The sequence below is a fragment of the Nicotiana sylvestris genome, chromosome 9 (genome assembly GCF_000393655.2).
Source record: "Nicotiana sylvestris chromosome 9, ASM39365v2, whole genome shotgun sequence".
NCBI classification, from domain to species: Eukaryota; Viridiplantae; Streptophyta; class Magnoliopsida; order Solanales; family Solanaceae; genus Nicotiana; species Nicotiana sylvestris.
This window is the reverse complement of record NC_091065.1, coordinates 12,189,153-12,261,241: the sequence shown is the minus strand read 5'-3', so window position 1 is coordinate 12,261,241 and position 72,089 is coordinate 12,189,153. Positions and strand designations below refer to the sequence as shown.

Here is a 72,089-nt window from a genome sequence, read left to right as displayed (position 1 = left end):
TCTTGCGAGCCAGGCTTTCTATTATTTTCTTGTTGGGTATTCATGTTATAACCATATTCTCATTGCCCCGGAAGACCAAGAAAAGACAACCTTCACATGTCCTTATGGCACATTCGCCTTCTCTCGAATGCCATTTGGATTATGTAATGCACCGGCGACCTTCCAACGATGTATGATGGCAATCTTCACCTACATGGTGGATGACATATTGGAGGTCTTCATGGATGATTTTAGTGTGGCTGGGGACTCATTTGGTGATTTCTTGCAAAACTTGGATCGTGTGTTGGCCCGATGCGAAGACACAAACTTGGTTCTCAATTGGGAGAAATGCCATTTTATGGTAGAAGAAGGAATTGTGTTGGGTCACAAAATTTCAAAAAGTGGGATTGAGGTTGATATGGCGAAAATTGAGGTTATCTCAAGGCTCCCTCCCCTACTTTTGTCAAAGGGGTGAGGAGTTTTCTTGGACACGCGGGTTTTTACAGAAGATTCATCAAAGAATTTTCTAAGGTATTTAACCCGTTGTGTAAATTGCTAGAGAAAGATGCCAAATATGTGTTTGATGAGAGACGTATGGAGGCTTTCGAGCTTCTAAAGCACAAGTTGATGACTACCCCCATCATTACCTCACCAAATTGGAGCTTGCCCTTTGAGCTCATGTGCGATGCTAGTGATGTTGCGGTGGGGGCGGTCTTGGGCCAAAGAATCAACAAAATGTTCCATCCGGTGTACTACGCAAGTAAGACAATGAATGAAGCTCAAAGTAACTACACGGTCACCGAGAAGGAATTGCTTGCCATTGTTTTTGCCATGGAGAAGTTTTTCCCATACCTTATGGGGGCAAAGTGATTATTCATACCGATCACGCCGCCCTTAGGTACTTGATGACAAAGAAAGACTCGAAAGCGAGGTTAATGAGATGGGTGCTTCTTTTTCAATAATTTGATTTGGATATTGTTGATAGAAAGGGTAGTGAAAATCAAGTGGCGGACCACTTGTCTCGATTGGAGGAAGAAGGGAGGCCTTTGGATGGCCTTGAGATAAATGATGCTTTTCCGGATGAACAACTCCTCTCGGTTTCAATGCTAGACATGCCATGGTTTGTCGACATTGCCAATTATCTTGTTACCGATATGATTCCATATGAGCTCTCTTCTAACCAAAGGAAGAAGCTCAAGCGGGATTGTTTGGACTACTATTGGGATGAGCCGTATCTTTTCAAAATTTGCACCGATGGTATAATTCGCCGGTGTGTTCTCGAAGAAGAGCAATTGAGTATTGTGGAAGCTTGTCACTCTTCGCCCTATGGTGGCCATCATGGCGGGGCGAGGACGGCGTCTAAAGTGTTGAGTTGTGGTTTCTATTGGCCTTATTTGTTAAAGGATGCCGGTGACTTTGTGAAAAGATGTGATGAATGCCAACGTGCCGGAGGGATTTCGAAGAAAGATGAGATGCCCCTTAACACGATTCTAGAGGTTGACATTTTTGATGTTTGGGGGATAGACTTTATGGGACCATTCGTAAGTTCTTGTGGCAACACCTACATCTTGGTAGCGGTTGATTATGTGCTGAAATGGGTTGAGGCCATAGCTTTTCCAAATAATGAAGCTCGAAGTGTGGTGGCGTTCTTGAAAAAGAGTATCTTCACGAGGTTTGGCACTCCACGTGCTATCATCAGTGACGGGGGTTCTCATTTTTGCAACCGGGCTTTTGACTCTTTGCTAGCCAAGTATGGCGTAAATCATAAGGTGACCACTCCTTATCATCCTCAAGCGAGTGGTCAAGTTGAGGTGTCCAACCATGAGATCAAGAGTATTTTGTCCTAGACTGTCAATGCAAATAGGACCGACTGGTCGAAGAAATTGGATGATGCTCTTTGGGCTTATCGTATAGCTTTCAAGACTCCGATTGGTATGTCGCCGTATCGGTTGGTGTTTGGGAAGGCTTGTCATCTTCCAGTAGAATTGGAACATAAGGCTATATGGGCCCTAAAAAAGTTGAACTTAGATTGGGATGTCGCGGCAAATCTCTGGGTTGAGCAATTGAATGAACTTGATGAATTTAGGTTTCATGCTTACTCCAGCTCGTCCTTGTATAAGAACAAGATGAAGTACCTTCACGACAAGTATGCCCGAGGGAAGGAATTCAAAGTTGGTGACATGGTTCTTCTTTTCAACTCCCGGTTGAGGTGATTTCCGGGCAAGCTGAAGTTTAAGTGGAGCAGCCAATTTGAAGTGGTTGGTGTAACTCCCTTTGGTGCCATTGATCTCAAAAATAAGAATGATGAAGTTTTCCGGGTCAATAGGCATCGTGTCAAGCACTATTTAGGAAAAATTGATGACAGCCACGTGGTGGCACTCATTCATTTGAAATGACTGTGATGGTAACACGCGTCATGCCGCGACGTTAAATCAGGCGTTTCTTGGGAGGCAACCCATGCCTTTTTCTTTTTTCTTTGTTTTTCTGTTGTAGAGTAGGATTTTTGAGCTGATAATTTGTGAAGTGTTGCAGGGATAATGTTGAACCAGTGCAGGGCAAAATGTGCAAAAAAATGGTCAGTTTTTGAATATGGCCTACGCGGCCGCGCAGCAAAACAGTGTGGTCCGCGTAGGTGTGAGCAGCTGAAAGGCTAAGACCCAGAAGACCCAGCGCGGCCGCATGACATTTCTATGTGGTCCACGCTGGAGGACCAAGAATTGCATGCTCTCTGAAAAAGTCCCACGCGGCCGCGCACCAAAATAGTGCGGTCTGCGTGGATTGAACTGCTAAAGTGAAAGATGCAAAATCCAGCGCGGTCCGCGTCCATTTTTTTGCGGCCGTGTTGGTAGGTAGGTACTGGGTCCCAGGGCTTTTCTATAAATAGAGGCCTTGGGCCTCATTTTAACCTTTTCGTCAATTTTACACCTGAGCTCTAATTTTCACTGTTCATCAGCATTAATTGGGCACATAGTTGAAATCTCATTAATCCCTAGTAACAACTCTCATTCATTTCAATCATAGTCTATTTTTTGATTTGTTTAATTGCTTTCTACTAGTGTAACTTCTTACTTTCGTCTTTTTCTTCTTAGTTTAACTGTTAGATTAGATCTTTGTGTGTTTTTGTTTAAATCATGGGCATGGAATCTTGTTAAATAACTGAGTAGAAACACTTAGGACCCAAAAAGGTGAACAAAAATTGGATTTAATTGAACAAACACCCGGCTCAGTTAAATTAGCCATACGCGGTTGCGCAGCATTTGTGCGCGGTCCGTGTGACTCTGGATAAGAGATGATGAACCTCTCTGCGCGGACTGCGTATCATTTCTGTGCGGTCTGCGTGAGCCCAGCGCGGCCGCGGTCCAAAAGAGTGCGGACCGCATGTGAAGAGTTCAGAGAGGTCAACATTTTGGTATTTCACCTGCGCGGACCGCGTACCATTTCTGTACGGTCCGCGCTGAACCAACGCGGCCGCGTACCATTTCTGTGCGGACCGCGTCGGTTTATTCAGAGACGTATGTGTTGGTGTCAGTATACTGTGCGGACCGCATGCCTTTTGGTGCGGTCCGCGCCCCCTCTGACCGTGTGTAACTGTGTCTGGACTCTTTTCATTCAACTGAATTGTCCACTTCACCTTATGTGCTTCTACTAACAATGTTAGACATGTATTCCTTGCAGACAATGGCTAAAAAATGAGCAGGCAAAGAAATACAACCCGGGAGAGGGGGTTCCTCCCGAGGAGGGAAAAGCAGGCGGATTGTGAAACTCACTCCTCAAACCAGGGAATTGATAAAGAAAACCCGGAAGATAATCCGGGAAGCTGATAGAGTTGCATCTCATTCCACGGGGAGTGAGTGTGCACCTTCACGGAGCATTACCTCGGAGTATGCCCCCACCCACATGTCCACTTCATTTCAGCTCTGTGATTCCCCTTCCCCGGATCATGATAATGTAGCCTCCTCCAAGAAGCTGGTTAATGTCATCTCGGAATCGTCTGATGAGTCCGTAGCAAGAGACGAAGAGTAATACTCCACATCTCCCACAACTTCATTATCAGGGGAGAGTGGAGGATATGCTGAGGGAGGTGAGCCACAGGTTGGGGGGATAGAGCGTACTAGAAAACCGGAGGCATGGGCAGACAGGTTTGTTAGTGAGGTTGCTTTCCACAAATTCCGAGAGTGGTGGCCCAGAAGGAAACTTATTCCGGAGAAGAAGTTCATAGATGCCGATCTTGTCCCTCTCAACCCTCATGTGCAAGCACAATTCCGCACTAGGGAGGGTTGGGGCTTCTTCAAAGAACATGTTGAAATGGCGAATGAGCATATGGTGAAGGAGTTTTCACCATATAGTTCGGGACTCTAAAGTAACTAAAGTGAGGGACAAGATAGTTGTGTTTGATGGAAAATCGTTGAATGAATTACTTGGGTTCGGCGAAGAGGATGAATCGCAATATTTAGAAAAGCTAGCAATGACAGAGGAGGTTCGTTGAAAGCACAAGAAAAGATTTTTAGGAACACCCTGAACTTTGAAGCCAAAGGGTGGTTAACTTTCGTGTGTAGTCGACTTGACCCGTCTACACATGATCACTCTATTCCCCTCCCTCGTGCTGTCTTGGTAGCATCTATCATGGCGGGTTTCCTTCTGAATGTGGGTAATATTATGTCGATTGTGATTTCTACAGTTGTTAATGAGACCCAAACACACTCTCTTTGTACTTCAGAGAATTGAAAGTAAAGAAAAAGAAATATGATGTCAAGGTACCTCCGGTGGCCCCGTACTCATGGTATAGTCAGCTGGGTCCAGACAATCCGAAGAGGGGCAAGAAGAATGTGGCATCCACTTCCACAGCACCTGGCCAGTCTGAGGAGCCAGCGGTCATTGAGCAGCCCAGTGAGCCTTCCACCATTCCTGCTACTGATGAGACATTGCCTCCAGGTCCGTCGTCAGCATCTGGTCCTTCTATTGCAGTTGACCCGGTAGTCCCTTCATCAAAGACTCACCGGTTCACCGCAAACCAGCTGACCCACTCCCTTGCTAGTTTGGACAACTGGATGTCAGCTACGACATCCAAGTTGTTCACAGTGACCACTGCTGTACAGGCACAGGGAGCGCCAGTTACTGTTGATATTCCTTCCTCCATTGAGGAGCCACTGAAGAAGATCCTGGCCAACCATGAAAAGATGATGGCGACGCAAGATGCCTTGACTAAGGCGGTTGGGGCACATGGCAAAGCATTGGAGAAATTGGCTCGGGAGCACAAGAAGCTGAGGAAGCAGAAGGATTCCAAGGAGTCAGTGACACAGTTGAGAGTGGATGTGGACAAGCTCATGGCGGATCAGTTGCCACTTGACCTACTATTTGGGGACCCAGCTATAGAGCCAGCAGCTGCACAGGTACAGGAGGAGGAGCAGAGGCCGAGGAAGAAGAGGAAACTCCCTATCACTAAGGGAGTTGTGATTGAGGTAGCACCAGTTCAGGAGAGTCCTTCCACTGCCCCACCAGTTGATGAGCCAGTTCTTGAGCAGGCACCTGTCCTAGCAGCACAGCAGCAGTAGGCCAAGGACCAGTCTGAGGTCCCTGCCAGTACAGAGTGCTTAGGAGCCATTGACCAGCACAGGGTCACGGATGAGGCTTGAGGGGCCTTTCTATATCCTTTCTTTCATTTTTGTGCTTATTTTGATAGTTAGCATTGGGGACAATGCTAGCTTTTATTCATGGGGGTGTGGCCCTACTATTTGGATTGACTGTTGGATTACTGTATATATTCTTTTACTTTCTGCACATTCGTAGTTGTAGATGGCTTGTATATAACTGTTCATTCTAGATGCTCTCAAATTCTATGTATATATTCATTCTCCCTGGTTGTATATTCTACTCCCCTTTTGTACATATTCATTTGGTTTTCATTTTGGTTTTCTATTTTTCGTTAAAATTTTTCGTTTTAGTTGCAAGTTAGGCTCATAGCCTTTTTGTTTTGTTTTGGCGTTTGCAATAAGCCCTTGGTTTTCTTAATGCCACGGTTCTTTCCAAGGGTAGATGTTGTGCGAACTGGGTTGATCTTCCCAATGATGGATGGCGTGACAACCTTCTTAAGGGTTTGAGTCCGTTTTTTATTTTTCTTTTTGATTTTCAAGTTTTTGTAGTTAAGGGTACCTCAGCCAAAGCTTCACTTGGGCCTAGCACATTTGCTTTTGGTCCTATGGTCAAAGACATTATGTTGTGTTTAGGATGGTGAAAGTTGTGGCCTTGAGACTCTTGTGTTGACCAAACAATCATCGTGTGGTCATTTTGGACCATTGTGTGCTTGAATCATATCTAAGGTCGTTGTGGGCCCCCGACTCCGTCTTTGGCAATCCTTGACTGTGTGTAGTGAGAATTCGAATCGTGAGCCCAAGTACCGAGCTGATGGTCTAGAACTTGCCCTGAATGTTTGTTGAGGCGAAATCATAGGTGGAACTTGACTTGAGACGTGATTATAGGCTCTCCTTGATCCAAAACGCAAAATTTGAACAATTTCCATAACCTACCAATGAAATAATCCCTAGTTCAACCCTTTGGAGCCTTAAACCTTTTTCGTTCATGAACCAATCTACAAGACTATACCCGTTCTTAATGAGACCCTCTCTTGGCACCAAAATCTTCCCTTGAGTAAATGGCAAATGTCTAAGTTTGGGGGGGGGAGAGACAAGAAAGGCATCAATGTGGTAAAAAGGAGCAAAAGCAAAAGAAAAGCAAGGTGATGAAAAAGACAAAAAGACAAAAAAAAACAAAAATGAATAAGAACCAAAAAGGGAATCCAAAAAAAGTGAAAAAGGTGTGGAAAAGTGGTAAAAAGGAGAAAGGGTTTGAATTGCAAAAGAAAGAGTGATAATGTGTCTCTCTAACCCCTTGAAGGAAGTGAATTACTCAATTGAGTCAAGAAAGTGTGCCAAAATAAATTCAAAGAAGTGTTTAGGGGAAGATTGAACCCATTTGAACAAAAACACGTCCTACCTTTACCCAAAGCCTTCACAATGACTCCTCAAAAGCCCTATATGATCTTGAGTTGAGGGAATCCTACATTAGTGGATACTTACATAAGGGGCAAGCATATGGTACTTAGAGCCGGACTTAAAGCCTTTTCTTTATGAGAGATGAGAGAGAAGTCCATTCACCTCGATTTGTGTGCAAATACTCTAAAAAGGTGAGGTTCACTTAGGGAAAGTCGAGGATGTGTGAGTTTGGGTTCCACAATGACCAAAGAAATTGAGAAAGGTTCCTTGATGAAATGTGTCAACTCTTGATGCTCTTGTGTCACACTTGACCCACAAGGTTTCAAAGTTTAAATGTGTTAATGATGCATTCGCATTGAGGGAAATTGTTAGTCCCAATTAATGCTTGTTGAGGTTACTTTAGGATAAGCAGGAATTACGTGGGTGTTATCCATTGAGGGGTAGGTCTCATTTTATTTGCTTGAGGACAAACAAAGGGTTAAGTTTGGGGGAGTTGATAACTGTGATTTTTACATGTTTTATACCCATTCTTACCTAAGCTTTGTGCATTAACTGCTATAAATTTGTCCCAAGATGCTTACAAGTTGCGCTTGATTGCAGGTTTGAATGACAAGATGACAAATACTAAAGATCGGCTCAAAAAGGAGTGAAATCTGCCAAGTGTCAAAAGACAACTGAAAGGGGGAACAAAATGACATGTGCGGTCCGCACTATTTTGTCACGCGGCCGCACAGGAGAGTTCAGAGGCTGGGCATTTTCAAGGTCAACCTGCGCAGTCCGCACTGTTTTGCCACGCGGCCGCGCAGGAAAGTTCAGAGGCCATGCCATTTTTAAGTCAAGATGTGCGGTCCGCGCCCCTTTTCACGCGGTCCGCACCCCTTTTTACGCGGTCCGCGCCTAAGAGTGTCAGAGACCCAATCATTCAAGGCAAAAGCCCACGCGGCTGCATACTAATCAGTGCGGTCCGCGTGGATAAAGTTCATGCGGCCGCACGTCACAATTATGTGGTCCGCGTCCCCAGTGCCAGAAGCAAGATATGAAGACCCAAAACCCTACGCAGCCGCGCGTCATTTGTGCGCGGTCCGCGCCAGACCCTCAGGGGTATTTTTGTCTGGTTTTTCCTGTGTAGTATAAATAGAACATTTTACTTTTTAGGATCAGTTTTTTGGGGAGTTTTGGTTTCGTATCAGATAGCAGCGGAACTCGAGATTTCATGGTTTTAGCCTATTTTGGGCAATTTCTTCTAGTATTAACGTGGATTTGAGTAGATTAACATTGTAGTTAATTATTATGTCAATTTCATCTACTATTTCTTCAATTTCTGTTTCTATTATGGCTAGCTAAACCCATTAGCTAGGGTTGTGGCTCAACCCTAGTGTGGGTAATTAATGGGTGTGATTGTTTAGTGCATGAATGATGTTGGGTATTTGTTATTTGGATTAATCTTATGTTTTCATTAAGATTTGGTGGTTGCAAACACTAAGTCTAGCTTAGTGAGTCTTGACTCTTCTTGAGAAAGAGAGTCTATGACCCCAAGATTAATTCCAACAAGGAATTGGGATGGACCCATGAGAATGGTAGTCCCAATTAACGGGTTAAACCTCGAGAGAGTAATTACCCAACTTGAACCATAAGTTGCTTGGGCAAATTGGCCTACCCAATTGGTCTCGAGAGAGTCAATTGGGCAAAATCACTCTCTCTACCGAGAGGTGTGAGAGTGAGTGCAAAAGTGCAATGGTTATAGCATAAGTCCCATATTCATCATTCTTGCATTAGGAATCTCCACCCGTTAGTTGACCACCTAGATGCATGCCACGACCCTAGTGCCTTTCTCTATATTGCATACAACTTAGAATCAATATCTTAGCCTAACTTAGCTTTAAATTTGTAGTTGCTATATTGTAGTTGATAATCAAAAGAAAACCAAAAATGTTAGAAGATTAATTAGGAACTAAAACATAGTCCTAGACCATACAAATACTCAACTCCAAATTGAAGCTCCCTGTGGAAAATTGACCCCGATACCGCTATTGGGTAAAAGTATTAGCGCCCACTCTTCCTTAGGTTGAGTCTGCTACGACCAGTCACGCTTTTAGTGCTTCGCAATTGCGAGGCTATTTCTATGATCGCGATGAAGGCGTATCTGGGAAGATTTAAAAGATTCAAAAGGAGGGTTTCGAGCTCATAATAAAATTGAAGTGAGAGCTCGGTAGAAGGCGATTTTTGGAGAGATTCTTGCGCAGTTGTTTGGGTTAAGTGATTCCTATCTAATTTTGGTCAAATTCCATGATTATGTCTTTAATTCCATCATTTAATTTGTGATTTTGGGTGGAAAATTGGGAAAAAAGATGAAGTATTCATACGATGGATTTTTGAGATTTTGAATGGGATTTTGTTATCGGATTTGAGTAAATTTGGTATGGTTAGACTCATGAGTGAATGGACTTTTGAGTTTTGTGACTTTTGTCGGATTTCGAGACGTGGGCCCGGGGGCCGTGTTCGGGCTGATTTCGGATTTTGGCTATAGTTTAGTCATTTTCTTGTGGAATTGCCACCTTAATCCAATATTGATTGTATTGTACTACTTGTGGCTAGATTCGGGACATTCAGAGGCCGACTCGCGAGCAAAGGCATTTAGGAGTAGCGTTTTGCTCGGATTGAGGTAAGTAACAATTTTAAATATGGTCCCGAGGGTATATACCCCAGATTTTCGTGTCATGTGATTATTTTGGAGGTGACACATATGCTAGGTGACGGGCGTGTGGGTGTGAACCGAGGGGATTGTGACTTGGTTCGTCCCAGAAAACTGTAAAGTTGAATAACTTGTTGTTAGCTATATGTTTCTCCCAATGTTATAGAAATTGAACTGAAATCCATGTTATAAATCATGCTTAGACTATATGACGTCACTGTTGGGACAGGCTGATTGTTGTGTACTTGTTGAATTAGCTGTTATTTGCTATCTTGTACTCAGTCATAATTTTACTTGCGTACCATATCTCTGTATTTTCTTGTTCCTTGTTGATACATGTTATTATCTCTATTTGGGTTATTCATATGATTTCTAAGAGCCCGAGGGATTGGAGTGGTTGGTGACTGATACAGGGCCTGAGTGCCGAGCTGTGAGCTGTGTGTATATATGGATCGGGTTGCACGCGCGCAATGAGCCTTAGGGATATATATATATATATATAGAGAGAGAGAGAGAGAGAGAGTTGCGCGCCGCAACGAGCCTCATGGCTATTATATATTTGGATCGGGCTGCACACCACAACGATATAGCGCTTGGGTTGAAGGAGCCCCTCCGGAGTCTGACACCCCTAGTGAGCGCTTAGTTTTCTGGGACGAACCAAGTCACAATCCCCTCGTCCCAGAAGGAGCCCCTCCGGAGTCTGACACCCCTAGGGCTTGTTTTCATTTGTTGTTGCACTTAGTTGCTATCTATCATTTTTTTGAAATTTTTTGGAAGATATTGTATCCGTTTTTTACTTGAACTTGAAACTGTATAAAACTGATTTGACTTAAATTACCGGATTTGAAAGCATGTCTGCTCCTTGCCAAATTACTAAAAATGAACTATAATTGTATAGCTCGTCACTATCTTCAGTTCCTTATTTATTATTGTTACTTACTGAGTTGGTTGTACTCACGCTACACCATGCATTCCATGTGCAGATTCAGGTGTTTTCGGACACGGTGGGCATTGATCTCGTGCTCGATTGATTGTCGAAGATTTACGAGGTAGCTGCCCGACATTCACAGTCCTAGTTTCTCCCTCTTTGATTTCTCCTCTATTTGTATTTGATACAGACTCTTGTAGATACTATTTCTCATACTGGTTATTTAGTTTGCTCATGACTTAGTGACACCCCGATGTCGGGGCTATTTTTCTGCACTTATGTTTGGGTTTACCCCATTTTTATGAAAAACTCCTATTATATTAAAATATCTTAATTCACTTTTCTTAAATGTTGAAAGTGTTTTGGAAATGTCAGCTTGCCTAGTTCCACGATAGGCGCCATCACGATAGGTTAGGACTTGGGTCATAACAGTAGTGGTACACAAAATATTGGCATTAGACCTCATGGGAACACTGGATTTTATGGTGGCAGACCCCTTGAGTAGACATATGCATATCAAACTCCAAATCATGTCTAGTTGCCTGCAATGAATGCTCACATTAACACAGGAACTACTAGAAACATACATGTTCCTTTGACATTCACTCCAGATCAGTATAATCAAATCCTCAGGTTGCATAACAAAGACCAAGTGCCAAAGACCAAGTGCCAGAAGTCTCTGCAAATGTGGCAGGTATTCTCTGTTGTTCATGTAGGACAACTAGTAATGAACATGATTGTATAGTTGATACATGTGCGACAAATCATATGGTTTCTAAGTCTGAAATGTTATTATAAGTTTGTAAATTGCCCAACTATGAACCCAGGAATGTTCATTTACCAAATGGGGACAAGATACCTATAGCTCAAACTGGTAATTGTAGACTGACGCGGGGAAATATCTCTAATGTATTGTGTGTGTCAATTTTAGATACAACCATCTCTTAGTGTCAAAATTGACTAAGGAGCTAAATTGTTGCATGGCATTCTTTACTAACTTTTGCCTTATCCAGGACCTTCACAATGAGAAGGTGAAAGGGACTGGTGAAATGCTTGATGGGCTCTATTATTGGCATCAGTCGCTCAAGAATTAAGTGCCTACATCAATAGCTTTAAATATCACAAGTGACGAAGATCTTTGGCATAGGAGGTTAGGTCATGTTCCTCACAAGGTTCTACATACAGATGCATATACTCTAGTATCACAATAAACTTCATAGTAGGTCTTATACTGTTAAGACTTGTTTTATTTGCCCACTGGCAAAACAAACTAGATTTTCTTTTCCACAAAGTACTAGTAGAGCTAAGATTATGTTTGATCTAATTCATGGATATGGTTGGGGACCTTATAGGGTACCTGCTTTTGACGGAAAAAGATATTTCCTTACTTTAGTTGATGATTGTAGTAGGATGTTTTGGGTGTTTCTGCTTAGATTGAAAAATGATGTTTCAGTTGTAATAAAGTAGTTTTTATTGCTTATAAAGACACAATTCAATAATACTATTAAGATTTTAAGAACTGACAATGGTGCATAGTTCTTTTCCCATTGTGCAGAAATATTTAGTAATGCAGGCATCATTCATCAAAGCTCGTATGTACACACACCACAACAGAATGGAGTTGTGGAAAGGAAGCATCGCCAAATTCTTGAAGTAGCTCGTGTTATCAGGTTTCAAGGGTCCATACCTTTAAGGTTTTGGGGTCTTTGTATCCAAAATGATGTTTACCTGATTAATAGAATCTCTTCCACTGCATTATCAGGCGAATCACCTTTTGAAGTGTTTTTTGGCAGAAAACTAAATCTTCAGCATCTGAGAGTGTTGGGCTGCCTTTGTTATGATACCAATCCCACAGCTAAGAGAGACAAATTTGGTGCAAAGGTAGATGCAACATTTCACTTGGGATATTCTACTACACAAAAAGGGTATAGGCTTTATAGTCTGATTAATCATTTTTTCTTTGTGAGTAGGGATGTATCTTTCCAAGAGGATACCTTTTTTCAGTACGTCTACCCCAAAGACCACCCAAAGAGTCATAGATAAGGGGAACATTTTTATTTCTATGACTGTGGATAGGACTGCTTCTCCAGAAGCTGCTGAAGACTCTCCATTAATTGGTCCAGAAGTATCCTCTTCAAAAGTTTATAAGGCCTCTCCAACTGTGATTCCAGATATAGCTTCCGGGACTCCATCTACTACTGGAGAGGTATCACCTAACACCTGATGCACCAACTTCTCTTGATCCATGTGCTACTACCCCACACAGAGAGCTTCCTTGTATACTTTTGGATGCCAGTACTGTGAGAAGGTCCTCTGGACCCACTAAGACACATGGCTGGCTAAATGGTTTCATTCATAGGGCATCCAAGCCTCCTGGTGGATCTTCAGAGGCTAATGTAATCTGTAGATATCCCACTATTGACTATATGTCTTATACTGCAATATCTCCTTTTTATTATCAGTCCCCTTGCAATTTCTCTTATGTTAAAGAGACAGAGTGTCTTTTTGAAGCCCTACAAGATTCCAAATGGGTTGATGCTATGGACCAGGAACTAAAGGCTTTGAATGATAGTCATACCTGGACTCTAGTTGACCTACCAACTGATAAAAGGGCCATTAGGTGCAAATGAGTCTTTAAGGCCAAGTATAATACAACATGGGAGGTAGCCACATATAAGACGAGATTGATGGCCAAAGGTTATACACAACAAGAAGATTTTGACTACCAAAAAACCCTTTCTCCTGTTATCAAGATGGTAACTGTTAGGGCCACTCTGTCTTTTGCTGCAATGCGTGCTTGGAAGCTATACCAAATGGATGTCTTCGACGTGATTCTTCAAGGTGACTTGGAGGAGGATGTATACATGTTGCCACTTACGGGGCTTGTGAGTCAGGGGGAGTCTCACAAGGTTTGTAAGTTGCCCAAGTTCTTGTATGGTCTGAAACAGGCCTCCCGGGGGTGGAACTTGAAGCTAAGTGAAGCTCTTGTAGCCACAGGATTTCAACATAGACACCATGACTATTCTCTTTTTACCAAGCAGGGCCGGATCAGGTGCTCATCTTGGTCTATGTGGATGACCTGCTCATCACATGGTCCTCTCAATCTCTAATTTTTGATAGCTAGTAGTTTTCCATAAATTTATCCATTGCCATAACACGTATTTGTAAAAGAAGTATATCAGTTTCTTAAGCAAGAATTATAATAATTGTAAAACATCTCAAAACATGTCCTAAGAAACAGATCCTCATATTATTTTCTTTTTTTGGTAATTAGGATAGTATTATCATATAAACTTAACAGTCATTATAAAACATCAAAGTCAAATTATTTTTAGTTGCTTAATTAACAAATTATATGAAAGTGAAACTACTCACGTCCTTATTTCATAGTAGTATAAATGGAGGGATCATGTGAGATTCTCAGAAAACAATAATGACTTCTACAACTAGCTAGAAAGATTTGATCATAAGAAGTCCAAATGTCCCACCAATATTTCTAATCCATAAATCTTGGAAGTCAAAAAGAAAATATGGGTTGTTAGGGATAATGACGTTTAAATATGGTGTATATATTATTTTTCTATAATATAATGAGATGCTCAAATATGATTACATGGGGCTGCTCTTAATTTTCTTATAATTTATAAAATGCTATGATTTACATAAACTGCTCGTTAGAAAACAAATCTATTTACTAATAAATGATTTTTTTCAGTTCAAACACCCTCGGTTAAGATCCAATTCGACATGATTTATTCCATTCTACATGCAAAACAACTCCTTTTTTTTCTTTTTCCTTTTTGCATCAAAAAAATGAAAAATATATGTTGATACTAGATAGATTTACCGATTTCTTGGAGATCTGTCAATTGTCCGAATTACAAAAATTTCACTCACTGAGCTATTCCGAAGTTTGTCGGTCGGTCGGACGCAACGATTTTGATCGAATTTCTAGTAGTGTCAAGTTCGCAATCGATCTTTACTTTACGGTATAAAGCTCAATAAAATCATTCTTTCCTTTGCTTGTCTACTTTAACATCCTTACTATCATTGTTTTCTTACTCATTTAGTCTAATCATACGATTCACTCAACTAAGCTCTTGAACTGATTGTTAGTGACCTCATTAAATATAAATTCAGTTTTTTATCATGGAACTATTTTTGGATTAAACATCAATGCCAGAAAGACTAAATATGCGTCAAAAAGATTAGTTTCTCCCCTGCGGCACCAACAAAGTTACAAAACCTACTTAATCTTTCATTGATGAACCTTAAATCTTAGAAGAAATTGTAATACCAACGCTCTCACTTAGAGTTGTCAATTTTTAACTAACAAAAATAATAGACATACTCGACAAACTAAAACTAATATGATCCATCTAAATTTCTTAATAGACTGGTCACTTAGATCCCTAAAGCATATAGTAGCACTTTATATTTGTGATTATGCGCATCAATTCTGCACTTTATATTTGTGATTATGCGCGTCAATTCTTTCACTCACTTCTACATTAATTTTATAAGTCAACGGTGTTTGTCCAGATTTTCTTACATATTGATTTTCCCATCTCATGAAGGAAAGGACAACAACAACAACAACCCAGTATAATCCCACTTATTAGGGTCTGGGGAGGGTAGTGTGTACGCAGACCTTACCCCTACCCTGGGGTAGAGAGGCTGTTTCCAAATAGAAACTCGGCATCCTTCCCTCCAAGAACTTCCCACCTTGCTCTTGGGTAGACTCGAACTCACAACCTCTTGGTTGGAAGTGGAGGTTGTTTACCATCAGAACAACCCCTCTTGTCAAGGAAAGGACAACATATTTATCATAATTAGATTATCCTTCTTGTAGAAGGAAATTATAAACCTTCCATATTTGGCTAGTCCCTTTTCTCGTAGAAAAAAGGTTTGGAGTTCTATAAAATAAAGATTTGTCCTTCTCATTTATTAGCATCCACAATGTAGCCATATGGGCTTTGAGAGTCGTGTTTAGGGGAGAACTTTACGGGACAGGTGTTAGTGTCTCACTTGTGTTTGCCTCTTCGTGAGGTTGTTCTCTCGATATTTTGTACTCTCTTTTATTATAGTGGATTGCTCATGTCCGTTGTAGATGTAGGTCAGTTGACCGAACCACGTTATATGTTTGTGTCTCTTTTCGTATAGTTCTCTTTTGTTATCTGATTTATGGTCGCTCAAGGTTTGCTTGCTAGCTTCTGCACTACACTTGATTTTTCGGTCCTAACAAATAAGGGAAGAATGTAAACTCAAATGGGTTAGCAATAGTCGGATTCAAACACATAATAATTGATAAAATTCGGATTGTTGATATTTGATCACTGACCTATTCCAATAGGATAATTTGAATCTCTTTTTTTCATACTAAGTGAGGTTCATGACACCTTCATTAATTGCATGATAAATGACTGTTTTATAATCCTTAAATTCTTAAATCATACAGGAAATTGTTAGTTATTTTCAGTAATTCAAAATTTAAATTTGAAAAGGTGTCATCCATTCTCAAGGGATGCATCTAATCTTGGAAATGCGTGGTAGTTAATTTTTTCAACTCCTTATAAATATTATTCACTCTGTCCCAATTTATATGGCGGAGCTCAGATTTCGAGGGTTAAATTTCCTATGTGACCGTGAATTCGGACATAAAATTTTAAGTTTCTAAACAAAATTTATATATTGGAAACTACATAAAAGTACTATAAATCATAATAATTAACAATTCAAAATATCTACTAATAACATATATAAAAATTACAATTGAGGAAAACTCGACTCTCGAAATTCGAACTCCACCCTATAAATTAAATTGGGGCGGAACGAGTAACATTTTGTGTACTTTGAAAAACCAGTCCAGCACTCTAGAAATTCCTACACTTCAAAAATTGCAACACTTGGAGAAATTCCTGCTCTGGAATATTCTAGTACTTTGAGAAATTCTGCACTGAAAAATTCCAGCACTTGAAGAAATTCCAGAAGTGAAAAATTCCAATATCTGAAAAATTCCAGCACTTGCAAATATGCATTCTTTGGCTAATCTTTTATCCTCTTCTAGAATCCATCTTCTTTGTTCACTCTAATTTCTACACAAAAAAAAAGTTGAGAGTTAAGAGTTACCTAATACCAATTGATGAATATGAAGATTAGTAATAGAAATTAGCAATAAGATAAAGCAAACCAGTATTTAAATGAAATTCAATCTTCGAGCTCGGATACCCTCAAGCTGATTGGTATAAGAACAGTTAAAAATATAAGCAAGCTGATGAACAAGAGAGTATAAGCTAAAGAGAAAGTGTTGTATTGTTTTGATATGAGTTAATCCAAGTATCTTACAAATGATTGGAACTCATCTTTATATAGTAGAGGAATCCTAATTATAGTATAACTCTAATTACATAAGGAAATCCCATGATTAGCTAATTAATTGTCCTTGATTTGATCCGTTCCAAGATTTTCTCCATGATCTTCGATCAGCCACGGATATCTCGTCTTTCTGTTATTATGCTACCTTCGATGTTGCTCGATTTCTGTCTCATTCGGTCTCAATCACTACCGGTCTCGCCCTTGACAGGTACCTCGAATCTTCGAACTTGATATCTTGTTCTCGTACCTCGGTCTAATCTATTACGGGATCGATCTTTGATCCTTCACACCTGTCTCAATAAATCAGTAAAATCGGATGGATCAGATTTTAACCATATACATGTATATTGGTAAATTATATTTGGAACATCGAAAAATTGTATAGAAGTAAAAATTCGTACCTACTTTAAATAAGTGTGCAGCCTATTGAGGTGGTAAAGAGGGTTCAAAATATATGGAAGGTGTTGCGTTTGAATCCCAGTTGTGGCGCATGTACATTTATTATTCTTACCTTTGTTTTTTTCCTATTTCACCTTTTTCTCCTTAAAATCAATAAAAATTATTCTACAGACTTGCCTACTTAAAAAACTAACCTATCTACAAAGTGAATTTTGGGTTTTTTCTTCAAATTTTGATAAAACATGAAAGTATATTTGTTTAAATTATTTAAGAACAAAAAAAGTGATCAAACCCTACTTGTCCTACCCGACACTACTTATATGAATAAGCATTATTTTTTACTGGATTCACTTGTATAAAATCCTAAATCTGTCACTGATAATTGAAAGTAGGACGTCATTCGTCTATTGCACCAAGGTAACATCGGATATCTATTCTGAAGAGAGAGTCTCCCATAACGGGATTCCGATCCATTTTTCACTTCTTAAACTCTCTTATTTTTCAGTTAATTGTTGCATTTTATGTATCGTTTATTATTCTTCTATAGTACCATCTTTACTACTCCCTCCGATTCAATTTATGTGAACCCATTTGATTGGGCACGGAGTTTAAGAAAAGAGAGAAGACTTTGGATCTTGTGGTGTAAAATGAGGCACATATATTTTGTGTGGCTATGAATCATTGTGTAAAGGTAATTTGTTTCCAAATAAGGAAAGGGGTCATTCTTTTTATCACGGACTAAAAAGGAAATAGGTTCACATAAATTGAAACGGAGGGGATATTTTATTTTCCAACAGGAATAAAGTGACGGTAAAGTGTGCGTTATTTAAATATTCTTGTAATGCAATCTATCTCCATTTGGTGAGCCAAAAAAAAAAATCTATCTCGGTTTTACGTATCTAATTTTTTTATTACTATATAGTTAATTAGTTTTTTTAGAGGAGTAGATACTCATAAACTTTTGGATTTTTTTTTTTAACATAAAAGGAAGCTTATATTGCTTAAACAAAAGTATTACACAGTTTCAATATAGTCCCGAAGGACATTACTACTGTCTATAGCAGCGAGACTATTACAACCATTGCTAGGTAAATACTTGGTACCAAAACATAATCCTTGCTTGTTTTTTTCTAATTCAGTTTTAACAAAAAGTGGTGGACGAGCAAGGTACACACATCTTGAGGGCTTGAAGTGGCTAATAGCTTCCTTTGCTAGTTGATGTGCTACGCCATTTCCTTCTATGAAATTATGCTTGATCTTTGGTATTTTCAATTGGAACATTAATGACCTGCAATTGAGCAACGTATAGTTAGTTCTAGAAAAAGAGTGATTAATGTGCAATATCTTAATTCGGGTCAATTGGTTTTGTGGCTCTTTACAAATTTATTTTTAATTTTAGGACCCTAACTTTCTTTTACACATGAGATCTGTCTTTTACGCATAAAAAATTTAAAAGATCATTTTCTTAATTTTAAAATTATAAAGGGGCATGCACATTTTTCTATCCATCATCCTAATTTTCTTTTATTTCAGTCCATCTTCCCCAAAACAATTTTACCCTACATTTCTGGTAAGAACTGTTGAGGTAATTCACTCGAACAATGACTTTTTAAATACTTACGAGGAAAATATAACGTTATATTTACGGTAAAACCCCGCAGTTTTAGCTTAAATTTTGTATTTTGAGTTAAAAGCTTTGTTTAGTATACTAGGTTAGGCGGGCCCATGTCACTACAGGCCCAATATTGTAAAAGTTGAAACTATTATTTTTATTTACTTTTGTTTTTATTTAAAATTGCAGTCAATATAAATTACTGTACGTATGGAATTAGGAAGACAACACTGCATGCTAATTGCAGGGTGCCAATTTACATACATTTCAGATTCTTTAATCCACAACGACATCACAGTATCAGATGCTTAAGGTGCCAAAGTATTTACATCATATATGGATAGTTATGCACATATGGGAAAGGTATTCACATATTGGCTGACGATAATGCTTGTTTTATGTGGTGTTTAATCTTCTTTCTGGCCTTCTTCTTAGCATGTCATGAAAAAAAAACACCTGTAAACAAAGCAGTAATATCTGCTTTAGTGAGTAGCCAAGGTAGAAGAAAAGAGGTAATTGCATAAAGATGAAATATTTTTATGAATCTCAGCAGATTTAATTTTGAAAAGAGAAGACTTAGTATTTGAGAGGACAATGCATAACGGAGTATGATTTGTTTATCTTTGCATATGGATTCAGTGCTGCTTGAATTTTCTTATCGAGGAAAACTGATGCTTTTGTTTGTTGTTTTGAATAGTAAGATATTAGGCTGAGCTATTTTCAGAACTAATCATCCTTAAGACATAGGATTACACAGGCAACCAGAAGAAGCTCTAGTAAAATCTGACTGATATAAAAGAGTGAAAAAAGAGATCCATAGAGGACAAAAGATGCTCCAATCATGGGCAAAAAAGAGAGGTTATGTGCAAGTTTCATAAGCCAGAGACAGTCGGAAAGACCCACGTTATTGATATTTGTTCAATCTTACCTATTTGTTAAAATTAAAACTTAACTTGCATGCCATCTATTGGTCTTTAAGTACTGGTTTTGCAAACCATTAGTTGGTCTCATTAAGTCTAAAGACTAAAGCCTTCAATCACACAATGATTCTAGAATCATAGATCTAGTGGATCCATGTAAGTATAAAGAAGCTCTCTTGCATGAAATAACAAAGACCAAGAAGAAAAGATTTTGCTCACTCTTAGAGCTAAGAAGTGCTCACAATCTTGGAGATTTTAAATGGGGGTATGAAACAAAAAAGAAAGAAAAGAAGAAAACCAATAAGAGAAACCTCAATGCTATCGTGAAAATACATCAGGAAGAGCCTTTTAGAGAAAATCTAACGACTTTTTACATGTTGGTTTATTAGGCTGTCATTTTATTGAGATATAACAAAGGAAAAATAAGGTCCATAATATAACTACGTATCATTGTCATTGCAACCCCTAGTTGCAACAGCTATTTTCAAATAAAATTGTGGTTCGACTTCGATACTCGATAAATTTAGCGTAATTAATGCATTGAAGCTTAGAAGTTAAAAGTAATGCAGATTTTGACTTTTAACCGGCCAAACTAACCTAATAACTGTATCAGTATCCAGAAAGCAGCGACAAAGACAGATCTAACTGCATTCAGAAAAAGCAGCAAAAAGTGGCTTCCATCGCATCCCAAAAGAGTAGCAAAAGGTCTTTAACTGGCGAAAAAACCAACAAATAATAGTGAGTATTTGTTTTTTACACAATATATCAAAAATGTTAATTTTTTTTTATAAAAGATAATCTCGGCATATCATGCGCAAATTTTAAACACCAACTGAGTATTGCATATTTTCCTCATGAAATATTTACTGACAGATTTTGAGAGAAATGTAGACAATTTGTACCCAAAATGGAGAAACTTTGGACGAAAACCAAGTGAAGGCCGAGAAGCAGCTAATAGAAATGAATGATGACGTAGAAAGAAGTTTAAATACCTTTCAGAATTTTTTCGGGGGAGAAATTTTTGTTTCCACCCCATGCTTGTGGTACAAAGTATTGCCTTTGCTTTTGTGTGGCGGTCCTCTTGTTCCTCTATACCGATGTGTATAATTTCATGCTTGCTTCTCTCCGCAGCGTCCATCGTGGTGGATGCCATCTGTGGGTTGATCACATTGTCTTTGTCTGTAAAAGACAAAACAAATAACTTTTCTGCGCTGCATCCTGATTTTTTATAAATATCTTGTTCATTTGAATGTTGAATATCTTGCCAGTCAGTTGTTTTGGACGTTCACAAGGGACAAAATTTGCTTCTAGAAGAATGAGATTGATTATTCATGTATCAAAAGAGAGTCATCTAGCAGTAGGTACTTGTTTGTGATTTTTTAAAGTTTAACAGCAATACGTACCTTGACATAACAGATATCATAAATCTTTTCCGTTGTAATAACACTTTTGCTGCAGACTCGTCTGAAATCACTGTTGTCGCAGAACCGTTGTTGTCTATCGCAGTGACTTCAAATTGGCATCTTTTACAAAATAAAGTAATGCTAAGTTAGATGGGTAAAAAATAGATAATATTAAACTTTGTGCAGAATCTTGTAGCATTTATACCCGGATACTATAAGCTGGGTGGATCGACGATAGTTAGTGTGGTAAAATGATCTCCATGAAGTAATTCTTGTAAAGAGCTCTTGCAGTCTGAACCAGCTATGAAACAGAACAGCTGGTTCTCATTTGGTAGTGTGAGTTCAGCTTTTATGTGAAATATATAACCTTATAAAATTTAGGAACGCAGATTTGCATTTTTTCTAATTACAAAAGCAATTAAAAATTCAAAAGAATACATGTAAATTTTTATCGTTCATGATTTGTATTTGTTGTTAATCCTGTCGCGTAATGATAGAAAGTATAAGTATATTACTTTGATAGTAGCAATTTCATATATGTATTTATAATTGCACACCATCAAGAAGTGATAGTCTAATTGTCTAACCTATTTCAGGTAGAAGCAATGAGTCTCTCATGACAGGACGACTCAACTTGCTTAAGACATTAGTCACCTCCGAGTAATGCATTAGCAGAGTTGGTAACAACTGAGCTGGCAGCAAGATGTTGTCTGCTCGATTCAGCTTTGTTTGCTCGTACTCGCTATGAAGGCCTTTTTTATTAGCTTGCATCATATATAATTCACACATGAAATTAAAGAATACAGATAAAAAAATATAATATTTACACATAGTCATCAAAGTCAGAAAATATTAATTAAGGAGTAGAAGAGTAGTACTTATCAAGCCCTGAAATGCTTCATAAACGCAAGGATAGACAAATTCACAGTGGAATGCAGAAAATGCAGTAATAATGAAAATAAAACACAATAAAACAACAAAGTATTAAGAAAGATGAAAATTTACACCAATTTGAGTGCTTGTGGCAGTTACGCATGCGACGACTAAATAACTAACAACTTGATCATTGTTATCTCAACCTTGTTGAAAAAGATGAAGCATTTGTTTCTTTAGCATTTGGAATACAAAACCCTTCATTTTTCTTCTTCTGAAATTCAAATCTTTAGCGAAAAGTCTGAAGCAAATAAAATTACTATCATAATATGTTTCTTTACAGTTAATTACTCGAATAACATTTTTCAATTTAGCACACAACAGCTATAAAATTCAAAGAATCAAGAAAACACAAAAACCAGCAAAACCAGAAAGTATGAAAGAACCCAAAAGATTACGAAACAGGAAAAAAGGATTAGGATAAAACAGAACAAAATTTGGGGAAAAAATCTGGAAAGCAATAGTGGAAGCGAATTGAAGAAGATGAAGTGAACAACTCCAAACTTTATTAAGAACTATGAAGCTATACCCAATTTTTTTCTTTTTATTAGGCTTAACACCTATATCAGTGTCACAATCGGGCTGAGATAGAAAAGCATTTAGGGCTTGGAAAAGGGGAAATCAGCAACAAACAATTGTTGCATGTGGCTGAAGCTTATCGAAAATGGAAAATACCAAAGGCAAAGAGAGATTCTACTAAACAGGAAATTTGAGGTTGAAGATGAAGGGTTTCTACGGCCATTGAATAGCGAACTAAGAAAAAAGAACTCAAAAGAGGAACATACATACAACTTGAGCAAATACACCCTTGAGAGTAAGAACGCCAAATAGGAAGGAGGCCAGTAGAAACTAAAAGATCACTCTTTGAAACTTACTGAGAAACAAAGGTCAAGACTCAAGAGTATCTCATTCTCAGCCAACACCTGCAGTGATCCACAATTTGCACGTAGGATTTGTGTAAATAATCCAATGCCACGTATACAAATTAGATATAAGTAATAATGTTTAAAGTCTAAAATGCCCTTATCCTTTTATACCATGAAACAGCCGGGTCGAAACCTGAGCTTTTCTAATATATATATAAAGGGATTTTTACCTATCTATACCATATATCAAACTTTATTACCCTCAATGTTTAAGGTTTGTGTTTATTACATTTAAGCATACCAAATTACCATTTCTATACCATAATTCAAATTAGGGATATAATTAAGGGTTCATTTATATTAGGCATAATTAAAGGACTATCTTCCCACTTTCTCTTTCCTTTCATCTCAACTGTTCACAACACACACAACTCACGATACTCCTATGCTTCCTCTCGTTGATCATCCCCAACTGCCCACCACTGTCAAAGAATATCATATTTTCAGATTCACAAGAAAATTTTAAATTCTTTGATCCAACCGCTTGAATTCCCACTGAAAATAATAATGGCAGAGAGTTCGAAATTCTTTGACCTATTTTTTTTTGGGCAGTGGTTGAAGGTTACTGGTTAACACAGTCGATTGAAATTCGAAGAAGAAGAAGAAAACGAAGACATATTTCCAGAATTTGTAGATATTTTGTAGTCAAATTGTAGTCAAATTAGAAAAATTGTAGATAAATTGTAGACTGTTTTTTGCAGAAGATTTTGTAGAAGCTTTAGTCGTTTTGGATTTGTGAAAACAGAAAATAATGCATCTACAATCAGAATACAAATAATCTACAATTTATCTACAAGATATCTACAAAATAGATACATTGAATTTTAATATCCAAATTCTCATTTCAATTGTAGCATAATTGGCATTTTCGACATAATTGTAGAAGATTTGTAGAAGTTTTAGTCTTCCCAATCTACAATTCATCTACAATTATCTACAATTTATCTACAATATATCTACAATATATCTACAATTCTTCTTCTTCTTCTTCTTCTTCTTCTTCTTCTTCTTCTTCTTCTTCTTCTTCTTCGAGTTTCAATCTAAAATTCAGTCAAAACCAAGTCTAATCTTCACCAAAACCCCTCAAAATTGAGATATAAACTCCTAAACATATTCCGAATTATTTACAACAACACCCAATCCAAACAAATAATGATTTTTGAAAACCCAAATTTGAATTCAAAGCTTTCAAGCTTTTTAATGGCTATCAATGGTGGAAAATATATGGAAGAACAGATGAAGATGAAGATGAAGATGAAGAACATAAATCTTCTTTTCGTTTGATTACTAGAGCTTCAGTAGCTTGCGTTTTTTGAGAATTGTAGTTGAGTGAGAGAAGATAGATCTCTTTCCGTTGAGGAAGGAGAGAATTACACAACAATTCTAATTTGATGTTGACAGAATCACACGCAGATCTGGTGCCTTCATTTTAGCTCATTTTTTATGGCAAAATCTACCTATTTTTGGATTGGTATATAATTTGTAGTAAAAGTGTGGACTACACGGGTAAATAACAAATTATGAACATTTTTTGTAATAAAGTTTGATATATGGTATAGATAGGTAAAAATCCTATATAGAAACCAGATAGGTATGCCCGTGCAAAGCCCAGGCCCAACATAAAAGTCAATACAATATTCTAAGTTGGCCTCAAACTATAAAACTAAAGAGCAGAAATTTAAGCAATTAGTTTTCTTGCTTTGAGTAAAGATAAATTGATGGACGATATTGAAGACGGCATTAATTTGGGATAAAATGTAAATTTATTTGGCGTACTGATTAAATGAGAAACAAAGGATAGAGAATAGCACACCAGCAAGAATTCATACTGACAAAACTAAAAATCTGTAGCCCGGTGGATTAGCAAGATGACTAAGGTCCAGTTGTTTTAGTGCTACATATACTTGATAATAATACCATTCACGCCATCTTGATATAACTTGTTCTATTTATGCAAAGGAAAAAAAATGTGAAAAGTCATACTATTCACTTTCCGCAAGATTTGCAAACAAAATCACTTAGCTAATAAAAATATCACATTATGTCTCTTATATCACTCTAAACTCACTTGATTAAATTTTCTACCCACATGCAACCCAGTTTTTTTCTTAAAACAACTCAATCGAGCCACCAATTTTTGAAGTGAACTATCAAACACAACCTACAAATAAAGCACCAATAGCATACTCAGTAGATGAAAAGCAATTTATCATGACTAACCTTTGAAAGGAATCGACCAGACCAAAATGACAAATAGACAAAAGGAAAGGACATATATTGGTCATGATTATAAAAATAAGTGCGAATAAAACTAATAAATATGTATATAGCACTGAATAAGACAAATAGAAGAATGATCTTCACATTTATCAACATGTACCATTTACCAAAATTAACTTAGAAACATAATCAGGCACTCGGAAGGTCCATGATTTCCAAAAAAATCTAAAATTCCTCCTTCCCGTGGCCTTACAAACAAATCTTCAAAATTCTCCCTGAAAAGCTTATTAGTTTCTCATTTGAAGTATAACTTACAGATTAAGGCAAAAACTTCAATAGACAAACCAAGCACTGTCAAAAGTATTTTTATATATAATATAACATAAAACAAAAAAAATAAAATTAATAAGTTAGTCAAAAATTCTTCTTAATGTTCAACACTCTCCGTGAGCCCTCACTTGGCTCGATCAGGAAGTTTTTAATTTCTATCAACTTATTTTTCTTTATGGCTTTTGTTCTTGCTCAGAAGATCATGAGCAATCTTTACCCAAGGTACAAATCTAGGCGTTCAAATCTTTCTTGAATAGTCACGCCTCACTTCTATCACATACTTTATAAACTACTCCGGTTGTTAACTATCACAATATTGTAGGGAGAGAATTTACATTTATTATTTTAAAAAAAGCTCCACCAACATGATTACTCTTTCAACTTGATCACACCCTATCAATTGATCCACAAAATGTTAGTCCTTTCATCTTTGTGCATGAGCAATTAAAATACAGAAAGTAATGATATTAATTTTAGAATAAAAATCTTGAATATATTGACTGACCTGAGGTTTTTTAGGCACACATTTTCATCATTGCACACCTAAAAATTAAGAATGCATCAGAAACAAAAATCAGCAAGTAGAGAATTGAATGATCTTTTGTAAGAGATGGTGAAATATGGTTCTTTTATATAAATCAAAATTGACTTTTCTTATTAGTTGCATCAGAATCATATTCATCCATGTCCATAGGATGCACCAGAATTGTGACTTTCTCCATGCTTTTGCCACATGAACTTTCAGATACATTCCTTACAGTTGTCACCGTTGTAATTGTAAACTGTCCACTTTGCCAAATTCTATGCCCTTTACAGTATTTTTCCTAAAAATTTTTGGAAATATATTTCAATTGAATGAAAAAATGACAGAAAAATGTCCTAGTTGATATCTTATTTAAAAACATATATCCAAGTTGATAAGTCTTATGTTTTGAGCGCATACGTTTGACATATTATTTGAATCTAAGATCCTTATTCAATATATTGAGAACATATATTCTTCCCCACTTATCATTCTCCTCTTTAACTGTCCATAACTACTTTATATATTTTTATTGGTAAGTTATCCCTCTTTTTTGTGATTCGAACTCCGAATTAGAATTACATTACGTGCCAAAGAAAATAACCGAAAAGTAAAGTATGTAAATACTTTTTCTTTCAATTACATCTGAAATAAATTAAACAAATTTTATTATAAAATAGTTGCTCGAAATTAAGAGGTTAATTCAGATTTGCTTGAGGCAACATGTTCTTTTCTAGTAAGTTAGTAGTAAAGAATTTTAAGCAAATGCAATATGAATGCTGACACGACATAATAGAATACTTCTTTAAAGGCATTCCTGATGTGGCTCATGTTGTGACCGGGCAACTATATCTAGTTTAAAAAAATCATATCGTGATTGTTTTATAAGCTCACAACCTTCTACATAGTCTCTTCATGTTGCCTTAATCGACAAGAGTTAATGTATGTTAGTACATTAAAGGTGCAAACTGAAAATACCCTTTCTTATTAATTATTTTCGATTAAACTATAAAATAATTAAAAAACTAATTATCAATTTATCACCTATATGATCTTAAAATCACATACTCCACATCGATCAACGAATTAAGCACATTATATATGCAACTCCTCAAAATATTTTAATAATTGAAATAACAAAATAAAGGAAGTAAAAATAAAAAAGTTGTCATTTCGGATCAATGGATCAACTTCAAACCTCATTCAAGAGGAGGTTAGGAAGAAGAATTAAAAGAGAAGTAACAAAAAAGATAAAATTTGATCTGGGAAAGAACACAATTATAAGAGAATATGTGAGAAATTATGTGCAGTCGGGCAATGTAAACAAAAATCTAAAAGGGGGTTGTATATTAAAATTTTCAATCAGCGATCATCAAAATCGTCACCAATTTTACACCTCAAAAATAAAAGTTTCAAAAGAGCTACACCTCAATATTAGTAGAGAATCGACCTTCTTATTGATATAATAAATAAAGAAAAGAAATAAAAATACATAGGCATTTAAAAAAAAAAACAATTGAAGGGGTTATACCTTAATATTTTAATTCAGCAGTTTGAAAACTCCAAAAGTGCTCCATCTCGCAAGAACGAAGCTGAGCGTTTTCTTTAATCGGCACAAGTACTTAGAAAGCAGTAGCACACAATTTTATCATTATCGTGAAACACAGTTGCATTCGAAGTCTGATTCCTTCTTAATTCGTTAAACCACCAATGTCAAGAGCACAATCCATCATCGATTTCACCACCTTTAGTCAAACTTCGATCTTCTATTTTATTTACATAACAAGAAAAGTTAGTCCAAAATGCTTGAACAAGTCATCAGTCTGAGCATAAAGAGTGGAAAGAACTGAAAAGAAATAAAATTACAAGTAAACATAAAAAATTGGCAGATACTTCATCAATTCACCTCTGCCTTCAACTATGGGTAAGAAGATGTTAACCAATAAGATACCGCAGTGAAATAATTAGAAAACAAATAGAAGAAAAAATGAAAGACGATTGGACAAAGTAAAGGTTAGAGGAAGTTGGAGGACTTTGCTGTGGAGGACTCTATATGAAGAATATCAGAAAGGTTACGTGTTATGAGCAATAAAAATTCAATTTGGGTCAGCTGAAATTACAAATATACCCTTGGTCGATCATCTTTTCTTTTCTATATAATAGAAAAAATATCAATATTCAATCCATAATCTAATAAACCAAAAAAATTGTGATCCAAATGGAATCCATAAAGTAAAATTCTGCCTTCATATCATTCCAGATTTTGAGCAAATATAAGAGTATTAAAATATGATGAAGCGTTCATAAATTTGAAAAGGTGGTCTTTTTAAGAACATATTCTAATGTGCCTATAAGAATATGCTTGTCAATTTTATGAATTTATTATCGTTGGGAAATGTCTTTTGAATTGTTTACTAGAGAACAGAAATAATTTTTTTTTTTTTGATTTTTCATCCGGTATCTACTATTTAATTGGAGCCTGACTAAATCCATATTCGCGTCGGGAATGAAAGTCCTACGCTGAGGGGTAAAGCATTCCCTAACAAAAATAACTTCATACTTAGAACTCAAACCCGAAAACTTTAGTTAAGGATGAAAGAATACTGCATCACTAACTGTTAGTGAAATAAGTTGGTTTTATGCGTATGGGCAAAGCTATAAGTTTTAAGAAAGAAAACTTTGAGGAGCTAACACGTGACGTCTTGTAATGTTTAAATGGCTAAAATCATGTGGCGGACAGAGAATATGTAACTGTCATCTAAAGCAAAATTTGAACCCTTATGCCACTGCATTAAATCTTCTCTCTCTTTTTTCCGAGAGGATTCAATAAATCATAAAGAAAATATCTTTTTTTTATTTGTACAATATAATTTCGGCGAAGAAAATGCTCGCATTGAACTTTATATATTTCTAAATTTTTAGTTTCATTAGCCAAGTTTGATTCAAAATCTCCATTTCTTCAAAATTTTCCTCTTGATGGAACTTACTGTCTTCAGCAAAGTCTTCTGCATTGGCCTTCATTCTGGTGATTGGTGCCCTGAGATTTTCAAAGTCCTTTCGGCGGTTTGCAGTTTATTCCACTAATTGCCTCAACAGTAAAAATACTAGAGGGGGAGGTGAATTGTTTATTTTTAAACTTAATAGCTAGCAGTTGACTAGTTTTACGATTAGTCGACTAGATATAAGAACTTGATACTAGTAAAGACAGAATTTAAGATGCAAAATTTAAATGCAGGAATTAAAGACACCAGAATTTTTACACTAGTTCGGGTTCAATGTGAATCTTAGTCCAGTCCCCTTGGGTTGCAAGGGAGTTCTTTTTCAGTGAGTGAGTTTCTTCAAGAGTACAGAGAATGGTGTGATCTACACTGATTACTTAGTTCCTATTTCACCCGTTTCTTTTGATACAATGTCTCACAGTGTTGTTCTTTCTTTCTTCTCTAACTTGTTACACGGCAGATCTAGTAGAGCTACAATATTTGTTTGTAGTAGAATAAAGAGAAGGTATTTGGTTCGATCAAAGTATATGGTTCTAGGGACAAATGCAAGTTTAAATACTTTGAGAGAGGCTTGGTTTCTGGAGAGATTTGCCAACCCAAGAGATTTGATCCTTGGAGGAAAATTGATTCTTTCCAAGAATAAGGTCATACGACAACAGCTATAATTACGAGATTCTTGATTAATATTCCATATATGCTTCCCAAGATCTTGTACCTTCCGGATTTGGATACGCTCGACTTGTTTGATTCCTTAAGTTTAGGCTTGATTGATTCCGTCTTGGCTTTGATTGATTTCTCTAATCCGGAATTGCTTTTCTTGATTCATTCCATCTCGTAGTTGTCTATTGATTTCGTGATCTTTGCTAATCTTGGATTGTTTTCCTTAAGTTCCCTGATTGATTGCTTCCATCTCGTAGTTGCTCCTTGATTCCTTGATCTTCTCTTATTGACTCCTTTAATCTTTAAATTTATGCCCACGAGTTCCTACACATATATATTATTTGCATCATTAAAATCAGATCTAACAATCTCCCCCTTTTTGATGATGACAAAATAATATATATGTATAAACAACAATTGACTTCCCTGTGTTTTACTCCCCCTCAATGCTCTTTATATGTGATGAACCTTTCTTCAAAAGGGCTTTCCAACTTGTGATTGATTCAGAATCCCTTTTAATAGGTCTAATTGATTGTTACTGATTTTCCTTAAGTTAAAATCTTTCCCCCTTTCTGACTTGGTTCATTCATGCAAAAATTTTGACTCATGATTGTTTGGCTGTCAATTGATTTCCTTTCCTTAATTTTGCATAATCGTGTACCGTCAAGGCCTTGTCCTTAAATAAACCTCTATGTATTTACCCCTCTTGTACTGCTTTGAAATGTGTTTGATTAATCTCTTTCCTTAATTAGCTTTGCCCGTTTGAAATCAGAATCCCTTAATTAAAGTGAAACCTTGTGTAATTGATTTTTAAAATATTCTCTTACCTATTTTTCTTACTTTCTACACTATAAATACATGCCTTTCTTTAACACAGCACACACGATTGAACACTCTTCGAACTACACAATCATAATTCTCTTCTGAACTTATAGTATTCTTGCTTCTTGTTTGCACTTTGGCTTTTACAAGGCTATTGCTTCTCTTTACTTGTCTCTTCGAAACTGGTATGTCCTAACTTAATTTTCAGCATCACCCCAATGTATTTATTTACAAGTCCTAGTACCCATGTCTACTTTCATTTGTCTGTAAAGTTTAACATTTCACTTAAAATTGCCTATATGCTACTGTCTGCTTCTGTTCTTTGTGAATAATTGCTCCCTATCCCATTACCCCCCATGTGTTTGTGAGTGGGGACTTGGGGAATTGCAACAAGAATTGTTGTTCATGACCTAAGTTTTTGACCCCCTAACTTCTAAGTAGGTTGGAATGTGTGCCAGTATGTCTCATTGCTGGGTATGCCCCTTTGCCTGCTCTTTCATTACATCCCTCTTCTAGTATGAATCCCCATACCCCACTCCCCTATATGTGTCGAGTTAAGGTATAGCCTGGCAGCATCCAAATTGTTGTCCAGGGCTGAACCTGACCTTCAATAGGTCCTAACTCTCCAATTTTAAAGCTGACAGGCTGGCCAGGGGTGTGCCAGAATCCCAATTGTTAGGCATGACCACCAACCTGCCATGGCTTTCCCTAATTCCCCTCTATTGTACTTACACTTACTCCTAGCCTCTAAGTTCTGCCCCCTCCTATGAGCCTTGCCTTGGGACCTTGAGTTCCCTCTGAACTTGGACATTTGAGGGATGGCCCTTCCACATTGCACTATGATCCTGTAAATTATATTTGGGGTGTAAGCATTGCCTGGAGTTCTTGAAGCTCCTTGGAACTTTGACACATCCCAAATAAAATAAAGGCTTTGAAAATCTGGTCTTTGGAAGTTGGTTTATTCCACATGTCAAACTAGGAGTCTGAATTAGGCTCTTCTTGGTTGGATTTTTTTAAATTTCTGATGTAATTTACTTTTTCGGATTCATTCAAGTTGTAATAATTTGTAATAACTATGGGGTGTATAGTAAAAAGGGGTAGGGTCCCTTGTGTTATGCATGCGGGGTAGATATCATGCCTTAGGTTTTATTTTCTGCAATCACAACGTTTTCGTTTATGAATTTGCATATAAATATCCTGCCTATAGGTCATGTTTTTCATCATACATTTAGAAAGCCTGCCTATAGGTCATCTCATTATGCAATTAGAAATTATGTCTATAAGTTTATTCACATCTGCATATAAGATATCCTGCCTATAGTTCATTTCATTGTATGTCACGCCTCCTTTTTCAGCACCCGCGGAGGTACAAGGGAGTTTTTCTAATTAAAGAACAATCGAAACGGAATTTGTTTATTCAGAGTCGCCACTTGGGATAATTTTATGGTGTCCCAAGTCACCGGTTGAATCCCGAATCGAGGAAAAGAATGACTCTGTTTAACAGTCTGCGCACCAGAAATCCGGATAAGGAATTCTGTTAACCCGGGAGAAGGTGTTAGGCATTCCCGAATTCTGTGGTTCTAGCATGGTCGCTCAACTGTTATATTCGGCTTATTTATCTGATTTTTAACAATTAAGAACTTATATGCAAATTTTAACTTTGAACCGCTTATATCAATTTTATTATTGTCATTATTTTACGGAGAATTGCAACGTTATGGAAATGCATCTCGAACCACATCACCACCAGTGTACACGTGGTCATCGACACATTTCGACTCTGTCGAGATTTGGATTTGGGTTGTATAAATGCACACCCGAGTTTAGGAAGGTAAGATTAATTAAGGCGCGTCCTAAAGAGACTATCGTATCATTTTTTTTTTTGGAAAAGGCCGTGAAAATTCACTAGACGGCCAACTCCAAAGTCCATCCGGTTATTGAGTCTTTTTATTGAGAGCCCCGCAATTTGTGATTTACTGTGGCGAGGCACACCTTTATTTTAAGGACAATCCTAAAGTGACTACATTTTCTATTTTTTAGTTTGTCTCTAAAATAAAAGAAGAAAAGTACCTAATTTATTTACATGCATGCGGGTTATTATAGTTGAGTTTCGAATACGATTCGTTAATTCTGAAAATGATGCAATAAGGGCGATCCGTTTGCCATTTATGGGCCCAGGTCCAACGTATATGGGGTAAAACTTGGACCCAAGCCATTCCTTAATCCAATAGGGCCTAGTTAATGGTTTCTGCACATATTCATAGCTTGCAAAAATGGTGTCATTTTGTTAATAGATTTCTGCAAATTTAAAGTGGCATTCTACTGGAATGAAAGAACTTGGAAATCTATTTTTTTTATCCTAAACCATTTACATGCATGAAATTAACCAATGGTATCTAATTAAACAATGTTCCTACAAGTTTAACAAACAGGCCATTTGTTCAATGAGATAACTATTGAATGTTTAAGAATAATCTAAATGGCCTAACATGCTTTTGATATATACTATTTAACAAATAATACTGAAGTAACAGAACAGAAATTACTATACCATCAATCCTTCTAACTAAGCATACATGGGCAGTTTTCTCACTAAACTACTACAAAAGGCATGTCCAGTTATACATAAACAAACACCTACATGATTCTAATGAACGAGGTATTCTAATGTGTATACAAATAAGTAGACAATTACAATGAATTTAAAACTTCAACTCTTCATTTCTTTGTATTCATGCTTCAAGTTTCAGCTTACAAGAACTAGTGTATCAACTTGTGTACCTGGTATTTGGAAAGCAAAAAGAAGAAGAGGAAGATCAGTGCAAAAAAACAGCAGTAGCATACACAGCAACACAGCAGTACAACAACAACCAGTAAACCAGTAGCCAACAATAGCAGAAATCCAAAATGAAACACAGACAGATGCAAGGAAACAGTAGTTTCTGATTTGTCAAACACTCAAGAAAAGTAGCCTGAAACTCTTAATGTAAAAGTTCAGCCTTAACACTCTATCTCTCTATGGACTCTTCTCTCAAAAATCCAGCCTTAGCACTTAAACTATTTTCTGAACCTTTTAGAATTCAACTTTTCTTCCAGTTTCGTATTCAGGTTTTTTCTCTCCTCTTTAGTTCTGAAATTTCTCCTAATTTTCAGCTCATTCTTTTTTTTCTGAATTGTCCCCTCTTCCCTTTTTATACAACCTGCCCCCCCCCCTTCCAAACTTAGTACCCGACCCCTTTTCCTTATTCAAATCAGAATTTTTCCACTAAAAATCTGATTTTTCACTTTAAATTCCACTAAGGAAGCTTTTCCTTAATTTCAGCCCCCATTCCCTTTTGTTCCCCATTACCATATTAGTCTAAATACATTAATATCCCACTAACATTAAAATATTATCTTAACTATTTCATTCCTAAATCAACCCTGAAACCCCTTAATATTATTACCTCTAATACAATTATTCAACTGTATTAAAACTTTTAATTCTGAAATCTATTCAAGCTAACAAAGATTTAAAAACTAATTCTGATTAACAGCTATAGCCAATTCTTCTAACAACTGAATGACTAAGGTTGAGTTCCCCTTGAATCCCATGGACTGAATTTAAATCACAACACAGAACTTAGCAGAATCATTTAAACTGAAATTGAAAATTGAATCAGAATGCACATGAATGAAGGTTCATTGTTAGCCTACTGACAATGCCCTGAAGCTAAGTGTTTACAGATCAAGCATACGCAACAAACATTTGACTAGCTTATTGGTTTACAAACAAGAACGAATTAATCGACGAGAACTAATTAACCGATTATCTACAACAATTGATAACAATCAATCTGAAAACAGATAATCAGGCAATTTCAATCAGCATTGACAAGAATAGAGGTTTATAATAAAATGACTAATCGACGAAACTTATTTGAATTGATTATGCAGCCTATAATTATACACAACAAAGAACAGAAACAAATTCGACCAAATAAAAAGGTCTCATGGAGAAGGAAAGAATAATCGACAAAACTGGAAAATTAATATAACAATACTAAACACATAAACAGAAACCTAAAACATTAGAAAAATAGAAATAAAAGAAAAAAGGAAAAATACCTTAGATAGAACAAAGAACAGACGGACTTGAATCGACTAAAATTTGAACTTCTTTTGAGGTCAAACGGACCTTAATTGAGTGTTCTCAACTGAGAACACTTCGACTAAGGTCAGTTAAACACCCAAAACCTCTTAAAATTCAGACAGAAACCAGTTTTGGTTTTCTAGGGTTCTGTTTGTTTCGATTTGGGGTTCGAGTGTTTCTAGCCATATTCGAACCAAACCAACGGTGGTTTGGTCATGAGAGAGGTCAAGGGGTGCCAGGGTGTGAGTTCAAGGTAGATTGGGGTAGATCCAGGTTTTGCTCGAATCTTCGATTGAAGATTCGAGAAGTTGGAGTCTGATTCGAGCAAAACGGTTAACAGATCCATAACAAGGGTGGTCAGGGGGTGCCTTGGTGTGAGTTTGGGACTGGTTGGGGTGAGTTTCAAGTTTACTCGAATCTTCGATTGAAGATTCGAGAAGCTGGAGTCTGATTCGAGCAAAACGGTTAAGTGATTTGTGGAGAGGGTAGTTAGGAGGTTCAGGGGTGTTATTTTGGTGGTCACCGGCGTTGTTGTAGCCGACTTTCAAGCGAAGGGGTTTCAGGGAGGCTAGGGTTTGGGAGGGTTGCTTGGGTCCATCTCTGAAAGAGACGATGAACAAGGTATGGCTTAGGGGGGTGTGAGGAGAATGGTTAGGTTTATATACGGAAGGGATGGTCTAATCTTGGCCGTTGGATCAGGGACGATCAATGGCCTGTATTAGTTCATTTAAGGGAGACAGTGTCATTTTGGGGTAGTGCTGGGGGGTCGGGCTTAACCGGGTAATGGGTCAGGGGTCGGGTTTGGTCACAGCTTTGGGACCTTTTGATCATTTGAGATCAATGGTCCAGATTGAGGCGCCTAAAACGGCGTCGTTTGATAGAGGATGGAGACGGGTTGGATTGGACCTGGACATGGGGTGTGATTTTGGGCCTGAAATGATCCAGAATTGGCCCAGTCCGGTTTTCTTATATTTTTTTGAACTCTTTTCCTTTTCCTTCTTTAATTTCTAATTTAAACACAACTCCTAATTAAATTGTAAATCAAAAATAAAACTACACAAATATTAATTAACACTTACAACAATTAACACACAAATTAAAACCTTAAAATAAAATCACACAATGACAAAAAATAGAATAAAACGCATATTTTTGTGATTTTCTTTTTAGAGCCAAATGATGGTTTAATTAATTCCTAAATGCATAATTAAATCCTAAATATGCATGCAGTATGTTTTTTTTTATTTTTTATCTTTTGTTTAACTACAACAAAGTAAACATTTACGGACAAAAACACAAATAATTATCCAAAAATGTCACGCAAATCCTAAAAATTGTACACCAAGAGAATTTAGTTTTATTTTTGATTTCTTTTGGAGTAGTTTTCGTGATGCAAAAATCACGTGCTCACAGCTGCCCCTCTTTGTCCGAAAACATGAAGAGTTTTTCGTGCAAAGATAAAGCGAGCGATTTTTGCCCATCCGAGTACTCCGTGTGAAGCATTTTTTGAAAAAGATTTTAACCGAACCTTTTCTTCAAAGGTTTCCTACATATCCCTGGCTAGAAGGGAATCAGGTTAATGTAGTTCGGGAAATTTTGGTGGCTGGGACTACCATGGAACTGCAATTTTGTTGTTACTGTTGCTGCATGCTGTTGCTACTGTTTACCGATCTCCTTATTACACCGTGCCAAAAGAAAACCAAAAGTTAAACTAAACTAGGAATTACAAAATCTTATCTATCTTCCATTTGCTCTAGTTGCCTTGCTTTCTTGTCGGCTTGTGTTTTCTCTGGTGCTTTTCTTTCGAAAACTGTTGGGGATGACACTGGCCTTTTGCCTTTATGAACACAAGTTTTATCATTCCGCTCCGTCTGCTGGGGACACTGCTTCCTACGTTGGAGCTTGTTATACTGGGGATTTTTGTTGTAACCCTCCTCATTACTGACTTATGATTTGATCTTGAAATGTATTCCTCTATTCTGCAGGCGGGGACGCTCCTGACTCCATTTTGACTTTTGAAAGATGACACAACCTCCATTCTCCAGGCGGGGTCCTGACTTCTTCAACTTAAAAATATAACAGCCTCCGTTCTACAGGCGGGCTCCTGACTTCAACAATTTCTTAAAAATAACACCCCCATTCTCCAGGCGGGCTCCTGACTTCAACAATTTCTTAAAAATATAACAGCCTCCGTTCTACAGGCGGGCTCCTGACTTCAACAATTTCTTAAAAATAACACCCCCATTCTCCAGGCGGGCTCCTGACTTCAACAATTTCTTAAAAATAACACCTCCATTCTCCAGGCGGGCTCCTGACTTCAACAATTTCTTAAAAATAACACCTCCATTCTCCAGGCGGGCTCCTGACTTCTTCAATTCCTTAAAAATAACACCTCCATTCTCCAGGCGGGCTCCTGACTTCAACAACTTCTTAAAATTTTAACATCTCCATTCTCCAGGCGGGCTCCTGACTTCTTCAAATTTCTTAAAAATAACACCTCCATTCTCCAGGAGGGCTCCTGACTTCTTCAACTTAAAAATTAACAACCTCCGTTCTACAGGCGGGCTCCTGGATTCAACAACAACTTAAAAATAATTCAGCCTCCATTCTCCCGGCGGGCTCCTGACTTCAACAATTTCTTAAAAATAACACCCCCATTCTCCAGGCGGGCTTCTAACTTCAACAATTTCTTAAAAATAACATCTCCATTCTCCAGGCGGGCTCCTGACTTCAACAATTTCTTAAAAATAACACCTCCATTCTCCAGGCGGGCTCCTCACTTCTTCAATTCCTTAAAAATAACACCTCCATTCTCCAGGCGGGCTCCTGACTTCAACAACTTCTTAAAATTTTAACACCTCCATTCTCTAGGTGGGCTCCTGACTTCTTCAATTTCTTAAAAATAACACCTCCATTCTCCAAGCGGGCTCCTGACTTCTTCAACTTTTTAAATGTAACACCTCCATTCTCCAGGCGGGCTCCTGACTTCTTCAATTCCTTAAAAATAACACCTCCATTCTCCAGGCGGGCTCCTGACTTCAACAACTTCTTAAAATTCTAACACCACTATTCTCCAGGCGGGCTCCTGACTTCTTCAATTTCTTAAAAATAACACCTCCATTCTGCAGGCGGGCTCCTGACTTCAAAAATTTCTTAAAAATAACACCTCCATTCTCCAGGCGGGCTCCTGACTTCTTCAATTCCTTAAAAATAACACCTCCATTCTCCAGGAAGGCTCCTGACTTCAACAACTTCTTTCAAAACCGGTGTTTTATTCCTCTGAAAACTGCTGGGGATAACACCGATATTTTATTTCACCAATATGTCATTTTCCTTCTTCGGAGACTATTTCCTTTAAAGCTTAGTGCTTCCACTTCCCTGAAACTTGCCGGGAATAACACTGCTGGGGAATTATCTTCCTCCTTTTAACAATGGTGGGGATGATATTGATTCAAAGGTCATTGCTTTTAAAACTTTGGGTTATCTTGCTTCTTCCAAGATCGCTCTTCTTTTAAAACTTGTATCTCCCTTCTTGTATACTGTCACACCTCCTTTTTACGCACCCGCGAGGGCGCAAGGGAGTTTTTTCCAATTAAAGGACAATCGAGACGGGATTGGTTTATTTATTTCAGAGTCGCCACTTGGGATATTTAGGGTGTCCCAAGTCACCAATTTTAATCCCGAATCGAGGAAAAGAATGACTCCATATTACAGTCTGCGTACCAGAAATCCGGATAAGGAATTCTGTTAACCCAGGAGAAGGTGTTAGGCATTCCCGAGTTCCGTGGTTCTAGCACGGTCGCTCAACTGTTATATTCGGCTTATTTATCTGATTTTAAATACAATTATGAACCATGTGCAAATTTTATCTTTTAACCGCTTTTGTCATTATTATTATTTTTACGAGAATTGCAACGTCGTGAAAACATATCTCGAACCACGTTACATCAATGTACCCGTGGTTATCGATATATCTCGACTCGGTTGAGATTTGGATTTGGGTCACATAAATGTGCACCCGAATTAAGGAAAATAAATTGTTAAAGGCGCGCCTAAAGCAACTAGCGTCTTGTTATTTTGGGGAAAGTCGTAAAAATTCGTTAAACGACATATCCCGAATTCTAAATACTTTAATATATACATACATCTAGAGGGCCCCGCAGCTTTGTACATTTTGTTTGTCGAGGCTCGTCTCGTTCTATTTTTAAAAGGAATTTGCGACGTCATGGACATGCATCTCGAACCACGTCACACTCAATGTACCCGTAATTAGAAACACATTTCGAATCCGTCGAGATTTGGATTTGGGTCACATAAATGCGCACCCGAATTTAAGAAGGTAAAATTATTAAATACCCGCTTAAAGGGGCTATCGCGTTATTATTCCGGGAGGGTCGTGAGATTTGCTAAACGACCCACCTTAGGGACTGAATGCTTCAACATATATATATTTAACAAGGGCCCCGCAGTTTGTACATTTTTCTTTATTTTTGTCGAGGCTCATCTCGTCCTTATTTTAAAAGTATATCCTATAGCAACTACGTTTCTTGTTGAGTTTGTCTCTACTAATTGAAAACAGTAGATATCCCTAGTTAATTACATGCTTGCAAGTTATCTATACAGAATTCCGAGTGCTTGCACAAAATCAGAAGCACGGCCACGTACATAGTCGGCCGAGCAAAAATTAAGGGCCCAAATCTAGCCCATGCGTGATGGACCAGACCTGGGCCATTGTTTGTTCGATGCAGACCTGCTTGGTCTGTTTCGACCTGGGCTCGACCTTCGTGAGGTTGAGATTGCAGTCTCTGTGTTCTTTGTCTTAAAACATGGTTTACCAGTTATATGAAGCAGTTTATCAGAAAGGAAAGAACTTAACTAGTAGAGTACGATTTTCAGGCTTGGCCTACATTAAAGGACATATTACAAAGTTAAACTAAGTCTAAGATACAACCTATTTCATTGGGAATATTTTCACCTATCAGCATACATATATAAACTATCATTCAGCTAATCTATATTGATATACACTGGGCATACAGGCTACTTCTATTGTCAACACAGGAATGAAAATTATTATACAGTACATGATATCTAATGTAACAATCTATGTATGAAAGTCAACTTCAGGTCTTTTCTTTTTGTATTCATGCTCAATTTTCCAATTACATTTGACAGTGTATTGGTTGTGTACCTGGTATAGAGGACAAAAGAAGAAAGGAATGATCAGCTGGGCAGTATGCAATAAACACAGCAACAGCAGATACACAGCAACAACACAGCAACAAACCAACAACCACAAGTGTTTTCCACAGTCCACAGACAACCAGCAACAGTTTCCAGAACAAAGAAAACCAACAGATGGTCGAGCACCAAACAAGTAATCCCAGAAAAGAGTAGTGAAACAACAGAAATAACAGAGTATTCGATGCAGCAACACCAGCAGTTCAACAATCACAAGCAGCTCAATCAGGGCAAACAACAGAACTTGGCCAAGACAGCTTGACCAATATGAATTCTTCTGTAGTTTTCAGACAGTGTTTGGTTACAGTGTTTCTGGAAATTTCCTTATATTTTTTCAGTTCCCTTTAACTCACAAGACCTCTCTCAAGACTTAAGTTTTTTTCCAGAAGAACCTCCTCTTTTAGGCTCCAAAAGAATCCCCCTCCTCTAACGGAAGGTCCCCCTTCTTATAGCCTAATCCCAGCACTTTACAGCCTGCTGGACAACTCAGAATTCCCCCTCCCTGTTGTTTTTCCACTCACTTATTTTAAATAATAAGACTCCCATCAAATCCCTGACAGCCCCTCTCTCTTTTTGTTGTTAAAGTGTCCTAATCTCTTATTTATTTAACCAAAGTATGGGCAGCAGGGATATAATCTGACAGCATGTGCTGTCAGACTATTTTAATCCAAAACAACTGACAATACGTATGCTGCCCACCATCTGAACTAAGTGAACATGGCATCCATTTAAGCTCAAAGTCTGAACTGCCATTATAACCTACCCCCTAGATGTTCTTTTAATTCAAATTTGAACAAAACCAATAGGCAATACAATTCAGTTCCTAATGGGATTCAAATACGATCACAGTAGAAATAAATAACACGGATCAAGTTGTTACCATTAATGACTGAAACTAATTGATGACATACATCGACTCGACTATATTAATCGTAACACATAACAATCAATCATTCATATAAACAACACGTACAGAGTCCCGAATGACTTCAGACAACTTTGTTCAATCACTGGGAACCTATATGAATTAACTCATTTGACGACTAATTTAATTGACGATCATGTATACCACAGAATACATTCAGAACACACAGAAAATCAACTGACCAAATAAAAGGTCTTTGACATAGATGGAAGAAATCCGAATGGAAAATAACAAAAAATAACATACACAACGAAACATGCTGACAACTTAACTAGCAGTTGAATAAAACAAAAAGGAAAAGAAAACTTACCGAAAAATGTCCAAACAAAACTGAACCAAATCTGACTCAATTTTGACCCCTTGAGGCCGAACAAACTTTAATCAGGGTGTTCTCACATGAGAACACCTTGATTAAGGTCTATTAGACCTCAAACCTTGTTAAGACTGGCCGGTTTCCAAGGCTATTCATGTTCTAGGTTTTGGATTCTCAGATTTGAGATTCTAAGAGTTGTGGGTAGATTCGGACCAAACCAAGCCTGGTTTGGTCACGAGGGGGTCAGGGGATTGTCTGGTATGAAGATGGTGAGGTTTGGCATAGGTCTGGGTTCGACTCGAATCTTCAAATGAAGATTCGAGATGAAGGAAGGGGATTCGAGGCTAGGGGGTAATAGATCCATGTTCAGGAGAGTGATGGGTCCTAGGGTGTTCAGGAGGTGGTCACCGGCGTTCATGCCGCCGGGTTCTGGTGAAAGGGAAACTAGGGTGGCTGCTAGGGTTTCGGGGGGTTTCAGGGCTTGGTGAAGAAGATGGGGAAAGGTGGGGTTCGGATAGGGGGCGTGGGGTGTGAGGGAAGGCTTATATACGATGTATAGGATTAGATCCAGGACGTTAGATCATCTGATCTCAACGGCTGGGATCTGATGGTGAGGGGTGAGATGTGGTCGTTTTGCATTAAAACGGGGTCGTTTGGGTTTAAGTGATGGGTTGGGTTGGACCGGCTAAACAGGTCGGGTTGCGGGTGCTGAGGTGGACCGTTGGATTAGTGTGGTTGAACGGCTCAGATCAGACGCCTGATGCGGCGTCGTTTTGGGGGGTGCCTGGGCAGGCCTGGTTTGGACCGGACTTGTGTGCTGGTTTGGGCCTATTTTTGTTTTATTTCTTGGGCCCAAACTGATTCTCATTCACTCTTTTCTTTTGTTTTCTATTTTTAAAAAAAAATGAAAATAATAATAATAAAACAATGAAATTAAAACAAACAACAATGTAACATTTTAACACAATTATCACAAAATATTTAAGTAAGTTAAATCACCACCTAGAACGGACGATGCACATATATATATTTTTTGAATTTTCTTTTGAATTTTCTTTCAATGACCGCATTACGGTTTGATTGCCATGACAGACATACTTTGTATTTTGATTGATAAGATCAGATGCAACATGGACCGAACCACAAATGACTAACAGCACATGCCACGAAAAAATTGAAAAATTGCACAGCGGAGTCATTTGTCACTATTTTTGTTTTCTTTTGGAGCGATTGTCCGGGAAGCAAAAATCACGTGCTTACAGCTGCCCCTCTTTGCACGAAGACACGACGGGTTTTCGCGCAAAGATAAAGCGAGCAATTTTTGCCCTTCCGAATACTCCGTGTGAAGCATTTTTGAAAAAGATTTGGCCGAACCTTTGCTTCAAAGGTTTCCTACATATCCTGGGCTGAACAGGAATCAGGTCAATGTAGTTCGGGAAAATTTTGGTAGCTGGGACTACCGTGTGATTGTAGTGCTCGCTGCTGTTGTGCGCTGTTGCATGCTGCTGTAGGATGCTACCGCTCAACCGATCTCCCTGTTACATTGTTCTGAAAGGAAAAACAAGAAGCTAAGCTAGACTATGGATCATGAGGTCTCATCTATCTTCAACTTGTTTTTGTTGACTTGCTTTCTTGTCGGCTAACGCTTTCCTCTGATGCCTTTATTTTGTGAACTTGGGGGATGATACTGGTCCTTCGCCTTTTCTGAATGCCAGTTTTTATCCCTTCGCTTGCTCTGCTGGGAACATGGCTCTCTTCTTTAAGCCTTTCAATGGTTTCTTCAGTGGTATGGCTTTCTTCATCAAAATTGTTATGTTGGGCATGCTATAACGTTCCCAAACTGCTTCTTTTGAGACGCGTTCCTTCTTCCTTTTGAATCGCGCGCTTGCCTTTACAGCCTTCTGCTTCTTGGTGATGGGGGATTTTATTGTTTCCTGCTTGGGGATCTCTGTTGTAACCTTCCGCCTTCAGGTGGGGTTACTGATTCCAAAATCTATAGCTGAAATGTATTCCTGCATTTTACTGGTGGGCGACCTAGAACTTAAATGTATTCCCGCATTATACTGGTGGGCGACCTAGAACTTAAAAGTATTCCCGCATTATACTGGTGGGCGACCTAGAACTTAAAAGTATTCCCGCATTATACTGGTGGGCGACCTAGAACTTAAAAGTATTCCCGCATTATACTGGTGGGCGACCTAGAACTTAAAGGTATTCCCGCATTATACTGGTGGGCGACCTAGAACTTAAATGTATTCCCGCATTATACTGGTGGGCGACCTAGAACTTAAATGTATTCCCGCATTATACTGGTGGGCGACCTAGAACTTTAAAGGTATTCCCGCATTATACTGGTGGGCGACCTAGAACTTAAATGTATTCCCGCATTATACTGGTGGGCGACCTAGAACTTAAAAGTATTTCCGCATTTTACTGGTGGGCGACCTAGAACTTAAAAGTATTCCCGCATTATACTGGTGGGCGACCTAGAACTTAAATGTATTCCCGCATTATACTGGTGGGCGACCTAGAACTTAAATGTATTCCCCCATTATACTGGTGGGCGACCTAGAACTTAAATGTATTCCCGCATTTTACTGGTGGGCGACCTAGAACTTAAATGTATTCCCGCATTTTACTGGTGGACGACCTAGAACTTAAATGTATTCCCGCATTATACTGGTGGGCGACCTAGAACTTAAATGTATTCCCGCATTATACTGGTGGGCGACCTAGAACTTAAATGTATTCCCGCATTATACTGGTGGGCGACCTAGAACTTAAATGTATTCCCGCATTTTACTGGTGGGCGACCTAGAACTTAAATATATTCCCGCATTATACTGGTGGGCGACCTAGAACTTAAATGTATTCCCGCATTATACTGGTGGGCGACCTAGAACTTAAATGTATTCCCGCATTATACTGGTGGGCGACCTAGAACTTAAATGTATTCCCGCATTATACTGGTGGGCGACCTAGAACTTAAATGTATTTGAAATTGTTTCCCCGTTCTTCCGAGAAATTTTTTGACAATCGGCAAAAAATTTTCTGCCCCGGTTTTTGGTGATTTCCCTGGCGTTGCATCTCGCTGCCATCATCAATCCTTTGTTTTCCTGCAGCAGACAAAAGGATTTAATTAGTTTTAATCGTGGTGGTAGAGGGTGCCTTTCCGGCGGATGATTTTTCCTCTCTTCCCCTTTTCTTGCTCTATGTCCCCATAATTGGTTAGTGGACAAAATTGCCTGCTGGGGGTCTCTAGCCTGCTGGGGCTGGTTTTCAATTTGTTCCCTTTTCTGCTTTCTCTTTAAGCACATGCTGTGGTACTCCCGAAACCACTCCCTTTGGGAGCTTACTTCCTCCAAAACTGCGAGGCACGATCATTTCATTGCCTGGGGCCGGCCTTTAAGACTGTTTGTGTTATCCTGCATTGGATGAATTCCCCTTCGGTCTCTGGTAGTAAGCTTTGAAAAATCCTTTTCAAGACAAATTTTTAGGAAGAGAAATAAAAGATAGAAAAGGAGAAAATCTTTCTGAACCAATATTTGGTGGGAGAAGAAACTCAGAAGAACTTATCTGGAGGACATGACTGGTCCCCGTGATCATGACGTGCACCATAGATTCCCGACCCAGTCTATTTGTATCAATCGATTTGCCCGATGGTCTGACTTGCTGGGGATGATAAATGAGTGTCCACTTCGTTGCGAATGTGGTCGCTTTTTGTTGATCTGTCTTGTCGCCTCATAGTGCCCTTCGAGGGGTTTTCACCAATGAGACTCTCTCTTTTCTCTCATCTCCCGGCGCCTTATGGTGCCTGTGAAGGTTTTCACCAATAAGACTCTCTCATTTTATATCTCTCATCTTATGTCGCCTTTCGGTGCCTGTGAAGGTTTTCACCGATAAGACTCTCTCATTTTGATATCCCTCATCTTACGTCGCCTTTCGGTGCCTGTGAAGGTTTTCACCGATAAGACTCTCTCATTTTATTTCTTCATCGAGGAATCGGGGTGTTGTTGATACGACCCTCTCTTCTGGAGATTCCTTTGACCATCAATTCATTCCCAGTCTTACGATCCTCTTCTTTGCTGGGGATCGGTGTATTATTCTCGGCCTTATTTGCCTGACTTGGCATCTCTTGGACATTTGATCGGGAGGTCTTTTGGACGTTGATGTTGGTTTTGGTGTGGGGTTAAAGAAAGGCTATAAAAATGAAAATAATTTGATGGGTGATGTGCTACAACTTTTGGAATCAAACCTTTGTTGGAACTTAAAACATAACCTCTGCCCCAGTTTTCTTGCTTGGGGAATCTTATTTTTACACTTAGGTTGAGCTACGTGCGTTACGCACACTGTGCCTATTATGCACACTATGTACATTATGCATCCTATATACACTGTGATGCACACTATGACCGAGCTGTGAGGCGCCTACGTATCATCTTTGAGGAATCAGGTCAAACGTAGTTCCCACGGTTTTGTATTTCTTATGATTTTATCTTCTTTTTTTTTGTTGTTTTTTTTTATTTTCTTTCTCCTTCTTTTCATTTTCCTTTAAAGATTTTTTTTCTTTTCTTTTTCTCTCTTTTTTTCTTTTCTTTTTTTTCTTTTTTTTCCATGTCTTTTCCATTAGTGATTCCAAAAGAGGGGTATGAAAGAATAACTTAAGGCTCAAAAGGGGAAGCAAGGGTTAAAAGTGTTTGGATAGAAGAAAGAATTGCCTCCGTCATCTCATTATCCAATAAATGCCAAATACAAACAAACGAACCAATAATTGCCATAATTAAAGAAATTACGCATAATATCTCTTGACTGCATCAAAATTGATAGCCATGTCGACACATCTCCCCTCGATATCTGTCAAACACAAAGCATCGTTGGACAATACTTTGGTCACGATATAAGGCCCTTGCCAATTTGGGGCGAATTTGCCTTTTGCCTCGACCTGATGCGGAAGGATCTTCTTCAATACCTGCTGCCCTACTTCAAACTTCCTAGGGCGCACCTTCTTATTGTATGTTGTTGCCATTCTCTTCTGGTACAGCTGACCATGGCACACTGCCACCAATCTTTTCTCGTCTATCAAGCTTAACTATTCCTACCGAGCTTTGACCCATTCATCATCATCAATCTTGGCTTCGGCGACAATCCGGAGGGATGGAATTTTGACCTCCGCCGGTATTACGGCTTCAGTTCCGTACACCAACAAATAAGGAGTTGTACCTATGGAAGTCCGGACAGTAGTGCGGTAACCCAACAAAGCAAAGGGTAATCTCTCGTGCCATTGTCTGGATCCTTCCACCATCTTTCGCAGTATCTTCTTGATGTTCTTATTGGCTGCTTCGACCGCTCCATTCGCCTTGGGACGATATGGGGTGGAATTGCGGTGTGTAATCTTGAATTGTTGGCATACCTCTCTCATCAGGCTGCTGTTAAGATTCGCACCGTTATCCGTGATGATTACTTTTGGGATCCCAAATCTGCAGATGATATGGGAGTGCACAAAATCCACCACTGCCTTTTTAGTTACCGACTTGAAGGTTTTAGCCTCAACCCATTTGGTGAAGTAATCAATGGTTACTAGAATGAACCTATGACCGTTGGATGCTGCTGGCTCGATAGGTCCAATGACATCCATGCCCCATGCCACAAACGGCCAGGGTGCTGACATCGTATGTAACTCTGTTGGCGGAGAATGGATCAGATCTTCGTGTACCTGGCACTGATGGCATTTCCTCACGAAAGTGATACAGTCGTGTTCCATGGTGAGCCAATAACACCCTGTTCGAAGGATTTTCCTTTCCAATACATAGCCGCTCATGTGTGGCCCACAAACTCCAGCATGCACCTATGCCATAACCATTGTGGCTTGACCGGCATCTATGCATCTCAACAATCCCAAATCCAGGGTTCTTTTGTACAACACTCCTCCACTGAGGAAGAAACCATTCGACAAACGCCGAAGGGCTCTTTTTTGGTCTCCAGAGGCCTGTTCCGGATATATCCCCATTCTGAGGTATTCCTTGATATCATGAAACCAGGGTTCGCCATCTGCTTCTTCTTCTATGGCATTACAGTAAGCGTGCTGATCACGGACCTAGATGTGCAGAGGATCAACATACATTTTGTCAGGGTGGCTAAGGCATCCGCAACCTCATTGTGAACTCTCGGGATGTGTTTGAACTTTACCGACCGAAATCGCTTGCTCAGATCATGCAAGCATTGTCGATATGGTATGAGCTTTAGATCTCGCGTTTCCCATTCACCCTGAATCTGATGTACCAAGAGGTCCGAATCTCCCAAGACTAAGACGTCTTGGACATCCATGTCAGCAGCCAAGCGCAGACCCAGAATGCAAGCTTCATACTCGGCCATATTATTGGTGCAATAGAAGCGTAGTTGAGCCGTAACAAGATAATGGCGTCCTGTTTCAGAAATGAGTACTGCCCCTATTCCAACCCCTTTCGCGTTTGCAGCTCCATCGAAGAAAAGCTTCCAACCCGGTTCCTCAGGTAATTCCAACTTATTTGTATGCATTACCTCTTCGTCAGGAAAATACGTTCTTAAGGGCTCGTATTTTTCATCAACGGGATTCTCTGCCAAATGGTCTGCCAGCGCCTGGGCTTTCATGGCTGTTCTCGTTACATAGACGATATCAAACTCTGTGAGCAGAATTTGCCATTTTGCCAACCTTCCCGTGGGCATAGGTTTCTGAAAGATATATTTCAATGGGTCCAAACGGGATATGAGATAAGTAGTATATGAAGACAGGTAGTGCTTCAACTTCTGAGCTACCCAAGTTAGGGCACAACATGTTTTCTCGAGTTGAGTGTACTTGACCTCATGTACTGTGAATTTCTTGCTAAGATAGTAGATGGCCTGCTCCTTCCTTCCTGTGTCATCATGTTGCCCCAATACACAACCAAATGAATTTTCCAAGACCGTTAGGTAAAGAATTAAGGGCTTCCCAGGCTTCGGCGGGACCAATACGGGTGGATTAGATAGATACCCTTTGATTTGGTCGAAGGCCTCCTGACACTCTGCCGTCCAACCTACCGCAGCATCCTTTCTCAGCAGCCGAAATATGGGCTCACAAGTTGCTGTGAGTTGAGCGATGAACCTGCTGATGTAATTGAGTCTACCCAGCAAACTCATTACCTCTGTTTTGTTCCTTGGCGGTGGCAAATCTCGGATGGATTCAATTTTGGATGGGTCTAACTCAATCCCCCGTCGACTGACGATGAATCCTAGCAGCTTTCCTGATGGAACCCCGAATGCGCATTTGGCCGGGTTAAGCTTGATATCATACCTCCGGAGTCTTTGGAAAAATCTCCTTAGGTCTGCTACATGGTCCTCCTGACGCCAAGATTTGATGATCACATCATCGACGTACACCTCGATTTCTTTGTGTATCATGTCATGAAACACAGCAGTCATTGCTCGCATGTACGTTGCCCCGGCGTTCTTCAATCCGAACGGCATTACCCGATAGCAGTAAGTTCCCCATGGCGTAATAAACGCTGTCTTCTCCGCATCCTCCTCGTCCATTAGGATCTGATGATAACCCGCATAGCAATCCACAAAGGATCCGATCTCGCGCCCAGCGCAATTATCGATCAGGATGTGAATGTTGGGTAACGGAAAATTGTCCTTGGGACTTGCTTTGTTGAGGTTGCGGTAGTCGACGCACACCCTGATTTTTCCATCCTTCTTTGGGACTGGTACCACATTGGCCAACCACTCGGGATATCGAGTGACCCGAATGACCTTCGCCTGCAACTGCTTAATCACTTCTTCTTTGATCTTTACACTCATTTCTGTTTTAAATTTCCTTAGTTTTTGCTTGACCGGAGGGTATGCCGGGTCAGTGGGCAATTTGTGAACCACTAAATTGGTGCTTAATCCAGGCATATCGTCATATGACCATGCAAAAACATCTTTGAATTCCATGAGGGTTTTGATCAATTCTTCCCTGACATTCGGCTCAATGTGGATGCTAATTTTGGTCTCTTGGACGTTATCAGCGTCTCCTAGATTCACAGCCTCAGTGTCATTTAGGTTAGGCTTGGGTTTCTCTTCAAATTGGCACAGTTCTCGGTTTATCTCTTCGAAGGCTTTACCTTCGTCACATTCAGATTCATCGTCACAAACGACCTGTCGCATCATTGAGTCGGATACAGATTGATTTATTAGACTAGGTCGAAGATCCGCTGTGCATGCCATGTCATTAGAACCAGTAAAAAGAGAACTGTTCAGAAAGAAAAAAGAACAAAACAAAAATTAAAATAGGACAAAAGAGAGAACTTTATTAAACTTGCGGGATAAAAGGGTTCACACTTTTACAAGACAAACGTAAAATTTGGATTACACCCTGGAATAATCCGGACAAAACAAAACACACAAAACATAAATCAAAGCCTACTACCAAGACTCCCCTCGGACAGGAAGAGGAGTAACTGTCCAATTGTTGGTCTTGGCCTCAGGCCCCACAAACTGTATCTCTGCTCTGCTGGAACCTTCTCCAGCTTCCACCATACTGACATCCGCGAATAGCCTCTCAAAACTCTGATTCAGGTCTTCATTTATACCGATCAAAGGTCCTAGAATCTTTGGGACCGGTGACTTTTTCGCGCTTGCTTCCTATCTGCTGCGGTTGGTTTGAACCCCAATCCGAAAGTTTCCAGATTTTTAGGAAGGGAGACAGGTTGGACAATCCCTTGAAGCTCGACTCCCAGGCCTTTTCCTGGCACAAATCCATTACCCAGCATTTCTGAGACCATCATGACTGTTGCGGCAGCTACCCTAGGGTGCGGGATGATTTCTCCTTCAGAAATTTTGTTGGCCGACCCTGTATCGAAAATCTGGTAGACCCAAGGACCTTTGTCATCAGCGGTCTCTATGAAAGGTACAATGGCTCCGCCCATGGTGCACGTTGTATCCTCGCCGTGTAACACGACCTCTTGTCTTTCCCACTCGAACTTCACCATCTGATGTAGGGTGGAGGGCACCGCCTTGGCTGCATGAATCCATGGTCGTCCTAACAGCAGGTTGTAAGATACTGTGGCGTCTAACACCTGGAATTCCATGGTAAACAGGACTGGACCGATGGTCAGTTCAAGTACAACATCCCCCACAGTGGTTGTTCCGTTTCTGTCGAACCCTCGGACACAGATACTGTTCTTGTGGATCCTTCCGTGGTCGATCTTTAGTTGATTCAGGGTAGATAGTGGGCAAATATTGGCACTTGAGCCGTTATCCACCAGTACTCGAGTTACCACCGAGTCTTCACATTTGACAGCTAGGTACAAAGCTTTATTATGCTCCGTACCTTCCATTGGCAGGTTATCATCTGAGAATGTTACCCTGTTCACCTCGAAAATCTTGCTGGCAATGGTTTCCAGGTGGTTTACAGAAATCTCATTGGGTACATGAGCTTCGTTCAATATCTTCATCAGGGCCCGACGATGCTCCTCAGAATGGATCAGTAATGACAGCAGTGAGATCTGGGCCGGTGTTTTTCTCAGCTGTTCGACCACAGAATAGTCCTGTACTTTCATCTTCCTCAGGAACTCCTCAGCCTCTTCTTCGGACACAGGTTTCTTGGTTGCGGCTGGGTTGGTTCTCCTTAGTTCCACTGGAGCGAAACATCAACCTGATCGAGTCAGCCCTTGCGCTTCACAACTAACTTCTTCCACCTGTTTTCCTTTATACATCACCGCCGCCTTTTCATATTTCCAAGGCACAACCTTGCTATCAATCATCGGCAGCTGGACCACAGGCTTTATGGTTACCAGTTCTCCATATGCCCCCTTCAATACAACCGCCGGTGTGGGCGGGATCCCTGGTATTACCAACTTGCTTGGCTCGGGTTTGCTTGTTATGGCGGACGGGCTCTTTCCCAATATCACTACCGGCTTGACGCCTTCTCCCTGCGACTGTACACTCGTTCCTCCACTGGTTGAGACTTCTTTCGGGGCGGCTTGGATCATCATCACTGTTTGTGAGGGTTTTCTCAATTCTCCTCCCTCACACACCAACTCAATCATGTGAGTTTCGTGGTGCGCTGGCAGTGGGTTTTGGTTGATGTTAGGAGCTTCTGGTGTCTGGACCTCGATCTTATTGGTGTCGATAAGATCCTGTATGGCATGCCTTAACTTCCAACACTTCTCGGTGTCATGCCCGAGCATCCCTGAGCAGTATTCACAACTTATTGATCGATCCAAATTCTGAGGTGGGGGATTTGGTTCTCGAGTCTGGACAGGACTAACCAAACCCAATTGCCTCAGCTTGTGGAACAAAACGGTGTAGGTTTCCCCCAACTCTGTGAAAGTTCTCTGTTTCCGCAACCTGTCATTCCTAGCATCTGGATTTCCCCGAAAGCCTGCCCCTAGAGGGTTTCTATACGCCCTTGGTGGAGGGTAGGTGTTTTGTGGTGGCGTATATATGTTCTGGGGAACCGGCGCGCGCCATTACGGGCGAACCGGAGGTTGAGTGTATGCTTGAGCCTGGTGTACAGAACAATGTGGTTCTTGAGGTGGATAGAAATTTTGTGGTGGGTTGTATGGGTAGTTTGACCTGTGAGGTTTGGGTTGGTTGTAGTGTGGCCTGCCAGCCCTGGACCAACTGCTTGCCTCGATCGTGGCAACCTCTTCTTTCTTTCTTCTCAGCGCACCTCCCGTGCCGCTTTGAATAGCCTGGGTTGTGGCTTTGAGTGCCGAATAGTTCAAGATTTTGTCAGACCTCAGACCCTCTTCTATCATGACCCCTATCTTGACCACCTCGTTGAAAGATTTTCCAACTGTTGTCACCAAGTGACCAAAGTAGGTTGGATCCAATGTTTGCAAGAAATAGTCCACCATCTCTCCCTCTCTCATGGGAGGATCGACTCTAGCTGCTTGTTCTCTCCAGCGGAACCCGAACTCGCGAAAACTTTCCCCGGGTTTCTTCCCAGTTCTTAATAATGTGAGACGGTCAGGGACTATCTCGAGATTGTACTGGAAATGACCTGCAAAAGCCTGCGCCAGATCATCCCAAGTATACCACCTACTGGAATCCTGCCTGGTATACCACTCCAGTGCAGATCCGCTCAGACTTTGACCGAAATAAGCTATCAGCAGCTCATCCTTGCCGCCTGCCCCTCTCATTTTGCTACAGAATCCCCGCAAATGTGCCATGGGATCACCATGTCCTTCATATAAATCAAACTTAGGCATCTTGAACCCAGCCGGGAGTTGGACGTCCGGGAAAGGGCACAGATCTTTGTATGCTACGCTGACTTGGTTGCCCAGCCCGTGCAAGTTCCTGAAGGACTGCTCCAGGCTTTTGAACTTTCTCAATACTTCATCCTGTTCAGGGGCCTTAGCCGGCTTTTCAATCTCTGCCGGCACTTCCAAATGTGGATTGTAAGCCTGTGGTTCGGGGGCATGAAACGTAGGCTCAGGGGGATAGTACTGTGTATCGTGAGCCTGAAACAATGGCTCACTGGTCGTTCTTTGCAAAGGGGCTGATGTTGGTCCCACAAAAATGGGAATATTGGGTGTTGGGAGAGGTTGATGGGGTGGTGGAGCTTGGGAATCATGAGGGCTTCTTTCTTGATGATAAAGGGGATTTGGGCGGCTTGTGGAAGGGCCGGAGTGAGGGTATTCTGGCATGTGTCCCAGTGTTTCAGGGCTCTTTTGTGTTTTGGCTATGGCTAGCTGCATTGCATTCATCTCTAGTCCCATCCTTTCAATCTTTTCCATCGCTTCTTTTAACAACTGGCTCATCGGCCTCTCTTCCTCATTACTATTCTCTGAAGTAGTCATGCTTGTTGTTATCGGTCCTTTGGATCTGGTTTGATAGGAGTGTGTTGCTAGAGTTCTTTAACAACTAACTTGTCTGGTCAGACAACAACAAACTTTGTTAGCGTTAAAGCTTAACAGATTTGATCATAACACGTAGAGGATGCAATGCTCCTAGGCAGTTAACCGTTTCTACATGCTTTGCTTCGAACAACATGCGTCATCCCGATTTGCTCATTTGTTCCCCTTTTATTTATTTTTGTATTTTCTTTTCTTTCTTTATTAAAAGCGGTCGAATCTTATGGGGATTGCCTACGTATCACGTCCCCGCGCGAATCAGACCAGGCGTAGTTCTGCCCAAATGAGCGTAAAAGTAAACAACCTTTTATTGTTGAAATGGCCTATTACAAACTACATTTTGCAAACGAAAGAGCAAACTTTGAAAATAAGCCTAGACTCAAAAATAGACCAGAAATCACCCTGATAATAAAAAAACAAGCAAAAAGTGCTAAGATACAGACTTTGACTTATGAGTACATTATGGTTTTGAAAATTGGTGTCCGCGGGGCGTCGTTCGGCCTTGCCGCGGTCTTAGGTGCGAGATCCCTCTCAAGTTGCTCCAGCTCATGCATGGTCTGCTTGACATAAATCATCACTGCTGAGAGGATGGTAACGCTGGTCATGTTCTCACATCGTAGACATCGTCGGGTGATGGCATGGGCAATGGCCTTGATCCTATTTCTGGTTTGCTTCTTCTCTATAAGTAGGCATTTTATCTGATCGCTGCACATCTTGAATACCTGAGCATCCTGGATATGCTGATTCTTCAGTTGTCCGTACTTCTAACTTCATTCGGGCCAACAAGTCGTACCAGTATCTGCTCTCAATTTGGAGATCCTTGGCCTGATTAGCTGCTTTGATTTCAAGTGTAGCCATCTCTCTCTTCATTTTAGCAACAGTTTTCTCGTGGTCGCCTTCCAATTGATTCAGGTATCGGCGATGCTTATCTGCTCTTGTATCCCACTGTGCCCTAAGCTCTGCTATGACGTTTTCAGATTTCTCCAAACCATCTTGCCATTCCCTGATTTCACATTTTAGCCTTTTTATCAGCTGCTCGTCTGATTGACGCCTTGGCTGTTTATCCGCATCCACCCTTATCTGTTTGATCTGGGCTCTGAACATTTTGTTTTCCTGAATTAACCTGTTCCGCTCTCCCAGATTGGTAGCAACTTGCACATTGTGCTCATATTTCAAGCTTTCCACTTGTCGCTTCAACCTGCTGATTTCGGCGCAATAGCCTCTTTCCTTCGCTAACCAATCCCACTGCTTTTGCGATGATTCGGTGAAATTCCGGATGTGGGGTCTCTTAGCCGGCCTTTCATGCTCAAATTCCCTTCTATGCCATGCAAGGTAACCTGGCGCCGTCTCTCCTTTGGCTCGATCCCGCACGCAAGTATCTGATTTCAAATATTGACACTCACTCCAGATTTGGCAAATCTTCGCTTCTGGGAATTGTCCGTTAGGACTTATCTCAACTGCTTGAGTGCTAAGATCTTCCTCATGAGGTACTGTCTGGCATCTTCCGAACTGTCTCAAAACTCGGCAGGGTGCGTAAGGTTGAATGCTCTTAAGCCCCATCAGTAAGAAATGAGTTTTAGCTGCCGACATATATAGGATCTCATCAACAGGCAACCATCCTAGCGTCCATTGTATTTGGCTGGCAGTAAGAGCTTGAAAGAACGAGGTCCATGCCAGGACTCCTTTGGGCAAACTGATCTCTTTGGTTCTCGTGTAAAATTCTTCTATGCAAGTCTTTTCTGGGGAACCATGGCTCAAAATCTCGGAATGATGGCAGAGGTGCTCGGTCATCCATATTTGTAGGAGCAAGTTACAACCTTCGAAGAAATTTCCCCCAGCTTTACAAGCTGTAAGAGCTCGAAAGATGTCAGATACCACCATAGGTGCGAGAGTACTGTCATTTTGCGTGAGTAAAGTGCTGACGACCCCGGATATCTTCAAATCAATGTTTCCGTCTTTCCTTGGAAATACCAGAAGGCCCAGGAACATCATCATGAAAGCTACCCGTCTGTGTTTGTCCCACTTCTGACGAACACCTTTGCTGCACAGTTTGTTGATTGGATTATTGAATCCCCCCTCATGACCGTACCTATCATATATGAAGCATGGAGTACAAAATTCGGCTGCCAGATCCGGGTTGTGGACCGTTCTGGGTATCTTCAATGAATCTAGGAACCGATGTACCGTGACAACTCTTGGGGCGACCAAGTATTTTTGCCTCAACGGAAGTTCAGCATTCCCGATGTACCCGGCCATTTCTTCCAAAGTCGGGGTGAGTTCAAAATCAGAGAAATGGAAAACATTGTGTGCCGGGTCCCAGTAGGTAACCAAAGCTCTTATGATATCTCCCCGAGGCTGGATTTCCAACAAACCCACGAGACCTTTCAGATATTTCTTGACCTCATTTTGTCCTTCAACACCTAGATCATTCCACCATAGCCGTAACTTGACAGAGATTTTGGTCATTATTGAAAAATGTTCATTTTGCATCGTGCTCATCCTGCACATTTATTAAGGTGATTTTAACAAAATGACTTGACTCAAAAATATTTTACAAAGGGGATCAAGTTTTGAACACGGCCTTTAAACACTTCGGGGACGAAGATTTTAAGGCTGTGTGGGTCAACTGGACAAAAATGCTAAACAAGACCCAAAGGTGGCTGTTTATGCAAAGTCAGCCTTCCGGCGTCCCTTTTCGGGAACATTCGGCTATTTATGACAAAACAACATCACCTGACTTATTTATGACTCTTTTAAAATTTGACACATCTTTTCTTTTTTTTATTTATTGATTTTGGCTATTTTAGCAAAAATGGGGTTGAACCCGACGAGGGTTGCCTACGTATCTCACATCCGGTGAGAATCAAACCGGCGTAGTTCGGGATATCGTGAATAGAGAAAATCAAATAAACCTAGAAAACGAGAATATATATTTTTTATTTTTTTTTCTTTTGAAAAGAGATAAAGACTAAAGAAAATATTTATTTTTTAGGAAATATTTGGACTATTAGTCTGAGTTTATAAAAGGGGTACTACGAAAGAAACAACATTTTTGAATTATGAATTTTCCGTTTTTTTTTTACTTTTAAATAAATACCTTCTCTTTTTTTTTGATTTTGAAAGTGATAAAAAGAAAATTTTTATATTATTTTTTTTTAAAAAAAAATCCAACTAGAAGTAATTTTTATATTATTTTCGACACTACTCGGACATTGGTTTTTCCAAAAGAAGTAATTATCTCCCTACGCTGCTATTTTTCCCTTTTATTTTTAGAAACCGGTCAGCATGCGGAACTGAAGCAAATAGATGCGCAAAACAAATAGGATGCAGCAGGATGGTCTTTTCATTTCAGGTTGCTAGTCCTAGACGGACCCAACCCCTGTGTTGAGTCCCCTAAGTCAAATGCAACATGATGCAAATAAGCGTTCCTACTAGGGATCCGGCATGAAGTTTCGTTATACTAGGTTCACAACCTGGGTATTTGTTCTAGACTGTGTACCCGAGCGGACAACTCGAGTCGAGGAGGGGGCTACGTACCGGGGACCCGCGAGATCGTCCGGCTTTGTAACTTGTCCGACCTCTTTCTTATTTCAGGTATTGACACTAACAGAATAGGGAGTCTCGACCAGCGAGCTTCTCCCCGGAGGTAAGAAGAGAAGGGTTTCGGCACAGTTTATATACAGTTCAGATAATATCAAAGCGGTAAAAGACAACATTTAGCACGTTATGCAAAAACATGTAATAAAGATCAGATAATAAAGCCAAATATAACAATTATTCTTAGCTCGAATTCTCAACCCTAAACCAGTGGTTCTGGGTTTTTAATATCCCCAGCAGAGTCGCCAGAGCTGTCACACCTCCTTTTTCCGCACCCGCGAGGGTGCAAGGGAGTTTTTCCAATTAAAGGACAATCGAGACGGGATTGGTTTATTTATTTCAGAGTCGCCACTTGGGAGATTTAGGGTGTCCCAAGTCACCAATTTTAATCCCGAATCGAGGAAAAGAATGACTCCATATTACAGTCTGCGTACCAGAAATCCGGATAAGGAATTCTGTTAACCCGGGAGAAGGTGTTAGGCATTCCCGAGTTCCGTGGTTCTAGCACGGTCGCTCAACTGTTATATTCGGCTTATTTATCTGATTTTAAATACAATTATGAACCATGTGCAAATTTTATCTTTTAACCGCTTTTGTCATTATTATTATTTTTACGAGAATTGCAACGTCGTGAAAACATATCTCGAACCACGTTACATCAATGTACCCGTGGTTATCGATATATCTCGACTCGGTTGAGATTTGGATTTGGGTCACATAAATGTGCACCCGAATTAAGGAAAATAAATTGTTAAAGGCGCGCCTAAAGCAACTAGCGTCTTGTTATTTTGGGGAAAGTCGTAAAAATTCGTTAAACGACATATCCCGAATTCTAAATACTTTAATATATACATACATCTAGAGGGCCCCGCAGCTTTGTACATTTTGTTTGTCGAGGCTCGTCTCGTTCTATTTTTAAAAGGAATTTGCGACGTCATGGACATGCATCTCGAACCACGTCACACTCAATGTACCCGTAATTAGAAACACATTTCGAATCCGTCGAGATTTGGATTTGGGTCACATAAATGCGCACCCGAATTTAAGAAGGTAAAATTATTAAATACCCGCTTAAAGAGGCTATCGCGTTATTATTCCGGGAGGGTCGTGAGATTTGCTAAACGACCCACCTTAGGGACTGAATGCTTCAACATATATATATTTAACAAGGGCCCCGCAGTTTGTACATTTTTCTTTATTTTTGTCGAGGCTCATCTCGTCCTTATTTTAAAAGGATATCCTATAGCAACTACGTTTCTTGTTGCGTTTGTCTCTACTAACTGAAAACAGTAGATAGCCCTAGTTAATTACATGATTGAAAGTTATCTATACAGAATTCCGAGTGCTTGCACAAAATCAGAAGCACGGCCACGTACACAGTCGGCCGAGCAAAAATTAAGGGCCCAAATCCAGCCCATGCGTGATGGACCAGACCTGGGCCATTGTTTGTTCGATGCAGGCCTGCTTGGTCTGTTTCGACCCGGGCTCGACCTTCGTGAGGTTGAGATTGCAGTCTCCGTGTTCTTTGTCTTAAAACATGGTTTACCAGTTATATGAAGCAGTTTATCAGAAAGGAAAGAACTTAACTAGTAGAGTACGATTTTCAGGCTTGGCCTACATTAAAGGACATATTACAAAGTTAAACTAAGTCTAAGATACAACCTATTTCATTGGGAATATTTTCACCTATCAGCATACATATATAAACTATCATTCAGCTAATCTATATTGATATACACTGGGCATACAGGCTACTTCTATTGTCAACACAGGAATGAAAATTATTATACAGTACATGATATCTAATGTAACAATCTATGTATGAAAGTCAACTTCAGGTCTTTTCTTTTTGTATTCATGCTCAATTTTCCAATTACATTTGACAGTGTATTGGTTGTGTACCTGGTATAGAGAACAAAAGAAGAAAGGAATGATCAGCTGGGTAGTATGCAACAAACACAGCAACAGCAGATACACAGCAACAACACAGCAACAAACCAACAACCACAAGTGTTTTCCACAGTCCACAGACAACCAGCAACAGTTTCCAGAACAAAGAAAACCAACAGATGGTCGAGCACCAAACAAGCAATCCTAGAAAAGAGTAGTGAAACAAAAAAATAACAGAGTATTCGATGCAGCAACACCAGCAGTTCAACAATCACAAGCAGCTCAATAAGGGCAAACAACAGAACTTGGCCAAGATAGCTTGACCAATATGAATTCTTCTGTAATTTTCAGACAGTGTTTGGTTACAGTGTTTTCTGGAAATTTCCTTATATTTTTTCAGTTTCCTTTAACTCACAAGACCTCTCTCAAGACTTAAGTTTTTTTTTCCAGAAGAACCTCCTCTTTTAGGCTCCAAAAGAATCCCCCCTCCTCTAACGGAAGGTCACCCTTCTTATAGCCTAATCCCAGCACTTTACAGCCTGCTGGACAACTCAGAATTCCCCACTCCCTGTTGTTTTTCCACTCACTTATTTTAAATAACAAGACTCCCATCAAATCCCTGACAGCCCCTCTCTCTTTTTGTTGTTAAAGTGTCCTAATCTCTTGTTTATTTAACCAAAGTATGGGCAGCAGGAATATAATCTGACAGCATGTGCTGTCAGACTATTTTAATCCAAAACAACTGACCATACGTATGCTGCCCACCATCTGAACTAAGTGAACATGGCATCCATTTAAGCTCAAAGTCTGAACTGCCATTATAACCTACCCCCTAGATGTTCTTTTAATTCAAATTTGAACAAAACCAATAGGCAATACAATTCAGTTCCTAATGGGATTCAAATACGATCACAGTAGAAATAAACAACACGGATCAAGTTGTTACCATTAATGACTGAAACTAATTGACGACATACATCGACTCGACTATATTAATCGTAACACATAACAATCAATCGTTCATATAAACAACACGTACAGAGTCCCGAATGACTTCAGACAACTTTGTTCAATCACTGGGAACCTATATGAATTAACTCATTTGACGACTAATTTAATTGACGATCATGTATACCACAGAATACATTCAGAACACACAGAAAATCAACTGACCAAATAAAAGGTCTTTGACATAGATGGAAGAAATCCGAATGGAAATAACAAAAAATAACAAACATACACAACGAAACATGCTGACAACTTAACTAGCAGTTGAATAAAACAAAAAGGAAAAGAAAACTTACCGAAAAATGTCCAAACAAAACTGAACCAAATTTGACTCAATTTTGACCCCTTGAGGTCGAACAAACTTTAATCAGGGTGTTCTCACATGAGAACACCTTGATTAAGGTCTATTAGACCTCAAACCTTGTTAAGACTGGCCGGTTTCCAAGGCTATTCATGTTCTAGGTTTTGGATTCTCAGATTTGAGATTCTAAGAGTTGTGGGTAGATTCGGACCAAACCAAGCCTGGTTTGGTCACGAGGGGGTCAAGGGATTGTCTGGTATGAAGATGGTGAGGTTTGGCATAGGTCCGGGTTCGACTCGAATCTTCAAATGAAGATTCGAGATGAAGGAAGGGGATTCGAGGCTAGGGGGTAATAGATCCATGTTCAAGAGAGTGAGGGGGTCCTAGGGTGTTCAGGAGGTGGTCACCGGCGTTCATGCCGCCGGGTTCTGGTGAAAGGGAAACTAGGGCGGCTGCTAGGGTTTCGGGGGTTTCAGGGCTTGGTGAAGAAGATGGGGAAAGGTGGGGTTCGGATAGGGGGAGTGGGGTGTGAGGGAAGACTTATATACGGCGTATAGGATTAGATCCAGGCCGTTAGATCATCTGATCTCAACGGCTGGGATCTGATGGTGAGGGGTGAGATGTGGTCGTTTTGCATTAAAACGGGGTCGTTTGGGTTTAAGTGATGAGTTGGGTTGGACCGACTAAACAGGTCGGGTTGTGGGTGCTGAGGTGGACCGTTGGATTAGTGTGGTTGAACGGCTCAGATCAGACGCCTGATGCGGCGTCGTTTTGGGGGGTGCCTGGGCAGGCCTGGTTTGGACCGGACTTGTGTGCTGGTTTGGGCCTATTTTTGTTTTATTTCTTGGGCCCAAACTGATTCTTCATTCACTCTTTTCTTTTGTTTTCTATTTTTAAACAAAAAATGAAAATAATAATAATAAAACAATGAAATTAAAACAAACAACAATGTAACATTTTAACACAATTATCACAAAATATTTAAGTAAGTTAAATCACCACCTAGAACGGACGATGCACATATATATATTTTTTTGAATTTTCTTTCAATGACCGCATTACGGTTTGATTGCCATGATAGACATACTTTGTATTTTGATTGATAAGATCAGATGCAACATGGACCGAACCACAAATGACTAACAGCACATGCCACGAAAAAATTGAAAAATTGCACAGCGGAGTCATTTGTCACTATTTTTGTTTTCTTTTGGAGCGATTGTCCGGGAAGAAAAAATCACGTGCTTACATATACTGCTGGGGATTTTATTTTCTTCAAAACTTGTGTTATCTTCTCTCTTTCCCAAATGGCTATCTAATTTCAAGAAAATTTTCGTAATGAGAGAAAGTTTTCTGCCCCAGTTTAATAATCTTCTTTGTGACCCTGTCTTCCTGTGGTCAATAAATATTTCCTTTTCCTGCTTTTAAATCAAAGAAAAATTTGTTAGTTTAAAACGGTGCGAGTGGTCGAGCCACTTCTGCTGGGGATGGTTTTTCCTTTTTCTTTTTCCTAGCTTTGCTATAAAACTTGCTGAGGATGATACTATTTGCTGGGGATGATATTCCTGCTGGGGATGGTTTTTCTTTTCTCTTCCTTCCCCGCTCTGTGTTTTCCGACCATTGCGAAACTTGGTCGAGAATCTGTCAGAGTTGTTCCTATATCTCGCAAATCTACTGGGGATCCCCATAACCTTTTAACTGTTGCTTTTCCGTTTTTCTCCAACTTCCCCTGGAAATTTGGTCCTCTTGGGCTCTAGACCCATTCATTATTTGGTCTTGCGACCAACCTCTTTTCGCTTTGTCGCCTTATCCTTGGCCTGTCCTATTTGCATTTTATTTTGCACCATTTTGGCAACTGGTAGTAAGCTCTAAAAATCCTTTTCCAAAGACAAACTGCTAAGGAGGTAAAGTCTTTAAACCAAGAAATGATAAAGTGATGATTTCAAAAATAGAAAAAGAAGAAGTCTTTCTGAACAAATGCTGGGGAAAATGAAAGAAAAGAACTTATCTGAGATATAACTGATCCCAACGATCATGTCGTGCATTCCGGATTGATCAACCCAGTCTATTTGTATCAATCAATCTTTCGGACGGCCTCATCTTGCTGGGGATAAACAGGCACTCAACTCTTTGCCAAATGCGGATCCTTTCCGCCAATCTTGTCTTGTCGCCTCATAGTGCCCTTCGAGGGGTTTTCACTAATAAGACTCTCTCGTTTCTCTCAACTCCCGTCGTCTTATGGTGCGCCTGTGAAGGTTTTCACCGATACGACTCTCTCGTTTTATTTCTCTCATCTTTCGATGCCTTATAGTGCCTGTGAAGGTTTTCACCGATAAGACTCTCTCATTTTATTTTATTTTTCAGCTGGGGATTGGAGTGCTGCCGATATGACTCTCTCTGTTGGGGATTCTTTCGGCTATCAATTCATTTCCAGCTTATGATCTTCTTCTTTACTGGGGATCAGAGTGTTATTCCCGACTTCCATTTGCATTGACTTAGCACTTCTTAGATATTGATCGGGAGGTTTTTTTGGACATCAATAGGGGTTTTTGTGTATGGCTAAAAGGAAAGGGGGTATCAAAAGTTCAAAAATAATTTTTAGGGGTAAAATAGTACAACTCTTGGAATCAAACTTTCTTACCAAAATTACAAACGCCAACTTTTGCCCCAGTTTTTCTTGCTTGGGGATTTTTATTTTGTTACACTATGTTACCTTATGCACACTATTGTACACTATGACCGAGCCGTGAGGCGCCTACGTATCCTTTTTTTAGGAATCAGGTAAAACGTAGTTCCCAATTCCTTTGTTTTTCTTGTGACTTTTCTTTTATTTTTATTATCATTATTTTTCTTTCTTTCTTTTTCTTTCATTTTAATTACTGATTCCAAAAGAGGGATATGAAAGAATAAATAAGGCTCCAAAGGGAAAGCAAAGGTTAAAGTGTTTGGATAGAAGAAAGAATTGCCTCCGTCATTTCATTCTCCGATAAATGCCAACCACAAACAAACAACAATTACAATCAAAAGAAATCATACATAATATATCTTAACTGCATAAGAATTGATATCTATGTCGACGCATTTCCCGTCGATATCTATTAAACATAAAGCGTCATTGGACAATACTCTGGTTATAATGAACAGTCCTTGCCGATTCGGGGTGAACTTGCCTTTTGCTTCGGCCTGATGTGGCAGGATTCGTTTCAACACCTGCTGCCCCACCTCAAATTTTCTGGGGCGCACCTTCTTGCTGTAGGCTCTCGCCATTCTCTTTTGATATAATTGGCCATGACACACAGCTGCCAATCTCTTTTCATCAATTAGGTTCAACTGCTCCAATCGGGTTTTGATCCACTCGTCATCATCAATCTCAGCCTCAGCGACAATCCGAAGGGATGGAATTTCAACTTCCGCAGGTATTACTGCTTCGGTTCCATATACCAACAAATAAGGGGTTGCACCTACTAAAGTCCGGACGGTAGTGCGATAACCTAACAACGCAAATGATAATTTTTCATGCCATTGTTTGGATCCTTCTACCATCTTCCTCAGTATCTTCTTGATGTTCTTGTTGGCTGTTTCAACTGCTCCATTCGCCTTAGGACGATATGGTGTGGAATTACGGTATGTAATCTTAAACTGTTGACATACCTATTTCATCAAATTGCTGTTAAGATTAGCACCATTATCCGTGATGATCACTTTTGGGACCCCAAATCTACAGATGATATGGGAGTGAACAAAATCCATCACTGCCTTCTTGGTTACCAATTTGAAAGTTTTAGCTTCAACCCACTTAGTGAAATAGTCGATGGCCACCAGAATGAACCTATGACCATTGGTAGCTGCCGGCTCAATAGGTCCAATGACATCCATGCCCCATGCAACAAATGGCCATGGCGCTAACATTGTATGCAATTCTGTCGGCGGAGAATGAATCAAATCTCCGTGTATCTTACATTGATGGCATTTTCGCACGAAATTGATACAATCACGCTTCATAGTGAGCCAATAATACCCTACTCGAAGAATCTTCTTCGCCAATACATATCCGCTCATATGTGGCCCACAAACTCCAGCATGTACCTCTGTCATAATTGTCGTGGCTTGACTGGCATCTATACATCTTAGCAATCCCAAATCTGGGGTTCTTTTGTACAACACTCCTCTACTGAGGAAGAATCCACTTGACAATCGCCGAATGGCTCTTTTTGATCTCCGGTGGCCTGCTCCGGGTATATCCCCATCCTGAGGTACTCCTTTACATCATAAAACCATGGCTCACCATCCACTTCTTCCTCTACCATGTTGCAATAAGCATGTTGATCACGAACCTGAATGTCCAACGGGTCAACATGAATTTTATCTGGGTGGTGTAACATCGATGCTAAAGTGGCCAATGCATTGGCAACCTCATTATGAACTCTTGGGATGTGTATAAATTCCACTAATCGAAATCGCTTGCTCAGATCGTGCAAACATTGTCGATATGGTATGAGTTTCAAATCTCGTGTTTCCCATTTACCCTGAATCTGATGCACCAGGAGGTCCGAGTCTCCCAAGACCAAAACGTCCTGGACATTCCTGTCTGCAGCTAATCGCAGACCTAAAATGCATGCCTCATACTCAGCCATATTGTTGGTACAATAGAAACGCAACTGAGCTGTAATAGGATAATGGCGTCCTGTTTCATAAATAAGTACCGCCCCTATTCCAACACCCTTCGCATTTGCGGCTCCATCAAATAAAAGCTTCCAACCTGGTTCCTCAGGTAATTCCAACTCATTTATATGCATTACTTCCTCGTCAGGAAAATACGTCCTCAACGGCTCGTATTCTTCATCAACAGGATTCTCAGTCAAGTGACCTGCCAGCGCTTGGGCCTTCATGGCTGTCCTCGTCACATAGACAATGTCAATATTTGCCATTTCGCTAACCTTCTTGTGGGTATAGGCTTCTGGAAAATATACTTTAGCGGATCCAAGCGGGAAATGAGATAAGTAGTATATGAGGACAAATAATGCTTCAATTTCTGGGCCACCCAAGTTAGGGCGCAACATGTCTTCTCGAGTTGAGTGTACTTAACCTCATATACTATAAACTTCTTGATGAGATAATAGTTGGCTTGCTCCTTCTTTCCTGTAATGTCGTGTTGCCCCAACATGCAGCCAAACGAATTCTTCAAGACTGTTAGATAAAGAATTAACGGTCTCCCTGGCTCAGGTGGAACCAACACAGGTGGATTTGATAAATATCCTTTAAATTAGTCAAATGCCTCCTGGCATTCCGCCGTCCATTCTATCGCAACATCTTTCTTCAGTAGCCGAAAGATGGGTTTACAGGTTGCTGTGTTTTGTGCAATAAACCTGCTGATGTAATTCAACCTTCCCAACAGACTTATTACTTCTGTCTTGTTCTTCGGCGGTGGCAAATCTTGGATAGATTTGATCTTTGACGGGTCCATTTAATACCTCGCCGACTGACGATGAATCCCAACAGCTTTCCAGATGGAACACCAAATGCACATTTGGCCGGGTTGAGCTTAATATCATACCTTCGAAGCCTTTGGAAAAACTTCCTTAAGTCTGCTACGTGGTTTTCCTGATGCTTGGATTTTATGATCACATCATCCACGTACACCTCAATTTCTTTGTGGATCATGTCATGAAACACAGTGGTCATTGCTCTCATGTACGTTACCCCAACATTCTTCAAACCAAATGGCATTACCCGGTAGCAATAAGTCCCCCATGGCATGATGAATGCCGTCTTTTCCGCATCTTCTTCATCCATCAGAATCTGATGATATCCAGCATAGCAATCTACAAAAGATCCAATCTCACGTCCGGAGCAATTATCGATCAAGATATGGATGTTTGGTAAAGGAAAGTCGTCCTTTGGGCTTGCCCTATTCAGATTGCGGTAATCGACACACACCCTGATCTTCCCATCTTTCTTCGGTACCAGCACCACATTAGCCAACCAATCAGGATATCGAGTGACCCGAATAACCTTTGCTTGCAGCTGCTTGGTTACTTCCTCTTTAATCTTCACACTCATATCCGTTTTGAACTTCCTCAACTTCTGTTTGACGGGAGGGCATGACGGGTCAGTGGGCAATTTATGAACCACTAAATCTGTGCTGAACCCCGACATGTCATCATATGACCATTCAAAAACATATTTGAACTCAATAAGTGTTTTGATCAATTCTTCCCTGACATTTGGTGCAATGTGGATGCTTATTTTAGTTTCTCTGATATCGCCGGCATCCCCTAAATTGATGGCTTCTGTGTCATTTAAGTTGGGCTTGGATTTTTCTTCAAATTGGCTTAACTCCCTCTTTATCTCCTCGAAGGCTTCATCCTCATCGTATTCGGATTCATTATCATAATCTACCTCTTGTATAGTTAGTTCAGAATCAGATTGATCTTTTAGACTAGGTTGAAGATCCGTTGTGCATGGCATGTTGTTAAGACCAGTATAAAGAGAACTGTTCAGAAAAAGAAAAGAAGGAAACCAAAATTAAAAATAAAATAAAATAAAGAATGAAGAAGAAACTTTTCATTTTATTGAATTATGGGATAACAAGGTTTCACACTTTGTTGAGCAATAATAAAAATAGAGAGGAATATGGATTACAACCCTGGAATAATCCAGAAAACAAGAAGGAAAATCAGAGCCAACTACCAGGACTCCCTCCAAGTAGGAAGAGGATTAGATGTCTAATTGTTGACCTTGGCCTTAGGACCCACAAATTGTATGTCTGCCTTACTGGAACCCTCTCCAGTTTCTATCATGTTGACATCTGCGAACATTCTTTCAAAGCCCTCATTCAAATCTCCATCTGGCCCGATCAAATGTCCAAGAACTTCCGGGACTGGCAACATTCTGCACCCTGCTTTGACAAATGATCTGGACAGGCGTGGGATTGTCTTAGAAAGGACCCAGACTCTTTTCTTCAACTTACGGGCCCGCTTTACATCCGTTACGGTAGGCTTGAATCCCAACCCAAAAGTATCCAGGTTCTTGGGCAAAGAAACTGGCTGGACCATTCCCTGCAGATCAATCCCCAGACCTTTTCCTAGTACAAACCCGCTGTTCAACATCTCTGAGGCTATCATGAAGGTTGCAGCTGTGATTCTGGGAAGTGGAAGGCCCCCACCTTCAGGAATTTTGTCTACTGAGACTGCGTCAAAAACCTGATAAACCCATGGGCCCTTTTAATCGTCGGTTTCTATGAAGGGCACAATAGCATCACTGACGGCATATGTGCCGTCATCCCCGTGTACCACAATCTCTTGTCTATCCCATTCAAATTTGACCATTTGATGTAGTGTAGAAGGCACTGCTTTAGCTGCATGAATCCAGGGTCGTCCCAACAAAAGATTATACGACACCGCCACATCTATTACTTGAAATTCCAGGGTAAACTCAACTGGACCAATGGTTAATTCTAATACGATATCACCCACTGTGTCAGTACCGCCCCCATCAAAACTTTGGACGCAAACGCTGTTTTTGTGGATCCTATCATCAACAACCTTTAGTTTGTTCAGAGTGGCCAAAGGATAGATATTGGCACTTGACCCATTATCAATTAGTACTCGTGTGACCACTGAGTCTTCGCATTTCACAGTCAGGTAGAGTGATCTGTTGTGTTCTGTACCCTCTATCGGTAACTCATCGTCAGAGAATGTCACTCGATTTACCTCGAAGATCTTGTGCACTATTTTCTCCAAATGGTTTACTGAGAGCTTGTCTGGGACATGGGCTTTGTTCAGAATCTTCATTAAGGCCTGACAATGATCGCTTGAATGGATCAATAAGGATAGCAACAAAATCTGGGCTGGGGTCTTCCTCAACTGCTCTATAATTGAGTAGTCATGTGCCTTCATCTTCTTCAAAAACTCCTCTGCTTCTTCCTCCGTCACTGGCTTCTTTATTTTTCCAGGATTGGCCCTTCTCAATTCTGCGGGAACAAAACACCTTCCCGAACGAGTTAACCCGTGAGCCTCGCATACTTCTTCCATGACCTTCTTCCCCTTATGCATCACTGCACTTGACTGTAGCTCCACGACACAACTTTCTCACTTGTTATCGGCAACTGCATGACTGTCCTGATAACAACTGGTTCTACGTGGGCCCCCTTCACTACCAACACTGGTGTGCTTTATACTCCCTGCAACACTGCCTTAACTGACTCTGGCTTCTTCGCAGCAACAGACGAACCTTTCCCCACTACCACAAATGGCTTGTCATCTACCTTTCCCAACTGTACCATTGCCTTTCCACTGGTCAACTTTTCATTTGGACTGGCACGAATTGTCATTACCGTTTGTGAGAGTGTTTTAGGTTTCCCTCCTTCGTGCACTAGTTCGATCATGTGGGCCTCATGGTGCATCGGTAACGGGTTTTCATTGATGTTGGGTGCCTCTCGTGCCTGAACCTCAATCCTATTTGTGTCAATAAGATCTTGTACGGCAGTTTTCAAGTTCCAACACTTCTCAGTATCATGCCTGGGAGCCCCTGAACAATATTCACAGCTTACTGAGTGGTCCAGATTTTTGGGAAGGGGATTTGGCAATTTGGGTTCAACAGGACTTAATAGGCCTATCTGCCTCAACTTGTGGAACAGAGTAGTATAGGTTTCTCCCAACGGAGTGAATGTCCTCGGCTTCTGCATCCTTTCGTTCCTGAAAGCCTGATTTCCACGGAAGCTTGGCCTTGAAGGATTCCTGTAGGCCCTTGGTAGTGGATATATGTTTTGTGGAGGGGGATATGTGTGTTGTGGAGGTGGATATGTATGTTGGGGAGCCGGCACGTGCCATTGCGGACGAGCCGGAGGCTGGGTGTAAGTTTGGGCATGATGGACGGAGAAATGTGGCTCTTGTGGTGGGTAATAGGGTTGTGGAGGGCTGTATGGAGTGTGTGGATAGTTTGGGTAATGTGGTCTGGGTTGGTAGCAAGGGGATGGACCTCTTGTTCTGGACCAAGTACCTGTTTCGACCATTGCGACCTCCTCTCTCTTCTTTTTCCTGAGCGCACCTCCCGTGCCGCTTTGGATAGCCTGAGTTATGGCCTTGATCACCGAATAACTCATTATCTTGTTGGACCTGAGTCCCTCTTCAACCATGCCGCCCATTTTTACTACTTCATTGAAAGATTTACCAACTGATGTCACCAGGTGACCAAAGTAAGTTGGCTCCAACGTTTGTAAGAAGTAGTCCACCATTTCACCTTCCCTCATTGGTGGATCGACTCTTGCTGCTTGTTCTCTCCAACGGAATCCGAATTCCCTGAAGCTCTCTCCAGGCTTTTTCTCAAATTTTAACAGTGTGAGACGGTCGGGGACGATCTCGAGGTTATACTGGAAATGACCTGCAAACGCTTGTGTTAGATCGTCCCAGGTATACCACCTGCTAGGATCCTACCTTATGTACCATTCTAATGCAGACCCGCTTAAACTTTGAACGAAATAAGCAATCAGCAACTCATCCTTTCCACCTGCCCCTCTCATCTTACTACAGAAACCTCGTAGATGCGCCATGGGATCACCATGCCCCTCATATAGATCAAACTTTGGCATATTAAAACCTGCCGGCAATTGAACATCGGGGAAGGGACACAGGTCTTTATAAGACACACTGACTTGGCTGCCCAATCCATGCATATTCCTGAAGGATTGCTCCAGGCTTTTCACTTTACGTAGCACTTCGTCCTGCTCCGGTTTCTTAGCTGGCCTCTCAGTTTCTGTCGGGAGCTGAAGGTGAGGGGTGTAAGTGTATGGCTCGTGTGCTTTGAAGGTGAGTTCAGGAGGATAGTGTTGATTGTCGTGTACCTGAAACACTGGTTCATCGGGTGATTTTTGCAATGCGGCGGGTGGAGGTGCCACAAAAACAAGAACAGCTGGTGGAGGAGGGTTTTGTTTGGGTGGTGAAGCTTGGGGGTTATAGGAAGTTTCCCCTTGATAGTATTGGGCAATGGGGAAGCTCGTTGATGGACCAGTGGAAGGGTGTTCCGGAGTCCGAGCTGGTGAAAGGGTATGAGTAGGGGGAAGTATTGGTGGTGTTTGTCCCTTAGCCCAGGCTAGGTGCATCCCAGCTATCTCTTGTCTCAACCTGTCTACTTCCTCCTTCATCATTTGCATCTCTGTCTTTTCTTCCTCAACACTTTTGTCCGAACCAGACATACTTTCCGGAATGGGCCCTTTTGATCTTTTGTGGTAATGGTAATCTGCCAGAACGTTCTAACGAGCTAACTATTTTGAAATCTCTTTCTCTGGTAATAAACAACAAACTCGTTAGCGTTAGAGTTTAACACATATTGCAATTTCACATTGGGGAATGCAATGTTCCTAGGCAGTTAACCATTTCTAACATGTTTTTGCTTTGACTGCATGTGTCATTCCGACTTATGTCCTTTCTTTATTCACTTGGCCTTTTCTTTTTATCTTTTAGTGGTGGTTGAGTATATGTGGATTGCCTACGTATCATGTCACCGCATGAATCAGACCGGGCGTAGTTCTGCCACAAGTAAAATAAAAACACAATTTTACTTTATTTTATTACCAAAATATGCTATTACAAGCTACTTATTTGAAAAAAGACAAACAAAATAAAGACTCCACACTATTAACATTGTTTGATATGAAAAGAGAACAGAAGGGTAGACAACAGACTTTTGAAAACAACAAAAGCAGACTTGAATTAGGGATACATTAAAGCCTTGAATTTTGGCGCCCGCAAGGCGTCGTTCGGCCTTTCCGCGGGCTTTGGTGCCAGGCCTCTTTGCAAGCTCTTTAATTCCTCCATGATCCGGTGGACATAACCCATGACTGAGGCAAAAAGGGTATCACGGGGCATTTCCTCACATGTTAGGCACTTCGTGGTGATGTAGTGCCCAATCTCATCGATCTTGCCCCTGATTCTATCCCTTTCCATACACATCTATTCTATTCGTTGATTCTTTATCCCAATACTTGAGTGTTGTCAACGAGCTGATCTTGGAACCTCTCTATTTGTTTTTCCATTCGGGCTATTGAATCATAACAGCGCACCCTGTCCGTTCTAGCCTCTCGGGCTTGTTTAAAGACCCGATCTCTGAGAGTGGAATTTGTTTCTCTCGATATTGCAATGCTCCCTTCATAATCTCTTCTCACTTGCCATAGGTGCTTTTTCCGTACTGCTGTACCTTTTGCCCATCTGGCTCGCATTCTTGCTATGCTAGCCTCGGATCTTTCCAAGTCTTTTCGGCTTTCAATGACCTGATTCCTTAACCCTGCTATTAGCCTTTTATCGGACCAGCTTCTCCGTTGGTCGTCGGTATCCATTTTCATTTTCCGGATTTGAGTTCTGAGGATCTCGCTTTCCCGGGCTAATTTTTTCTTTTCTCCTTCATCGGCAGCAACCTGCACCTTGTTCTCATATTTCAGATCCTTAATCTGTTATTTAAGCTTGCCTATTTCGGCCCGATATTCCCGCTCTTTGGCCAACCAGTCCCACGGTTCTTGCGACGCCTCAATGAACTCTTGAATGTGGACTTTTTTGGCTAGTCATTCTGGCACATCTCTTACATCATCTCTCTTTCTTTACCAGGTGATATAAGCTGGTGAGACTTCACCTCAGGATAGGTCACGCACTCGAGTGTTTACCGTTAAATATTGGCATTCATTCCATATAAAACGAACGGCTTCTTCATGAAATTGGCCATGGATACCAACCTCGACTGCAAAAATACTGAGATCTTCATCTGGGTGTACCACCTGGCACCTCCCTAACTGTCTCATCACCCGGTAAGGCGCATAAGGCTGAATGCCACGGAGTCCCATTAGGAGGAAGTAAGGACCTGTGACGGGCATGTATACAATTTCTTCAACAGGAAGCCAACCCAATGTCCACCCTATTTGTGCTGCTGTGATGGTGCGAAGGCAAAACACCCAGTCTTCAGACCCTTCTGGCAATTTGAGCCCTGAAACCCTCGTTTTATATCCTTCAATGCAACCTTCATTTGTAGATCTACAGCTCATATACTGAGGATGATGACACAAGTGTTCGATCATCCACATTTGCAATAACAAGTTGCACCCTTCGAAAAAGTCTTCCCCGGCTTTACAGG

At 40.1% G+C, this 72,089-nt stretch overlaps 2 protein-coding genes and 1 long non-coding RNA gene across 3 annotated transcripts; all 3 read right to left on the bottom strand.

The window, feature by feature from the left end:
- Positions 1–19,190: 19,190 nt before the first annotated feature.
- LOC104219609 (uncharacterized) lies at positions 19,191–23,099 on the bottom strand. Its single transcript, XM_070156605.1, has 7 exons — positions 23,016–23,099; positions 21,885–22,039; positions 21,503–21,614; positions 21,298–21,417; positions 20,887–21,073; positions 20,492–20,607; positions 19,191–19,430 (listed from the first exon to the last, which is right to left on the bottom strand). The coding sequence occupies exons 2-5, from the start codon at positions 21,964–21,966 to the stop codon at positions 21,004–21,006; spliced, it is 384 nt and encodes a 127-aa protein (XP_070012706.1). The 5' UTR covers positions 21,967–22,039; positions 23,016–23,099; the 3' UTR covers positions 19,191–19,430; positions 20,492–20,607; positions 20,887–21,003.
- Positions 23,100–25,889: 2,790 nt separating this feature from the next.
- LOC104219610 (uncharacterized) lies at positions 25,890–28,220 on the bottom strand. The gene is made up of 3 exons (XR_011402499.1): positions 28,123–28,220; positions 27,761–27,995; positions 25,890–26,249 (listed from the first exon to the last, which is right to left on the bottom strand). It is a non-coding gene; the product is annotated as an uncharacterized lncRNA (long non-coding RNA).
- A 34,782-nt stretch (positions 28,221–63,002) lies between these two features.
- Positions 63,003–64,900, bottom strand: LOC138877239 (uncharacterized). The gene is made up of 2 exons (XM_070156832.1): positions 64,498–64,900; positions 63,003–63,067 (listed from the first exon to the last, which is right to left on the bottom strand). Exons 1-2 carry the CDS (start codon positions 64,898–64,900, stop codon positions 63,003–63,005), a joined length of 468 nt encoding a protein of 155 aa, XP_070012933.1.
- Positions 64,901–72,089: the final 7,189 nt, after the last annotated feature.

What these genes read in the sequence shown, in the direction of transcription:
- LOC138877239 (XM_070156832.1), bottom strand. Translation starts at nt 64,900, where the DNA reads ATGGCAAATATTGACATTGTCTATGTGACGAGGACAGCCATGAAGGCC. An exon ending in CCTGGTGCATCAGATTCAGG is followed by an intron (nt 63,068 to 64,497) that starts GTAAATGGGAAA and finishes TATGTTTAATAG; the next exon opens with ATATCGACGGGAAATGCGTC.
- LOC104219609 (XM_070156605.1), bottom strand. Translation starts at nt 21,966, where the DNA reads ATGCATTACTCGGAGGTGACTAATGTCTTAAGCAAGTTGAGTCGTCCT. An exon ending in ACCCAGCTTATAGTATCCGG is followed by an intron (nt 21,418 to 21,502) that starts GTATAAATGCTA and finishes ATTTTGTAAAAG; the next exon opens with ATGCCAATTTGAAGTCACTG. An exon ending in ATGATATCTGTTATGTCAAG is followed by an intron (nt 21,074 to 21,297) that starts GTACGTATTGCT and finishes TGTCTTTTACAG; the next exon opens with ACAAAGACAATGTGATCAAC.